Genomic DNA, 72,089 nt, shown 5'->3' with positions numbered 1-72,089 from the left:
CCTGCAACTCTTTTAGCTTTTGGTCCACGTTTTTGGACAGCTACGGGCCTGCCAGATAACCGCTGCTGCGATGTCAATGCCTGCTGCAGATCCTTCTCCTTATTTGAACTATTGCCAGCGCCACCCTCCTCCCCCAATGGATGCCAATATGGGTCAAGAACTGGGTCATCCATCACCTCTGTCATGCCCGCCATGTCCGTTATGCCTGTCATGTCCATCATGCCCGCCATGTCTGTTATGCTGAATGACCCCTGTAGCAGTGTGCATGTGCACCGAACTATCATGCCCGCCATGTCTGGTATGCCGCATGACTCCTGGAGTGGTGTGCACGTGTACTGAATTCTCATGCCCGTTATGTCTCGTGCTGCAAGATGCCTGGAGCGGTGTGCAATCCTCTATGTATTCCTGGAGCCCTGATCATGTGACCTTCTCTATGGTTCTGCCCAGTCTGATCTAGCAACGCTCTCTATGATCCTGGAGGATCTGAACCTGAAGTCCTTCCCTAATCCTGACCCGGAACTCCAGGTGCTATGGTGCTATATCAGACCGCCCCTTCCTATGGTCGGGGCCTGAGTATTGTGTTGCTTCCCTGCATGGCTGCTTGGTCTGCTTGGTCGCTCCCTGTATTCTGTGCCCCTGCACTCTGCACTGTCGTGCGTCTCTGCACACGCTCTGTGCTTGTACTCTGCCTCTTGTCTCGTGCCATGTCTTGTGTTGTCTCTCGTGCCATGTTTGTCCTTGCCTTGCTTTGCCTTGTAGTACTTCTGCTGTTCTCTGCCTTAGCCTGTTTCGCCATGTCTGGTCTTTGCTATTCAGAGCCTTGTAGTACTTCTCATGTTTCTTGTCTCTGCCTGGTTTTCTGTACTCTGCCCTATGTTGCTCTCTTGCACGTTTCCATGTCTAGTCTCAAGGTTCTCCCTTGACCCGGCTCTGGGCTTCGGTCTACGCTCCGCTGCTAGACTCTGTCCTATCGTGCTCTCTTGCACATTTCCACGCTAGTCTCAAAGTTCTCCTTTGACCCGGCTCTGGGCTTCTGCCTACGCTCCGCTGCTAGCACTGTTCTCGCTCTGACCTGGCTCTGTGTTTCTGCCTATGTTCCGCTCATTGTTCCGTACCCTGCCTAGCTTTGCTTTGTTTCTTGCTTTGCCTTGCCTTGTTTCTTTGTGTGCCCTTTGCATGTGCCTAGCCTTCCTAGCCTCCTGCTTGTGCCTCAGCCATGCTCGCCCTAGCCGTGCCCGCCTGCTTGTGCCTCAGCCGTCGGTCAATGACAGCTGTGTCACCTGCTATGCCCCAGTCGGGTTCGCTGGAGTCTTACCCGCCTGTTTGTGCTGGAGCTCGTCCAGCTAGCCAGTGCCCCAGCTATGCTCTCTGTGCTTTCTTGCACTCACGCTGTCTCTGCACTGTGCTCTCCGTGCTTCTCTTAGCACGCGCAGGCCCTCGCCTGCCCCGTGGCATACCTCCCCGTGCTTCTGTAAAAGTACGAGAAGGTCTTGCCATGTACCCTGTCGTGCCCTCTCGCACGTACAGGTCCTTGCCTGTACTCTGTCCCTGGCAAGCCCTCAGCACGCGCAGGACTCTGCTTTTAACCCTGACCCTAGCTTGTCTCTCTGCACGTGCAGGACTCTGCAGGACTCTGCCTTGAACCCTGACCCTGGTGTGTCTCTCTGCACATGCAGGACTCTGCCTTGAACCTGACCCTGGCGTGTCTCTCTGCACACGCAGGACTCTACCTTGAACCTGACCCTGGCATGCCCTCTGCACGCGCAGGACTCTGACCGGAACTATGACCCTGGTGTGTCTCTCTGCACCCGCAGGACTCTGCCTTGAACCCTGACCCTGGCATGTCTCTAGGCACGCGCAGGACTCTGCCTCATCCCTTGTGCCTTGGTGTGTCTCTACGCACGCATCCTGTCTTGTATGTTGAACTTTGAACCCTGGCGTGTTCCCTACACACGCACCGTGTTTTGCACCTTGAACCTGGCGTGTCCCCTACACACGCACCTTGCCTTGCACCTTGCCCTGGACCCTGGTGTGCCCTAGCACGCACTCTGCCTGGAATCTTGCCTTGGACCTCGGCATGTTCCCTAACACTCACCATGCCTGGTGATCTGTCGTGCCTCCTTGCCTGTACCCTGGTTTACCTGCTGGATTCCCGGAACCTGCCATCCCTGCCAGAGATCGTAAGTCTACAGCCTGATGCCCTGATCCCTGCCAGCTGTCCAGAGTCCGATGCCATCGTGTCCTTGCCGGCAACCGGGCTTGCCTTCTAGCACGTACTATTCCATGGACCTTGGCGTGCCACGAACGCACCTTGCCGTGTTTGCTTGTTATCACGTTTTGCACTGAATGTTATCTGAATTTGTCTTAATGAAGATACCTTGAACTTACGTCTTGTCCTGTCTTGTTTCCTGCACGTCCTTGTCATCAGACACTCGTACCTAGTGTCTACCTGAGCCGGCCGTCTGGTGCCAGCAGTCGTGGTGGCTCACCCCCTTGGTCTTGTCCCTGACACTCCCTGTACAGGGGGTGGTTCCTCACAAGGTCAGCTCGCCCTAGGTGGGTGGGTGCCACGACCCAGAGGGTCCACTCTAAAGAAAAAGTAGACTCAGCGTAAGCTGACCTCGTCACAACCTCCTCTTCAAAGTTATCTGCACCTTCCTCTTTCCCTTCCTCTGTATCACCGTGTAAGGTGGTATAGTATGCGGGAAGGGGCACCTGAGTTTCATCAGGGTCAGATTCTGGCTCTATAGACTGCGAGGGCAATGTAGTGCTCTGGGTTGATGTACCAGCAGAATCATCTAGCAGTGGCTGTGCATCAGTGCACTCCATGTCAGATTCATCTTGGAATTCTGGATTTGACTGGATAACCCAGGCATGGTATGTGAAAAGAGCTCCATAGAGTAATTGTGGGCTGCCACATACTTAACTTTTGGTGTGGGTGAAGGACACAAGGAAAGGTGTTTTTCCTGACCCGAACTCTGCACTGACGAATCCGTGCTTGCAGGTTTCGAACGTTCAGAAGAGGAGGCAATAGAGCTGGTGGCTGTTTCGGCAATGTACGCCAAAACCTGTTCCTGTTGCTCCGGCTTTAAAAGCGGTTTTCCTACTCCAAGAAAAGGCAACCTTACAGGCCTTCTTGGGCCAGAGGATGACTCAGGCTCAACACCTCCTGCCTTAGCTGCTATTGTGCTTTTGCCAGAACCAGTCGATGCACCACCACCATCAGTACCAGCTGCGCCCCCCTGCCCACGTCCGCAGACTCTTCCACCATACTTCCTCATGTTTGGGAAAATGTACAAAAAATACCAGCAGAGAGATGGTACTGTATGAGGAGCGTCCAGCTGTGTAAGGTGTATTAAAAATATTAAATCTACGTATATATTTTGTTAGTCACAGACGCTATCACAGTATGTATTGGACCGTAATCCAACAAGCAGATATACGGAACTGTATCACAAGTGTACAGCTGTATACATTGTTTGTGTAACAAACAATCTCCGTATATGTATTTACGGAGTGTCACACACACGCGCTGACTCTGTATAGATGTGACTGTAATGCGAATGGCAGATATACAATACTGTTTGAGAATCAGACAGCTCTATACGGTGTGTGTATTGAAAATTGTCAATCTCCGTCTATTTGTATAGGGACTGACACACGCTGTCTCTGTCTAGTTTTGACCATAATCAAACAGCTGATATACGAAACTGTTTGAAAAGCGGACAGCACTCACTCTAAGGTGTAGATCTGAAAAAATGGAAAAACTTCTCGGCTTTTTTTCCAGAGTCACACCCAGATAGCTTCTATTTGTCCGTGATACCAGCCGCCGGTACACGGTAGTGTGTGAGTAGCGTACACCTCTATATGGTGTGTGAAAAAATGAACGCTCAGTAACTCACCAGGGCAAAATAATAAAAGTTGGAGTGCTTTGAAAAATCAGTTTGAACAGCAGTGTGCACACAACAATGCAGCTAGCAGGTAGCCTGAACAGGCAGCCTAATCACCACCAGCGCTGCTGCACAAAAGCACAAATCGTCCCCTTTCACTGCACACTAACTGTACAGTGAAAAGTGCTAGCAGCAGAAGCAGTTTTTTTTTATTCTTCCCTGCCTAACGCTCTCCCTTATTAAGAATCAGCAGCATCAACCTCTCCCTATGCTAAGATCGGCAGAAGTAAGATGGCGGTCGGCGGGTACAGCCTTTTATACCCACTGTGACGCCACACAAAGCCAGCCAATCACTTCAAAGCCCTTCTCTAAGATGGTGGAGGCCGCTGCCCATGTCATCGTGTTGTCCACAGTGTGCGTCCTCCATCATTGGCTGAGAAAAGGCGCTGGAAGCATTATTTGAAATGCGACTTTGGCACTCTGATTGGCAACCTCATGGCCGATCTCACGCTATGGTCGAGTTTCGATCGGCGAAACCCGACTTTAGCGAAAGTCAGCTATTTTTTAATTTGACCGGCCCGTTTCGCTCAACTCTACTACTGATATATCAAAACATGATCATAATGTATATGGACAAAATGAACAAGGTGGACCCTCATAAACGACAGTCATACTATGTGGTAAGGAGAATCAAAAAAAGTGCGTGTGCTGTCACCTTATTCTAATATATAAAGCTCAATGTCGGTGTGTGTGTATGTATGTATGTCCGGGATTGGCATCTGCACCGTCGCAGCTATAGCCACAAAATTTTGCACAGTCACACGTCTGGACCCTGAGAGCGTCATAGGCTATGTTGTGAGGCAAAATTTTAACCCCGCGCGTTTCAATTCACCAAACAATTTTGCCGCTATCTACATAATGGGGAAAAAGTGTATGTATGTATTGGCATATGCACTGTCGTAGCTACAGCCACAAAATTTTGCAAAGTCACACGTCTGGACCCCGAGAGCGTCACAGGCTATGATGTGAGGCAAAATTTTAACCCCGCGCGTCCCATTTCACCAAACAATTTTGCCCCTATCTACATATTGGGGAAAAAGTGAAAGGAAAAGTGTTGGAGGCAAATTGACAGCTGCCAGATGTGAACAAGGGGGACTTAAACAATGAGAGCGATGGCGCCAAACAGTATATACAGTACAGTTGCTAAGGTGGGGCCCTAACATGGGATACTCACCACACACGGGGATATGAACACACACACAAAATGCGCCACACACTACCACGTGCTTCAACACATATACCACCCTCAGCACACATTTCACCACACATACACCAACCTCGCCACATAAAAGTCGAAACACAAAAGTCGCCACGCAAAACTCGCCACGCTGTCCCAGAGCTGTTTAAAAGATGAAAAATGAGCTGTGATTGGTTGCTATCAGCAACAATTTTCTTTGTTGACATTTGTGGTAACTGAGGCCTATTATTCTTATTATTTCTACGGTGTTATCGTCCTTCTGTAAAGCTGGAAATAACACAATTTATTACCATGCCAACACAAACCACCCTCTGACACAGACTGCAGGGGGAGCCCAGTATCACACAGGATAGGATTTGATGCACGGCTCAGCAGTCAGTATCACACAGGATAGGATTAGATACACAGCTCAGCAGTCAGTATCACACAGATCACACAGGAGAGGATTAGACACATGGCTCAGCAGGCAGTATCACACAGGATAGGATTAGATACACGGCTCAGCACACAGTATCACACAGAATAGTATTAGATACACGGCTCAGCAGACAGTATCACACAGAATAGGACTAGATACACGGCTCAGCAGTCAGTATCACACAGGATAGGATTAGATGCAATATAATCATTATTATTTGTTATAGCTAAACAGTTGGTTACTATGCCCAGGCAACGCCGGGCTCTTCAGCTAGTAAGTAAATATATGGATAATCCCAGGTATATTTATAACCACTAAAATAAAGGATGATGTTACCAAAATATCATATCGTATTTACCTCTGTAAGGATGGTAAGATAAGATGGGGGTCCAGTATAGTCCTGAGGATGTGTCCACCCTGACGCGCGTTTCGGTGTCTGCCTTCATCAGGGGGACGTTTTGTGTTCCTTCACATCCTCTGAACATGTGTTTCCACTCCTACCTTTTCTTTTTTAATATTATTAATCAATAAAGTAAAATATATATTTTTTGTATTTTATTGGGTCTCAAAGTCTTTCTTTTTTCTTGATTCATAATGTCCCCAGGGGGTGCAGAATGTCATGTTGGTAAAAGTGGGGAGACCGCATAACATAATCCTTCTGACATAATAGTGATGTCAGGCTGGTTGGCGAGATGAGGGCTTGTCAGAACTTCATATATAGATTTTTTTCAATAAAGAATGCAAAAAAAAGTTTACGTTTTTAATATAAAACTTTCTGATGATACATTTCCTTTAAAATTATAGATGAACCTACTGAAGATCTGCCTTCCACTATGCCTCGAATCTTTCTGTGGTTGGCTATAACTGACATCTGACATCATAAGGTAACTTCTCAGATCGTGGCAGTTTAATATTAAACATAAGGTTACAATTCAACATTATTCCCAAAATGTTTTTACCATATTTACCAATCTGAGAAATCCATCAAGCATTGACCTGAATACCCATTGAGCTACAGATGATTTATAGTGCAGATACAGTACTGAGCATTACAAATATATGTCCAAATGATGCAAAAACATTTTTATTTCCCATTCCAAAAATATATTCTATATAAAGGATACATTTTCTAATATTTTCCTCAGGATATTCTGCCAAATGTGCTTTTTACATTTGAGTTGAGGCCAAGTCCTTTCCTTACACTCCCCAGTGCACAACATTTCTGCAGCTAGACCTTCACATATACATTTATCACATTTTTTTTAGGTTAAAGGCTACAAATTCTTCAGAGACCTCTTAAAATCTAACCTAAAATAAATCTCTTTTACAAATTTGTTGCACCACTGACGGTTCCAAACTGGAAGCAATTAAACAAAACCAGCAATATTTCTCCACTGGGACTACTGGTTTAAATGGGATTTATCATTAAGCTAGATATTGGTGGAGAAACTTGAATTTTTGGGAAAATGTCTGACATGACAATTCCACAGGTAGGAATATGTCACCAAGTTCCAAGCAGTGGAGTGAAGATATGTAAGCGGGATGAACAGCAGTCTCACCAAAACCTGCTCTTATACTTGGGTGCAAAAGGAATTTTTGTTGTATACTGCTTTTCTGCCTTTCAGAGCCACCACCTGGCACAAAGAGAAGGAGCTAGTGAATCATTGTCTCATGGGTGTCGCCATTTCACTAGGGATGGAGTTGCTGGATGTCAGGTTGAAGAGATGTCCCTCAAGAATGCCATTGTTTTGGTGTCCTGCAAGGATTCGATAGTGAATAGAGTTGAGCGACTTTTGGTTTTTTAGGGTCGCGTTTCGTTTCGTGAAACCCGACTTTTCCAAAAGTCGGGTCGAGCAAGATCGTCCGATTATAGGGAAAAGTCGGGGTCGTCCCGAAACACGAAACCCAATGTAAGTCAATGGGGAATAAAAGTCGGCAGTGAGAGGAGGACAGGAAACACACCTACAGTGCCCATTTGAATGCCAAAAGCATCAATTCTTCTTACTTAAGCTTGTCAACCTTAATTAACTTCATAATACAAGTTACGCACTGAAAAATGGGGGTTATTTGGCTAAAGTTGTGGGGGGGAGGGCTGGCTCCAGGTTTTCACGTGCCCTGGGCGAAAGAGCGCCCCTTTAACACATACCACAACTCATCATGCTCCGATACGGCAGAGAAATAGCGGTATAGTACAATGAAAAATACCTCACTTTTTACATCTCATGACGAGGCCCATCTATTTCTCCATACAGAATCATTGGTCCCATATAATGTTTGAAACAGTATATGATGAGCTCCACATAATGCAACAGTATATGTTGGTCCCCATGGATGAAGCTCCACTGTCTTATGGGCCCAAATAATGCTCCAAACATAATGGGCCCCATTTCTAATGCTCTAGTGTATAATGGGCCCTGTAAATGCTGCTCCAGTGTCTGATGTCCACCTTTGGAATGTTCCATTGTATGGTGGGCCCCATCTATCATTCTCCAGAGTATAGTGCTCCCCAAAAATTGCTGTCCCAACATTGAAAACAATCAAATAAGTCTCCTCGCTAGGGAATCCCTGTACTTGTCTGGATTCCTCGTCGTCCCCATCTTCCATCTCACTGCACAGTATTTCAACTTTGCAAGTGCTGTGATCCTGGGCAAGCAGGGGGGGCCCACTCGTTGGCGATGGCACTGGCACAGGGCCTCTGATAGTACGGTGGTGTGTCTGATGGCGGGTGGGCCGAACCTGCACTTTCATCTGCAGCTTCCTCTTTGTCACCGTGTAAGATGGAACTGTATATGGGAAGGGTAACCTGAGTTTCATCAGGGTCAGATTCAGGTCGTGTAGCGTGCGAGGGGAATGTAGTGGTCTGGGTCAATGTACCAGCAGATTCATCGAGCAGTGGCTGGGCATCAGTGCACTTGTGTCGCCCCCAGGAGTACGGTCGCCACAGTGGCATTACCTTCTTCCTAGGGAGTGTGATGTCATGCTTGGGAGCAACGAACGATCTCTCTAGCAGGTTAACTGATTGGGCGGCGTTATTCCCACGAGTCATGACCCTCCAAACAGCGTTCATGAAGGCAAAGTGTTTGTTTTACATGGGCAGTATGGTTGCAAAGCTGAACCTTAAAGAAATGTCCAGAAGGGCACCACCAGGAGTGGAGCCTACGGTTAAATTCGACTCCACCTGGGAAACCTCAACCATGCCAGCTACAGAACAGGTGCACACATTGCAAGCTTAATTCCGTTAACGAACGAGACTCCGTCATGCCCCGCGGTCCGAGTCCAGCTTACTAGAGGGACACGTGAGGCTCTGGCACATGAGATTGGCCAATAACTGGTGTGTCATGCCCTTACATGTCCGTGGCTGCATGTGCGCTACACTGAAAAGGCCAGCGTTTGTCGCTTACGGGTGCAGATAACCCGCTGAACAACGTCAGTGATGGGGATCACTGATTACAATTATTACCCGCGAACGATGATTTCCCAGTAAGTGCAGGTCAACCGCAGTTCCGGAATTAGGCCTAACCGTCATTCCTGAAAAAATTAAAAACTTACGTGTGCAAACCACAGGTGCTGTAGCTTGCTTAACAGCTCGCCAGCCATTCTCACGCCCAGTATGGATTGCACGTGATTGCACAAAGGTGAGAAAGGGTACCGTATCCCCAGATAACATGTATGGATAGCGTACACATTCAAAATATATGTCTATACATCAGGAGGCAGGCTCAGACGGTGTTAGGCCCAGTATGGATTGCACGTGATTGCACAAAGGTTAGAAAGGGTACCGTATCCCCAGATAACATGTATGGATAGCGTACACATTCAAAATATATGTCTCAGGAGGCAGGCTCAGACGGTGTCAGGCCCAGTATGGATTGTACGTGATTGCACAAAGGTTAGAAAGGGTACCGTATCCCCGGATAACATGTATGGATAGCGTACACATTCAAAATATATGTCTCAGGAGGCAGGCTCAGACGGTGTCAGGCCCAGTATGGATTGCACGTGATTGCACAAAGGTTAAAAAGGGTACCGTATCCCCGGATAACATGTATGGATAGCGTACACATTCAAAATATATGTCTCAGGAGGCAGGCTCAGACGGTGTCAGGCACAGTATGGATTTGACGGCCCAGATTACACAGCGGAGGAGCAGGGAGAAGTAAAGATTGCAAATGCTGGGGCCCTGCCAGAGCAAGGGGGGCCCACTCGTGGGCGTCGGTACTGGCACTGGGCCCCTCATAGTACAGCGGTGTGTCTGACGGCGAGTGTGCACCACCACCGTCAGAGACACTTGATTGCACTATGAGGGACCCTGTGCCAGTGCCCGCGCCCAAGAGTCGGCCTACCCACCTGTCCAGGGCAACGGCACTCGCACGGTGTCGTGCGCTAGGTGGTGACCCCGGCCATGGGGGGGGAGGCAGCACAGTTAGGGAGTTTTAGAAAGTGGCATATGTTGATGTTGGACATTCAGCTGATGCAAAAGGCGAAATAGGTGAAGTCCCAGGAAGAGGTGGACCAAAGCAAGCCATTTTTCTGTCACCCTATGTGTCATCAGGGGAAGGTGGGACAAAATCCTTGGAAACCCATGCATGGTTCATTTTAATGAAGGTTAGATCATCCACATTTTGGGTTGACAGACGGGTCCTTTTTTCTGTCAGGATTGATCCAGCTGCACTGAAGACACTTTCCGATAGCACACTTGCAGCTGGGCAAGCGAGCTCCTGTAAGGCATATTGTGCCAATTCAGGCCAGGTGTCCAGTTTAGCGGCCCAATCGTCAAAGGGGAATGACCTGTGTGGGAGAACATCGATATGGGAGGAAAAGTTGTTTGTAACCATGGTTGACAACTGCTGTCTCCTGTCACTTTCCATCGATGCAGTATTACCAGTTGTGTGAGCGGTATTTGAAAAATCAGTCCACAACATTGTCATGAAACCCCTGTTTCCAACGCCACTTCTGCTGTGTGCACCACGAACACCTCTGTCAAGCTGCCCCCGGCCCGTACGGCTCGTGTGAGAACCATCACCGCTGCTGTGTGCTGGGAATGCCTCAAGCAACCGATTTACCAGAGTTGCTTGTTTATTAGCCAATATTAGGTCAAGGTTCTCCTGTGGCATGATGTTTTGTAATTTGCCTTTATAGCGTGGATCCAGGATGCTGGCCAACCAGTAGTCGTCATCGTTCATCTTTTTGGCAATGCGGGGGTCCCTTTTTAGGATCCGCAAGGCATAATCTGACATGTGGGCCAATGTTCCCGGTGTCAATGATGCACTGCGAGTGCTGGTTGGAGGAGCACTTTCTGGCAAATCCACATCCCTCCAGTCACGCACAAACCCTGTACCAGACCTTGCCACGCCAACATTTTCACTTGCCCCACGAGATGCATCCTCCTCCCCTAAGTAATCATCCCCATCATCATCCTCCTCCTCCTCTTCTTCCTCCACCTCGTCCAGGAGAGGTCACTGAGCAGACAATGGCTGAATGTCATCAAGGATTCCCTCCTCCTCTTCCTCCTCATCAACATTGGCTGCAGACGCCTGCTCGTTAAGGTGCGTCAAAGTTTGCATGAGCAGACGCATAAGTGGGATGCTCATGCTTAGGATGGCGTCGTCTGCGCTTACCAGCCGTGTGCATTCCTCAAAACACTGAAGGACTTTACAGAGGTCTTTCAGCTTCGACCACTGCACACCTGTCAACTCCATGTCTGCTCTCAAAGTGCCTGGCCGTGTATCCTCCCACAAATGCATTATGGCCTGCCTCTGCTCGCACAGCCGCTCCACCATGTGCAGGGTGGAGTTCCACCTTGTTGCAATGTCGATAATGAGGCGGTGGTTGGGAAGGTGGAGCAATCGCTGCAGCTTCTGCATACGAACGGAGTGTACAGGCGACCGGCGGATGTGCGCGCACAGTCTTCGCACCTTCTGGAGCAGGGCTGTTAACTCCGGATAATTTTTGAGGAAGCACTGCACCACCAGGTTCAAGGTGTGAGCCAAGCAAGGTATGTGGCTGAGTTTTGAAAGGGCTATGGCTGCCACAAAATTACGGCCGTTATCACTAACTACCTTGCCTGCCTCAAGATGTACACTGCCCAGCCATGACTCAGTTTGTCGCTGAAAGTACTCCGACAGCACCTCGGCGGTATGTCTGTCGCCCAAACACATCATCTGCAACACAGCCTGCTGACGCTTTCCACTAGCTGCTCGATAGGGGGACACATCGTGTGCAACAGTGGCAGCTGCAGATGGAGTGCTCGTACGACTGCGCTCTGTGGACAAGCTTTCGCTTCTGGAGGAGGAGGAGGAGGAGGAGGAGGAGGGTGGAACGCCTACAGCCAACTGTTTCCTATACCGTGGGCTAGGCAGCACTGTCCCACCACCGCTGTCCCCTGTGGACCCTGCATCCACCACATTAACCCAGTGCGCAGTGATGGACACGTAACGGCCCTGGCCATGCCGACTGGACCATGCATCAGTTGTGAGGTGCACCTTTCCGCTCACTGACTGCTTGAGTGCATGGACAATGTGGTCTTTCACATGATGGTGGAGGGCTGGGATGGCTTTGCGAGAGAAGAAGTGGTGACTGGGTAGGTCATAGCGTGGTACTGCATAGGCCATGAGTTCGCGGAAAGCTGTGCTTTCCACCAACCGAAAGGGCATCATCTCAAACGAGATTAGTTTGGCAATGTGGGCGTTCAAACCCAGTGTACGCGGATGAGAGACTGAGTACTTTCTTGACCTACTCATAGTGTCTGGGAGGGTGAGCTGGACTTGAGAGCTGCATATGGTGGAAGTAGCGGTGGACAGGGCGGACTGAGAGAGGGTTGATGATGGTGATGGAGTTGGTGTTCTTTCTGATGGCCTAGAATCAGTCTTTCGTTGATATAACAGTGGGATTCCCTGACTGCTGTGGCCTTGCAACGACACCTCAACATTTGCTGCTGTGCTAACCGGTGGGCTTACAGTGGGGGAAACAATGTAGCGTTGCTGACTACCTTCGTTGTGATCAGTTGCACATGTGGCACTTGAGGTTTGGTGTTGTGTCCACGCTTGCAAGTGCATGCTGGTTAAATGTCTAAGCATGCAACTGGTATTCAAATTTTTCAGATTTTTCCCTCGGCTAAAGGTCTTTGCGCACTTCTTACAGATAACCTTGGCCTGATCATGAGGATTTTGTTCAAAAAAGTGTCACACTGCACTCTTCCTACTTTGGCAGACATTTTGCGGCCTAGCACGCTGTGATCTTTTGACCCTCTGGACAAGCTGTCCAGCAACTATTTTGATGTTTGGAACCTGTCTTTGGAGTGCTCCGGGCCTGCCAGATAACAGCTGTTGCGATGTCGATGTCTGCTGTGGATGCTCCTCATCTGAGCTATTGGAAGCAGCACCCTCTTCCCCCAATGGATGCCAATCTGGGTCAACAACTGGGTCATCCATCACCTCCTCTTCTATGTCATGTGCACCTTCCTCTGTGTCACCGTGTATGGTGGTATAGTGTGCGGGAAGGTGCACCTGAGTCTCATCAGGGTCAGAATCTGGCTCTGTACACTGCGAGGACAATGTAGTGCTCTGAGTGAATGTACCAGCAGAATCATCCATCAGCGGCTGTGCATCAGTGCACTCCATGTCAGATTCATCTTGGCCTGGGTAATTCACCATTTCACTTGATAATCCAGGCATGGTATGTGAAAACAGCTCCATGGAGTAATCAGTAGTATGGCCTGCGTCATCCTTCAATCTTGGTTGGGGTGAAGGACACAAGGAAAGGTGTGGTTCATGAACATGAGCCTCCAATGACGACTCAGTGCTTTTACTTTTTACAACTGAAGAAGAGGAGGCGATAGAGCTGGAGGCTGAGTCAGCAATGTAAGACAAAACTTTTTCCTGATGCTCTGGCTTTAAAAGCGGTTTGCCAACTCCTAGAAAACTAAGCGTTCGAGGTCTTATGTAGCCAGACGATGACGCAGGCTCAACACCTCCTGCATTCGGTCCTATTTTGCTCTTGCCACTACCATCAGATCCACCACCAACACCATCATTACCAGCTGCCAACCCCCACCCAATTCCACGGCCTCTTCCACCAGCCTTCCTCATTTTTGGTAGAAATGTAGACAAAATCCAACAAACTATATAGTATGTAAAACAAGGTGTCTATAGGACAGGGGAGATTTTGAATTTCTGCACACACTTTTGGACACTGGACACTTTTGGATTGTGTGAGGCCCACTGATATCTGAGCGCTATGTGACAGGCTCGATGGCACAGCTGTGACCTAAGTGACTAGAGAATAAGTGAGATTTTGAATCTCTGCACACACTTTTGGACACTGGACACTTTTGGATTGTGTGAGGCCCACTGATATCTGAGCGCTATGTGACAAGCTCGATGGCACAGCTGTGACCTAAGTGACTAGAGGATAAGAGAGTTTGAATCTCTGCACACACTTTTGGACACTGGACACTTTTGGATTGTGTGAGGCCCAATGAATATCTGAGCGCTATGTGACAAGCTCGATGGCACAGCTGTAACCTAAGTGACTAGAGGATAAGTGAGAGTTTGAATCTCTGCACACACTTTTGGACACTGGACACTTTTGGATTGTGTGAGGCCCAATGAATATCTGAGCGCTATGTGACAGGCTCGATGGCACAGCTGTGACCTAAGTGACAAGAGGATAAGTGAGAGTTTGAATCTCTGCACACACTTTTGGACACTGGACACTTTTGGATTGTGTGAGGCCCAATGAATATCTGAGCGCTATGTGACAAGCTCGATGGCACAGCTGTGACCTAAGTGACTAGAGGATAAGTGAGAGTTTGAATCTCTGCACACACTTTTGGACACTGGACACTTTTGGATTGTGTGAGGCCCAATGAATATCTGAGCGCTATGTGACAAGCTCGATGGCACAGCTGTGACCTAAGTGACTAGAGGATAAGTGAGAGTTTGAATCTCTGCACACACTTTTGGACACTGGACACTTTTGGATTGTGTGAGGCCCAATGAATATCTGAGCGCTATGTGACAAGCTCGATGGCACAGCTGTGACCTAAGTGACTAGAGGATAAGTGAGAGTTTGAATCTCTGCACACACTTTTGGACACTGGACACTTTTGGATTGTGTGAGGCCCAATGAATATCTGAGCGCTATGTGACAGGCTCGATGGCACAGCTGTGACCTAAGTGACTAGAGGATAAGTGAGAGTTTGAATCTCTGCACACACTTTTGGACACTGGACACTTTTGGATTGTGTGAGGCCCAATGAATATCTGAGCGCTATGTGACAAGCTCGATGGCACAGCTGTGACCTAAGTGACTAGAGGATAAGTGAGAGTTTGAATCTCTGCACACACTTTTGGACACTGGACACTTTTGGATTGTGTGAGGCCCAATGAATATCTGAGCGCTATGTGACAAGCTCGATGGCACAGCTGTGACCTAAGTGACTAGAGGATAAGTGAGAGTTTGAATCTCTGCACACACTTTTGGACACTGAAACACTTTTGGATTGTGTGAGGCCCAATGAATATCTGAGCGCTATGTGACAAGCTCGATGGCACAGCTGTGACCTAAGTGACTAGAGGATAAGTGAGAGTTTGAATCTCTGCACACACTTTTGGACACTGGACACTTTTGGATTGTGTGAGGCCCAATGAATATCTGAGCGCTATGTGACAGGCTCGATGGCACAGCTGTGACCTAAGTGACTAGAGGATAAGTGAGAGTTTGAATCTCTGCACACACTTTTGGACACTGGACACTTTTGGATTGTGTGAGGCCCAATGAATATCTGAGCGCTATGTGACAAGCTCGATGGCACAGCTGTGACCTAAGTGACTAGAGGATAAGTGAGAGTTTGAATCTCTGCACACACTTTTGGACACTGGACACTTTTGGATTGTGTGAGGCCCAATGAATATCTGAGCGCTATGTGACAAGCTCGATGGCACAGCTGTGACCTAAGTGACTAGAGGATAAGTGAGAGTTTGAATCTCTGCACACACTTTTGGACACTGGACACTTTTGGATTGTGTGAGGCCCAATGAATATCTGAGCGCTATGTGACAAGCTCGATGGCACAGCTGTGACCTAAGTGACTAGAGGATAAGTGAGAGTTTGAATCTCTGCACACTTTTGGACACTGGACACTTTTGGATTGTGTGAGGCCCAATGAATATCTGAGCGCTATGTGACAGGCTCGATGGCACAGCTGTGACCTAAGTGACTAGAGGATAAGTGAGAGTTTGAATCTCTGCACACACTTTTGGACACTGGACACTTTTGGATTGTGTGAGGCCCAATGAATATCTGAGCGCTATGTGACAAGCTCGATGGCACAGCTGTGACCTAAGTGACTAGAGGATAAGTGAGAGTTTGAATCTCTGCACACACTTTTGGACACTGGACACTTTTGGATTGTGTGAGGCCCAATGAATATCTGAGCGCTATGTGACAAGCTTGATGGCACAGCTGTGACCTAAGTGACTAGAGGATAAGTGAGATTGGATTGCTTTTAAAAAAGCAGTTTGCGGAGCAGTGGGTAAACAGCAATGCCAGCCTGTCAGGAAGCCTTAGAAAGCAGCCCAACAACCAACACCACTGATACACCACTATATAGCCTCCCCTTGCACTGCACACACAGTGACTGGTGTGTTGTGCAGGCCAAATCGCTAGCAGCAGAAGCAGTTTTTTGGTCTTCTTCCCTGCCTAACGCTCTCCCTACAGAATCAGCAGCAACCTCTCCCTATGCTAAGATCGGCAGAAGTAAGATGGCGGTCGGCGTGCACGCCCTTTTATACCCCCTGTGACGCCCACCAAAGCAAGCCAATCACTTGCATGCCCTTCTGAAAGATGGTGGTGACCCGTGCCTATGTCATCACGTTGCCCACAGTGTCCGTGGATCCTGATTGGCTGAAAAAGAGCGCAAAACAAACTTTTGAAACGCGACTTTGGCGCGTAAGTCGCCGACCTCGTGGCCGACCTCATCCTAGGGTCGGGTTTCGTTTCATGAAACCCGACTTTGCCAAAAGTCGGCGACTTTTGAATTTTTTCGACCCGTTTCGCTCAACTCTAGTAAGGAGTATAAAGAAAATTAGAATAGAGCCAAAATAACAAATGTTTAAGTGCATCATTTACACTCCAAGATAAGAAATACGGTAGATGAAAAAGGGAAAACAATAATAAATAAATAAATAATAAATAAAAAATAGGTAATGGATAAAGTTAGGCCATGAAAATAGGAAAAACATGAATGAAATCATGAGCAAGAATTAAAACACTGAACAAACCAAACAACGCTTGGTATTCGGGGAAAGGGGGCATAGCTATTGTTCTCATTAAGGCCTAATGGATGAACGGTATTTAGGGTCCATCTTGTCTTGCACTGTGCAAGTGTAGGTAACAGCAGGTTCGCAGGATGCAGTGACGAGACTGGTTGAACTTTGAAAAGCAAACTTTTTATAATTTAAAGCCGCTAGGGCTATACTAAGCAACCAAAAAGGGATAACAACAGTTGTCCTCGCAGGGACTACGTACAACCAAACACTATTTGGAAAGAACACGACTAACCCGGCAGAGGCCGGTTATTATGGGGCCACGGTATGGCCGTCTACGAGTCCTTATACTCTATAATGTCACTTATCCGTCCTGACGTCCCTCGGCATCTCTGTGGAAACTACGTTGCTGATGAAGCTGCTTTGGCGTCTTTGATGAGGCTGCTCTGGTGTCTTTGATGAGGCTGCTGTGGCGTCTTTGATGAGGCTGCCTTGGCGTCGCAGTCGCTGGGCCCAGCTGCTGAAAATTTGGAGTAGTCTTCGGGCGCCCCAGCGCCCAGGAGGAGTTGGGGCACAACAGGCCCTGATGGAGTCCTGAGAAGAAGTAACCCCCTGTTGTAACAGCGGGGTTGCGCTTGTTAGCGAGTTCAATGGGACTCCTGTCCCCAAGCAGGGTTGTGTTGCAGTGCTCAAGAGTGGCGGCTTACTGGCCGCACGCACAGCCTGGGGCTGTGTGCAGAGTGTCTCTGTTGACGAGGAACAGGCCCCAACTGCCGACTGCAGCGGAGTGAAGGCGGCTGTGAGCGATGATACAGGCCGCAACCACGGGCTGACGTGAACTGGCAGCATCCGCAGGTGGCTGTGGGCAGGCCGCAACCGCGGGCTGAAGGGGGATGGCAGCAGCCGGGAGAAGGAGTGGACAGGCCGCGGAGGGCTCGAGCTCAGCGATAATGACCGAGGAAGACCGGGGGCCGATCGTAACCCGGGATTGGGGTGAAGAGACAGTCCTGTGTCGGTAAGCTCGGTGCCTCTTTCCTGAGGGCCACTGCGTATCTACCCTCCGCTGCTGGTCTCTTCTCTGAACTGTCAGTGTCCTTCCCGCTCTCTCACACCCCCTCCGTCTCCTGCTCCGTGTCTGACGTATCACCAACTGACTCCTCTGTGCGCTCCCTGCCCCTTTTATACTCGCCCCTCCCCTTGCTGTCCTGTCACTCTCAACAGTCCACTCTCCTCCTCTGTTCCCCGGGTACTGTTTCCTTAGGAACTCAGATGGCGGTCCCCTTGGTTCCGGCCTGGACCCTCTGTGGGGGTCCTCCTCCCTACACAAGTTTGCGGCTAACCTTACTGCCCCTAATGTTAGTGGGTATCATATCAATGCCCCGTGTTTTAAATTGAGTGATGACACAATTATGGTGAGTTTTAAAGTTTCTCGGGATTGTCTTCAGGGCATTGATATCATTCTCATTTTTAGCTGCCGAGATTCCCAAAACGTGCCTCCCTAAGCATGCGCAGTACACAAATGAAGCCGGGGAGAGTTCTCTACTTACTGCATATTGTCACGGAGGTAAATTTTGCAAACAGGCGGCAGTGACGCTGCTCTTACGAATACCGCTATTAGTACTCATTCCCAAATGGTGATCACATGATAAGTGGGATGGCTAGTCTGGAGATAACAACACCTCCACGAGTATATTAGAGCAATAAATACATGGTGGTGGTTTGGGGAGGCCTGTGGAAGCTGTAGGGATCTCTTTAAGGCCAAGTTTACAAAGTATAGAAAAATATGTTCAATTTTCATTCAGTAAAAACAGTAACTTTTTCATCTGTATTGTCATCTGTGCGACATTCATTTTTATACATCAGCAGTTAGCAAATTTTACAAGAACAAATACAGTTTCCTATGCCAAGAACTGCAATGTATCTGTAAAAATCGGAGATTTTACGTTTGATCTACGTGGGATCTGATTTTTTTATGCACCCAATGTCTTCAATGGTTTAGAGCAAGGGGCGGGGAACCTTATTTCTGCCAAAGGCTATTTGGATATTTAAAGCATCCTTCGGGGGGCAGCACAAATTGTGCTCTATCTCCGCCCACAAAGTACGCCCTGACGCTAGCACTCGTTTCAGGATGTAATCTTTCACTGCATGCGTCTCACTGTTCAGTAGTGATCACTAGAGTTGAGCGACTTTTGGTTTTTTAGGGTCGAGTTTCGTTTCGTGAAACCCGACTTTTCCAAAAGTCGGGTCGAGCAAGATCGTCCGATTATAGGGAAAAGTCGGGGTCGTCCCGGAACACGAAACCCAATGTAAGTCAATGGGGAATAAAAGTCGGCAGTGAGAGGAGGACAGGAAACACACCTACAGTGCCCATTTGAATGCCAAAAGCATCAATTCTTCTTACTTAAGCTTGTCAACCTTAATTAACTTCATAATACTAGTTACGCACTGAAAAATGGGGGTTATTTGGCTAAAGTTGTGGGGGGGAGGGCTGGCTCCAGGTTTTCATGTGCCCCGGGCGAAAGAGCGCCTCTTTAACACATACCACAACTCATCATGCTCCGATACGGCAGAGAAATAGCGGTATAGTACAATGAAAAATACTTCACTTTTTACATCTCATGACAAGGCCCATCTATTTCTCCATACAGAATCATTGGTCCCATATAATGTTTGAAACAGTATATGATGAGCTCCACATAATGCTACAGTATATGTTGGTCCCCATGGATGAAGCTCCACTGTCTTATGGGCCCAAATAATGCTCCAAACATAATGGGCCCCATTTCTAATGCTCTAGTGTATAATGCGCCCTGTAAATGCTGCTCCAGTGTCTGATGTCCACCTTTGGAATGTTCCAGTGTATGGTGGGCCCCATCTATCATTCTCCAGAGTATAGTGCTCCCCAAAAATTGCTGTCCCAACATTGAAAACAATCAAATAAGTCTCCTCGCTAGGGAATCCCTGTACTAGTGTGGACTCCTCGTCGTCCCCATCTTCCATCTCACTGCACAGTATTTCAACCTTGCAAGTGCTGTGATCCTGAGCAAGCAGGGGGGGCCCACTCATTGGCAACGGCACTGGCACAGGGCCCCTGATAGTACGGTGGTGTGTCTGATGGCGGGTGGGCCGAACCTGCACTTTCATCTGCAGCTTCCTCTTTGTCACCGTGTAAGATGGAACTGTATATGGGAAGGGTAACCTGAGTTTCATCAGGGTCAGATTCAGGCCGTGTAGCGTGCGAGGGGAATGTAGTGGTCTGGGTCAATGTACCAGCAGATTCATCGAGCAGTGGCTGGGCATCAGTGCACTTGTGTCGCCCCCTGGAGTACGGTCGCCACAGTGGCATTACCTTCCTCCTAGGGAGTGTGATGTCATGCTTGGGAGCAACAAACGATCTCTCTAGCAGGTTAACTGATTGGGCGGCGTTATTCCCACGAGTCATGACCCTCCAAACAGCGTTCATGAAGGCAAAGTGTTTGTTTTACGTGGGCAGTATGGTTGCAAAGCTGAAACTTAAAGGAATGTCCAGAAGGGCACCACCAGGAGTGGAGCCTACGGTTAAATTCGACTCCACCTGGGAAACCTCAACCATGCCAGCTACAGAACAGATGCACACATTGCAAGCTTAATTCCGTTAACGAACGAGACTCCGTCATGCCCCACGGTCCGAGTCCGGCTTACTAGAGGGACACGTGAGGCTCTGGCACATGAGATTGGCCAATAACTGGTGTGTCATGCCCTTACATGTCCGTGGCTGCATGTGCGCTACACTGAAAAGGCCAGCGTTTGTCGCTTACAGGTGCAGATAACCCGCTGAACAACGTTAGTGATGGGGATCACTGATTACAATTATTACCCGCGAACAATGATTTCCCAGTAAGTGCAGGTCAACCGCAGTTCCGGAATTAGGCCTAACCGTCATTCCTGAAAAAATGAAAAACTTACGTATGCAAACCACAGGTGCTGTAGCTTGCTTAACAGCTCGCCAGCCGTTCTCACGCCCAGTATGGATTACACGTGATTGCACAAAGGTGAGAAAGGGTACCGTATCCCCAGATAACATGTATGGATAGCGTACACATTCAAAATATATGTCTATACATCAGGAGGCAGGCTCAAACGGTGTCAGGCACAGTATGGATTTGACGGCCCAGACTACACAGCGGAGGAGCAGGGAGAGGTAAAGATTGCAAATGCTGGGGCCCTGCCCAAGCAAGGGGGGCCCACTCGTGGGCGTCGGTACTGGCACTGGGCCCCTCATAGTACGGCGGTGTGTCTGACGGCGGGTGTGCACCACCACCGTCAGAGACACTTGATTGCACTATGAGGGACCCTGTGCCAGTGCCCGCGCCCAAGAGTCGGCCTACCCACCTGTCCAGGGCAACAGCACTCGCACGGTGTCGTGCGCTAGGTGGTGACCTCGGCCATGGGGGGGGGGAGGCAGCACAGTTAGGGAGTTTTAGAAAGTGGCATATGTTGATGTTGGACATTCAGCTGATGCAAAAGGTGAAATAGGTCAAGTCCCAGGAAGAGGTGGACCAAAGCAAGCCATTTTTCTGTCACCCTATGTGTCATCAGGGGAAGGTGGGACAAAATCCTTGGAAACCCATGCATGGTTCATTTTAATGAAGGTTAGATCATCCACATTTTGGGTTGACAGACGGGTCCTTTTTTCTGTCAGGATTGATCCAGCTGCACTGAAGACTCTTTCCGATAGCACACTTGCAGCTGGGCAAGTGAGCTCCTGTAAGGCATATTGTGCCAATTCAGGCCAGGTGTCCAGTTTAGCGGCCCAATAGTCAAAGGGGAATGACCTGTGTGGGAGAACATCGATATGGGAGGAAAAGTAGTTTGTAACCATAGTTGACAACTGCTGTCTCCCGTCACTTTCCATCGATGCAGTATTACCAGTTGTGTGAGCAGTACTTGAAAAATCAGTCCACAACATTGTCATGAAACCCCTGTCTCCAACGCCACTTCTGCTGTGTGCACCACGAACACCTCTGCCAAGCTGCCCCCGGCCCGTACGGCTCGTGTGAGAACCATCACCGCTGCTGTGTGCTGGGAATGCCTCAAGCAACCGATTTACCAGAGTTGCTTGTTTATTAGCCAATATTAGGTCAAGGTTCTCCTGTGGCATGATGTTTTGTAATTTGCCTTTATAGCGTGGATCCAGGATGCTGGCCAACCAGTAGTCGTCATCGTTCATCATTTTGGCAATGCGGGGGTCCCTTTTTAGGATCTGCAAGGCATAATCTGACATGTGAGCCAATGTTCCCGGTGTCAATGATGCACTGCGAGTGCTGGTTGGAGGAGCACTTTCTGGCAAATCCACATCCCTCCAGTCACGCACAAACCCTGTACCAGACCTTGCCACGCCAACATTTTCACTTGCCCCACGAGATGCATCCTCCTCCCCTAAGTAATCATCCCCATCATCCTCCTCCTCCTCTTCTTCCTCCACCTCGTCCAGGAGAGGTCCCTGAGCAGACAATGGCTGAATGTCATCAAGGAATCCCTCCTCCTCATCAACATTGGCTGCAGAAGCCTGCTCCTTAAGGTGCGTCAAAGTTTGCATGAGCAGGCGCATAAGTGGGATGCTCATGCTTAGGATGGCGTCGTCTGCGCTTACCAGCCGTGTGCATTCCTCAAAACACTGAAGGACTTTACAGAGGTCTTTCAGCTTCGACCACTGCACACCTGTCAACTCCATGTCTGCTCTCAAAGTGCCTGGCCGTGTATCCTCCCACAAATGCATTATGGCCTGCCTCTGCTCGCACAGCCGCTCCACCATGTGCAGGGTGGAGTTCCACCTTGTTGCAATGTTGATAATGAGGCGGTGGTTGGGAAGGTGGAGCAATCGCTGCAGCTTCTGCATACGAACGGAGTGTACAGGCGACCGGCGGATGTGCGCGCACAGTCTTCGCACCTTCTGGAGCAGGGCTGTTAACTCCGGATAATTTTTGAGGAAGCACTGCACCACCAGGTTCAAGGTGTGAGCCAAGCAAGGTATGTGGCTGAGTTTTGAAAGGGCTATGGCTGCCACAAAATTACGGCCGTTATCACTAACTACCTTGCCTGCCTCAAGATGTACACTGCCCAGCCATGACTCAGTTTGTCGCTGAAAGTACTCGGCCATCACCTCGGCGGTGTGTCTGTCGCCCAAACACATCATCTGCAACACAGCCTGCTGACGCTTTCCACTAGCTGCTCGATAGGGGGACACATCGTGTGCAACAGTGGCAGCTGCAGATGGAGTGCTCGTACGACTGCGCTCTGTGGACGAGCTTTCGCTTCTGGAGGAGGAGGAGGAGGAGGAGGGTCGAACGCCTACAGCCAACTGTTTCCTATACCGTGGGCTAGGCAGCACTGTCCCACCACCGCTGTCCCCTGTGGACCCTGCATCCACCACATTAACCCAGTGCGCAGTGATGGACACGTAACGGCCCTGGCCATGCCGACTGGACCATGCATCAGTTGTGAGGTGCACCTTTCCGCTCACTGACTGCTTGAGTGCATGGACAATGCGGTCTTTCACATGATGGTGGAGGGCTGGGATGGCCTTGCGAGAGAAGAAGTGGCGACTGGGTAGGTCATAGCGTGGTACTGCATAGGCCATGAGTTCGCGGAAAGCTGCGCTTTCCACCAACCGAAAGGGCATCATCTCAAACGAGATTAGTTTGGCAATGTGGGCGTTCAAACCCAGTGTACGCGGATGAGAGACTGAGTACTTTCTTGACCTACTCATAGTGTCTGGGAGGGTGAGCTGGACTTGAGAGCTGCATATGGTGGAAGTAGCGGTGGACAGGGCGGACTGAGAGAGGGTTGATGATGGTGATGGAGTTGGTATTCTTTCTGATGGCCTAGAATCAGTCTTTCGTTGATTCAGTGGGATTCCCTGACTGCTGTGGCATTGCAACGACACCTCAACATTTGCTGCTGTGCTAACCGGTGGGCTTAGTGGGGGAAACAATGTAGCGTTGCTGACTACCTTCGTTGTGATCAGTTGCACATGTGGCACTTGAGGTTTGGTGTTGTGTCCACGCTTGCAAGTGCATGCTGGTTAAATGTCTAAGCATGCAACTGGTATTCAAATTTTTCAGATTTTTCCCTCGGCTAAAGGTCTTTGCGCACTTCTTACAGATAACCTTGGCCTGATCATGAGGATTTTGTTCAAAAAAGTGTCACACTGCACTCTTCCTACTTTGGCAGACATTTCATTGTAGCAAAAAGCTGGAAGCGCCGGATCCGACGCTTCCGGCTTTTTCGCCGGAGACAAAAAACATTACAGTAGCCGTTTTTTCCAGACGCCGGAATGAGACAAGTTGCCGGATCCGGCAAAAAACGGATGAAACGCAATGCCATCCGGCACGATCCGGCGCTAATGCAAGTCAATGGGGAAAAACCGGATCCGGCATTACATTTTGCCGGATCCGGTTTTACAAAAAAAAGCCGGATCGCGCCTGAAGGCAAAAAACTGATGTGTGAAAGAGGCCTTACAGATAACCTTGGCCTGATCATGAGGATTTTGTTCAAAAAAGTGCCACACTGCACTCTTCCTACTTTGGCAGACATTTTGCGGCCTAGCACGCTGTGATCTTTTGACCCTCTGGACAAGCTGTCCAGCAACTCTTTTGATGTTTGGAACCTGTCTTTGGAGTGCTCCGGGCCTGCCAGATAACAGCTGTTGCGATGTCGATGTCTGCTGTGGATGCTCCTCATCTGAGCTATTGGAAGCAGCACCCTCTTCCCCCAATGGATGCCAATCTGGGTCAACAACTGGGTCATCCATCACCTCCTCTTCTATGTCATGTGCACCTTCCTCTGTGTCACCGTGTATGGTGGTATAGTGTGCGGGAAGGGGCACCTGAGTCTCATCAGGGTCAGAATCTGGCTCTGTACACTGCGAGGACAATGTAGTGCTCTGAGTGAATGTACCAGCAGAATCATCTATCAGTGGCTGTGCATCAGTGCACTCCATGTCAGATTCATCTTGGCCTGGGTAATTCACCATTTCACTTGATAATCCAGGCATGGTATGTGAGAACAGCTCCATGGAGTAATCAGTAGTATGGCCTGTGTCATCCTTCAATCTTGGTTGGGGTGAAGGACACAAGGAAAGGTGTGGTTCATGAACATGAGCCTCCAATGACGACTCAGTGCTTTTACTTTTTACAACTGAAGAAGAGGAGGCGATAGAGCTGGAGGCTGAGTCAGCAATGTAAGACAAAACTTTTTCCTGATGCTCTGGCTTTAAAAGCGGTTTGCCAACTCCTAGAAAACTAAGCGTTCGAGGCCTTATGTAGCCAGACGATGACGCAGGCTCAACACCTCCTGCATTCGGTCCTATTTTGCTCTTGCCACTACCATCAGATCCAACACCATCATTACCAGCTGCCAACCCCCGCCCAATTCCACGGCCTCTTCCACCAGCCTTCCTCATTTTTGGTAGAAATGTAGACAAAATCCAACAAACTATATAGTAATGTAAAACAAGGTACAAGGTGTCTATAGGACAGGGGAGATTTTGAATTTCTGCAGACACTTGTGGACACTGGACACTTTTGGATTGTGTGAGGCCCAATGAATATCTGAGCGCTATGTGACAGGCTCGATGGCACAGCTGTGACCAAAGTGACGAGAGGATAAGGGAGATTTTGAATCTCTGCACACACTTTTGGACACTGGACACTTGTGGATTGTGTGAGGCCCAATGAATATCTGAGCGCTCTGTCACAGGCTTGATGGCAGAGCTGTGACCAAAGTGACTAGAGGATAAGGGAGATTTTTAATTTCTGCACACACTTGTGGACACTGGACACTTATGGATTGTGTGAGGCCCACTGAGTATCTGAGCGCTCTTTCACAGGCTCGATGGCAGAGCTGTGACCAAAGTGACTAGAGGATAAGGGAGATTTTTAATTTCTGCACACACTTGTGGACACTGGACACTTATGGATTGTGTGAGGCCCACTGAGTATCTGAGCGCTCTGTCACAGGCTCAATGGCAGAGCTGTGACCAAAGTGACTAGAGGATAAGGGAGATTTTTAATTTCTGCACACACTTGTGGACACTGGACACTTATGGATTGTGTAAGGCCCACTGAGTATCTGAGCGCTCTGTCACAGGCTCGATGGCAGAGCTGTGACCAAAGTGACTAGAGGATAAGGGAGATTTTTAATTTCTGCACACACTTGTGGACACTGGACACTTATGGATTGTGTGAGGCCCACTGCGTATCTGAGCGCTCTGTCACAGGCTCGATGGCAGAGCTGTGACCAAAGTGACTAGAGGATAAGGGAGATTTTTAATTTCTGCACACACTTGTGGACACTGGACACTTATGGATTGTGTGAGGCCCACTGGGTATCTGAGCGCTCTGTCACAGGCTCGATGGCAGAGCTGTGACCAAAGTGACTAGAGGATAAGGGAGATTTTTAATTTCTGCACACACTTGTGGACACTGGACACTTATGGATTGTATGAGGCCCACTGAATATCTGAGCGCTATGTCACAGGCAGAAATTGGCTAGTGTATCACAAACTACAAGGTGTATGTAGAATTGGGCAGAATTGGAATCTCCCTAGAGTGCAGGTCTGTAAGAACGGAACATGTCCTCGACTTATTCTCACAGAGTGACTCACTGATAGCTTCACTGTGGCTGTGATAACAGCCGTTACACAGTGCTGTGTGAGGAGCGTACACCGCTGTATGGTGTGAAAAAATGCACGCTCAGTACCTCAGCAGGACAAAAAAAAAAAAATTGTGATTGCTTTTAAAAAAGCAGTTTGCGGAGCAGTGGGTAAACAGCAATGCAGGAATGTCAGGAAGCCTTAGAAGGCAGCCCAACAACCAACACCACTGATACACCACTATATAGCCTCCCCTTGCACTGCACAGTGACTGGTGTGTTGTACAGGCAAAATCGCTAGCAGCAGAAGCAGTTTTTGGTGTCTTCTTCCCTGCCTAACGCTCTCCCTACAAAATCAGCAGCAGCAGCAGCTCTCTCTATTCTGAGATCAGCATGAGTAACATGGCGGTCGGCGTGCACGCCCTTTTATACCCCCTGTGACGCCCACCAAAGCAAGCCAATCACTTGCATGCCCTTCTGAAAGATGGTGGTGACCCGTGCCTATGTCATCACGTTGCCCACAGTGTCCGTGGATCCTGATTGGCTGAAAAAGAGCGCAAAACAAACTTTTGAAACGCGACTTTGGCGCGTAAGTCGCCGACCTCGTGGCCGACCTCATCCTAGGGTCGGGTTTCGTTTCATGAAACCCGACTTTGCCAAAAGTCGGCGACTTTTGAATTTTTTCGACCCGTTTCGCTCAACTCTAGTGATCACTGCGTGAGCTCACAGAACAAGACGAAATTAATGGACCAGCGGCCGGCAAAATACAGCTGCAGGCCCAAGCAATCTGCTGGCCCGGGAATCTGCCAGGGGGCCAGATAAAAGGTTATCGAGGGCCGTGACCCCACTTCTTATTTTTTTTTTTTTAACCGCGGCAACGAGCAGAATTTTGAAAACAGCTAATTATAGGAAAGGAGATAACATAAAATTACTACAAAGCCAAACAAAACAGGCAATTTTTCACAAATTAGAGTCATCAGGTGAGGACATTGCCTACGCAGACACAATGTGCTCCATTGAATACTTTCTGCATGAAGGAGGGTTTCATACATCCACCATCATGGTCTAAGTACCGACCACAATGTCTGGTCAAGCCAAAGGTCTCCTGAACCATAGTTGACCGCGAATGGTCCAAACCTTACGGTTCCTATTTACACTGTGATGTTTGACATGTAAAACCGGCCTAACTCACAATAAATCCCATCTCCACATTATATTGGCGTAATCCTGTTATCCATGGTGGGATATTCTGAAAATGTCACATCTTATTTTTCTAAATTAAGTGTGACCCCCCCGGGCCTCACTCATTAAACGTATGTATCAGTTTAATATGAATAAACTGAATAGTAATGAGGCCACAGGATTATCAAATCTAATTAGTTAAAATGTCACAATATCCAATTACAAGCAGGGACATTTGTGGAATCTCAGCATCTGTTGTACGGCAGCAGATTGTCATTATTAATGACATTTCCTGGTTATCGGTACTTAAACATTGCAGTCAGAGACTAATTAGTGACTAAAAGAACTTTTTTTTCTTGGATCATTGAATATTAAAGAGTTTTTTGTGCACTTCTAGCCACAAAAAAAGAAGAATCGCCGTTTCACATGGAAATCTCAACACCTCCTAAAGGCTGTGTGCTCTTCATGAGTTCATGAGGAGGAACCATGGTGAGGTGACCGTCTGGGCAATAAATTGTCACATCAGAAAGAGCCCACCTGAAGTTCTTCATGACTACCATCTTGATACACCATGTAAAGCCCAGCTCGTGGCCAAGCTTCGAAGGAGACTGATTTTCACTTCAATACTGCAGTACAGCAGTGTATAGAACAATGAATCAAATGATCACAGGTTCAAGTCTCCTATAGGAACTAAAAAATGCAGTGAAGAAAAATAAAAATGTTTAAAAAAAAAATTCGAATCACTCATAAAAGCATCTGCAGATGAATGTATAAAACAATAACCAAAACGCATTAAGCCCAAAATGGCAGCATTGTAAAAATGACAGCTCGACAAACAAAAAACAAATCAAGACCCCACAGATCTATAGCGACGGAAAAATATAAATGTTATGGGTCTTGGAAAATATCGACAGCCACTAAAATAATAAAAAAAAACAATGTAAGTTTGGTATGGCTGTAATTGTACTCACGGGGAAAAGAGAAATTACATGTTTTTTCATTAATTTTATCTCACCTGGAAGAGAGATTTTCCTATTTTCTGGTACACTGTATTCTAAAAACAAACTCTGAAATCCAAAACTACAACTCCTTCTCATACAACAATTTTGACTGAAAAGTAAAAAGTTATGACTCTTTGAAAGGGAGGAAAAAACGAATTGTGAAATGAAAATTGTCAGTGCCCTTAAAGGGAATTGGTTAGCAGGTTTTTGCTACCTCATCTGAGAGCAGCATGATGTAGGCAAAGAGAAGATGAATCTAACGATGTATGAATTAGATTATTGGGTGTAGCTGATCTCACACAATCAGCTGTTAGAGTTAAAATGAAGCAGAGCTAAAAAGCTAATCCCGCCCACACCAGGCTCTGTACGTATATAGTCTGTAGACAGTGAGCTGCTCACCACAGTAGGGGGCGTTGCCTAACTAATGTAATCCAGCAATATTAATCTCTTAGTGATAAATCCTTCACAGTTAGTAAACAGCACCCACATTGACAAATGACACCTCCCTGAATTCTGTTTCAGTCTCTATCTCCTGCTGTCTTCAGATTGCATAGCATAGCAAAAACCTGCTGACAGACTCCGTTTAAGAAGTTGTCTCGGACTTTTTTTTTTCAACATAGGCTAGTAGATTTAGAAAATTAAAAAACAAAAACAGTAAAACTCATGCATCCCAGGTCCAGTGCTGCCGCCCTGATTTTTGTGGAAGAATGCAGTAGTCATGTGACAGTGTTTTTAGGTGCTGCAACCAATCACTGAGCTCAGCGGTGATGTGAAAGTGCTGCCTGTTATACCATGCCCATTAGGTGAATATGGCTCTGGGTCTGCTCTCTGAACGACAATGAGAGCTTGTGAGCATGGGCAAAGCAAGAGGAAAGCTTTGAGGTATTTGTTTGACGGAGGGGTACTTATGAGTCACACTGCACTGGCAGTATCATAGTATGAGTAGAGCAGGGAGCCGTGGGCTCCTTACCCCACAGGCTGTAGATCTATGGTCTACATGATGGCGGCATCCTGGCACAGTGGCACCTGCACTTGCCGACTCTGTGTGCAGACAAGATTAAGGCTCGGTTTCTCTGGATTATGAGTGTACAACTATTTTTTTTGTAGGGGTGGCATAAAGGCTACATTACTTCTTTTGGAGTAGGCAATAAATGGGAATTAATATATTTTAAAGGAAATCTGTTGCGGGTTTTTGCAATGCTAGGCTGTGTTTTGTAGTTTCAATGAAATCAGGAGATTGCTGCTAGAGGACTAGGTGTCTGGTGCCTCCTCATGTAACCACAACACTACAACTGACTGGTATCTGTGTACAATATATAGTGACAGAAAGCTGCCAGTGGGTGGGGCTATACAGGGCTCAGCATTCTGAGTTCTGCTAGATCTCCAACTGAGAAAACTGATTAAATCACATGTGCTGCACCCAGTAAAGTGATACATCGCTGGAATCAGAATCTCCAGCTCTACATCATATTGCTGTCAGATTACATAGCAAAATATGCTGAGAGAGTCCCTTAAAAAAGGCATTCATGAGGCATCGTTTTGAGGTGGCACCGTTACTAGGTTGGGTGCATTACACTTGCCATGCCTGGGGCACTGGCAATCCACTGTACGCCACTGCTGTCCACAAAGATTCTTAGAAATCCTTACATTAGTGTATTTCACTGAATGAAAATCAAATACTTGTGGGAAAAATAAGTTAAAAAATTGTAATTGTAGTTCAAAAAAGTTTACGAAGTAGCCAAATAATAATGCACTATTTTTAGGATAAGCCATGTAATCACCAGAAGCAGTATATTATATTAGGGGGATTCAAGGACATCCAGTATATTTTACAAAAAGGAACATTTATATTTAAAATAGAGAAACGTAAACCTGAATACAAGACTCATCATTCACTGCGGAGACTCTAGCCTTTTAATCTACGTGACTGCCGAATCATGACATGTGGTGCGACGCACGCTGTCACGATTTCCCATGTATTTGATTTGCATACTAGTTGTCATGTGCCAGCTACATTCTCTTCCACCTCACTTTTGAGAGAAGCACAAAAGTCTAGTCAGCATGTGACCACGAGCATGGAAATCGTATACAAACACGTGATCGCCTTCTCGCATGGGCAATCATCAGAGCACACCACATACAGTCATGAGTCAGCAGACTTTCTTTCTAAGCCTAGACAACTCCTTTAAGGTATAGACTTCCCGCATATCACTGGTCTGGTCAAATTTAACGGTCCAACAATGCCCTCTAGTGTGGAAAATGCATTTTCTTTTTACATGGTCCTTGGTCAGAATAATAAAAAAAGAAACCATTTACAAACTATGCGTATCTTAAAGAGGACCTGTTAGTTGCTTTTTGTTCTTCAACCTCCTGAATCACTGGATCAGCTCCAGCGCTTTCTAAAGGTCTTATTAATCACACAAGATGCTAGATTTGGGGGATGGAAGAATTATTGTGCGCTGTGTGTCACCTTCTTATAGGTAAGTAAAGACAATTTGAAGATGACATACTCTATGCTCAAGAACTAGGTGGAATTATGGCATGGCAGGCTTAACTTCTCTGGTGGCCGTTGTCTACGGTGTATGGGCATATACCCAGGAGAATGGTGGCCCGTACATCACATCTGCTCTAATTTTTATAGGTGGTAGGAGAGGATTAATGCCACAACCAGAACGGTATTACCTGGTGCAGACTGATGGTTAATGAGTACCCAGAATACAGAATGAGACTTGTCAGCAAAAATATGGACTGAGAAGAGGAGCAACTTGGGATCAAAAGGACAATCATTCCAAGGCCACAGCACACCTGACAGACTGACATATCTCCCTGTACATGCATATTAGTTAACACTGCAATCCCCTTATATTTATCAAATACATCTCCAGAGCTTCCATGGGTAGAACTTTGAGAATCTTTGAACAATTCAAGTCGTCATTAACGATTTGACCTTCAAGAACCACCGGTGTTTACCTGCAGCCAGTCGGGTGTATTCCTCAATGGCCTGCACTCTTGTCCCATAATCTTTGAATAACTTGGTACTGTGCAGGTTTTATTGCCCTTACAGGTGCATCTCACAGATTTAGAATATCAAACAGTTAATTTCATTTCTTCAATACATAAAGTGAATCTCATTATATACAGAGCCATTACAGAGTGATCTATTTCACGTGTTTATTTCTGTTAATGTTGATGATTATGGCTTACAGCCAATAAAAACCCAAAAGTCATTATCTCAGTAAATTAGAATACTTTATATCACCAGCTTGAAAAATTGTTTTAAAATCCAAATTGTTGGCCTACTGAAATGTATGATCAGTAAATGCATTCAATACTTGGTCGGGGCTCCTTTGGCATCAATTACTGCATCAATGCGGCGTGGCATGAAGACGATCAGCCTTTGGCACTGCTGAGGGGTTATGGAAGCCCAGGTTGCTTTGATAACAGCCTTCAGCTCGTCTGCATTGTTGGGTGTGGTGTCTCTCATCTTCTACTTGACAATACTCCATAGATTCTCTATGGGGTTAAGGTCAGGCGAGTTTGCTGCCAATCAAGCACAGTGATACTGTTGTTTTTAAACCAGGTATTGGTACTTTTGGCAGTGTGGACAGGTGCCAAGTCCTGCTGGAGAATGAAATTTCCATCTCCAAAAAGCTTGTTGGCAGAGAGAAGCATGAATTGCTCTAAAATTTCCTGGTAGACGGCTGCACTGACTTTGGTCTTGATAAAACACAGTGGACCTACACCAGCAGATGACATGGCTGCCAAAACCACCACTGACTGGATGTTCATTGGCTGTAAGCCATAATCATCAACATTAACAGAAATGAACACTTGCAATAGATCACTGTTTGTAATGACTCTATATACGAGTTTCACTTTTTGTACTGACGAACTGAAATAAATTAACTTGATTATATTTTAATTTTGTGAGAAGCACCTGTACATCCATTAGATTGTAAGTCCCAATGGAGACAGGGATGATACGGTCTTTAGAACTTTGTGGAATATGTTGGCACCTGTGTGAAGAAGCATGATAAATGGCCACACTATTTACAGTATTGGAGTGACGTCACGTCCATTTTCACCCATCACACAATCAACTACACACGATCAAAATTGTTGGTACCCTTCGTTTAATGCCAGAAAAACCCACAATGGTCACAGAAATAACTTGAATCCGTCAAAAGTAATAAATCAAAAATCTATAAACAAAGAAATGAAAGTCAGACATTGCTTTTCAACCATGCTTTCACAGAATTTAAAAAAAAAATAAAACTCATGAAATAGGCCTGGACAGAAATAATGGTACCCCTGAAAATAATGTGACAAAGGGGAAGTATTAAATCAAGGTGTGTCCACTAATTAGCATCACAGGTGTCTACAATCTTGGAATCAGTGAGTGGGCCTGTATAGAAGGCTACAGATACTGTGTTTGGTGATATGGTGAGTATCACACTCAACACAGACCAGAGGAAGCGAAGGAAAGAGTTGTCTCAGGAGATTAGAAAGAAAATTATAGACAAACATGTTGAAGGTAAAAGTTATAAGACCATCTCCAAGCAGCTTGAGGTTCCTGTGAGTACAGTTGCACATATTCAGAAATTTAAGCTCCATGAGACTGTAGCCAATCTCCCTTGATGTGGCCGCAGAAGGAAAATTGATGACAAGTCAAAGAGACTGATAATACGAATGGTAACGAAAGAGCCCAGAAAAACTTCTAAACAGATGGATGGTGCTTGAAGTTCACCTTCAGTCGTTGTATAAGCCAAAGTGGACTTCATGGGAGACAAAGGAACTTTTTGGCAAGGCACATCAGCTCTATGTTCACAGACGGAAAAATGAAGCATATCAAGAAAAGAACACTGTCCCTACTGTGAAACATGGAGGAGGCTCTGTTATGTTTTGGGGCTGCTTTGCTGCATCTGGCACAGTGTGTCTAGAATCTGTGCAGGGTACAATGAAATCTCACAACTATCAAGGGATTCTAGAGAGAAATGTGCTGCCCAGTGTCAGAAAGCTTGGTCTCAGTTGCAGGTCATGGGTCTTGCAACAGGATAATGACCCAAAACACACAGCTAAAAACACCCAAGAATGGCTAAGAGGAAAACATTGGATTATTCTGAAGTGGCCTTCTATGAGCCCTGGACTAAATCCTATTGAGCAACTTTGGAAAGAGCTGAAACATGCCGTCTGGAAAAGGCAACCTTCAAGCGAGACAACTGGAGCAATTTGGTCTTGAGGAGTGGGCCAAAATACCTGTCGAGAGGTGCAGATGTCTCATTGATAGTTACAGGAATCGTTTTATTGCAGTGATTGCCTCAAAAGGTTGTGCAACAAAATATTAAGTTAAGAGTAACATCAATTCTGTCCAAGCCTATTTCATGAGGTTTATTTAAATAATGCTGTGCAAGCATGGGTGAAAAGCAATGTCTGACTTTCATTCCTTCATTATCATAGATTTTTTATTTATTACTTTTGTCAGATTCAAGTTATTTCTGTCACCATTGTGGGTTTTTCTGTCATTAAACGAGGGGTACCAACAATTTTGACCACGTGTGTATGGCTGGGTTATAAATGGGGCAAGACCATATAAATGCAGGATAATGAAAAATTTAATGGATCCAGTTACACATTCCAACTCCCTACAGAACCAAGATCATCACCCTCCTTGGGGACTTGTCCTCCTCTTAGTCTATCCCGTCACCAGATGATCAATTGATGGATTGACAGAAAGTGACCATGTGGAACCGTGTTTTAGGTGAGATGTTACCATTTTAACAAAAGGACATTTTAAAAAGGAAATGTGTCACCAATTTTTTGACACCTAACCAGGAGTATAATGCAGAGACGGAGACCTCAATTACAGTGATGTGTCACTTATTGAGCTGCTCAGTGTAGTTTATATATTATCAGCAGTACATAATGACTAGAAGACTAGTAACCCTGCTGTCATGTAGTCCTCCATGTTCATGGGGAGAGAGCTGCCAATCAGTGATGTGGGCGGGGTTATACAGAGCTCAGCATTTAGAGAACTGCTAGATCTGCAGCAGATCAAAAGGACATCAAGCAACTCAGTAAGTGACAATCAGGGTCTGTCTCTGCCCCTACATTGTGCTGCTCTCACATGGGGAGGGGAACCGAAAAAATATGGTGAAAGATTCCCTTTACGGCTCAATAGCACCAAGGAATCTAAAACAAGAGTTTCCAGTATATTCACAAGCTCTCGAAAATTATAGAAAAAAAAAACAATTGCTTTCTTGCACCAAAAAACAATCATAGCAGGGTAAAAATCTGAGAATTTATTTTATGTCCTGAAGTGCAGGAGGCATTTTCTGAATATATATATGTACATATGAAATAGCTAAGAAAGTTTCTTCTATTCTTTGAGGCCATGGAGCTACGCCGGCAAGTTGAGGAAAAAGCCAACTAGCTGTCTAAACACATCATCATTAAAGCCTTTGATGTCGTCTTTTTCCACCGTTTCATAAAGAGGAGCACTTTCAGTTCCCCAACAAATGTTCTTTCGATTCGGGTCTTTGTCTGCGTCCACGGCCAGAGCCAAAGTATTCAGCTGGTAGCAGAAAAATGAAAAATGCCTCCCGTCAGAAATAACACCTTGTGAGACAAAGGGCCGCGTGACATCTGCCTGACTCCAGAAGCCTGCGGGAGAACAAAAGGGAAGGAATTAGGAGTACAAAAAAATATGTCAGGCACGCTAGGCAGTTTTTATTAGGTCTGCAATGCAGCACACAGTCATTGCGAGAGGCACTCTGTGCCCGTTTCATGGAGGACAGCTCGGTAAGGAGGCATCAGACCGATCATCCCACTAGCAGAATCACATCTGTGTGTGGTTGGACCTCGTATATAGATAATACAAAGCCAATACACTGCCACTCACTGCTAGGGCTTGCTCACACTGACGAGTAGCCAGCGTATAACTCGCCCTATCCAATCTAATGTTACAGTGGCTTCACACCACCCCCCTTGACTTTTAAACCATTTTGTTGTTACATTACAACCTGTGCCTAAATATTTTTGTAGTCTGATGTGTGAGTGTGTGTGTGATGCATTAGCACTTTCTGGTACAAGAAATTATTTTCATAAGTCACATGCTTAGTGCAAGGAAGTGCACCTGTGTGCAATCTAAGTGTCACATGTCTGTCAGTAGACACACTTTACCTTTTCTGAAAGACCACAGAGGGAATACCATTAACAAGAGGTACCACTAACCAAACACCACCATGGAGACCCAGGAGATCTCCAAAGAAGTCAGGGACAAAGTTGTTGAAAAGTACAATAAACCAATTTCTGATGATCTTCTGAAGCACCATCAAATGGAAAGTACATGGTACCACAACAAACCTGCCAAGAGAGGGCCGCCCAACAAAACGCTCAGCCTGGGCAAGGGGGTATTAATCAGAGGGGCAGCACAGAGACCAAAAGGTAACCCTGAATGAGCTGCAGAGGGTGGAGTATCTGTCCATACGACCACAATAAGTAGTACACTCCATAGTTGCCTTTATGGAACAGTGGGCAGAAAAAAAGCCTTTACTTACACAAAAATTGTAAGGCTTGTTTTGAGTTTGCCAAAAAGACATGTGGGAGACATCTCAAATGTATGGAGGAAGGTGCTGTGGTCAGAGGCCAAGTCTGGCACCAAACCAACACCGCTCATCACGACAAGGAACACCATCCCCACAGGGATACATGTTGGTGGTGGCAGTATTATGATATGGGGATGTTTTTCCGTAACAATGTCGAAGGAAAGATGGATGGTGTGAAATACAGGGAATTTGTTGAGCAATACCTGCTTCAGTCTGTCAGTGATTTGAGACTGAGGCGGAGGATCGTCTTCCAACAAGACAAGGACCCAAAGCATACTGCTAAAGCAACACTCGAGTGGTTTAATGGGAAATGTGTAATTAATAATAATAATCTTTATTTATATAGCGCCAACATATTCCGCAGCGCTTTACAGTTGAACAGTTTCAAACACAACAGTCATAAGTAACAACGTTAACAATACAATAAAGCGAAGTAAGACGACCCTGCTCGTGGAGCTTACAATCTACAATGAGGTGGGGGAGATACAAAGCACAGGTTTGTATTTACAATGATGTATTTACAATGATGGTCCAGCCATCTTCAGGGGGTAGGGGTTAGATGGAGATAGTGAATGGGCTACACACACACACACAAACATGACTTTGATTACTGAATGTGATAGGCCGCTCTGAACAAGGGTGTTTTGAGCGAGCGCCTAAAACTATGCAAATTGTGGATGGTCCTGATATCTTGGGGTAGAGCATTCCAGAGGATTGGCGCAGCACGGGAGAAGTCTTGGAGTCAGGAGGTACGGATTAGGGCAGAGGTTAGTCGAAAGTCATTTGCAGAGCGCAGCGGTCGGTTAGGCCGATAGACAGAAATGAGGGAGGAGATGTAAGGGGGTGCCGCACTGTGGAGAGCTTTGTGGGTGAGAACAAGTACTTTGAATTGTACCCTGTAATGAATTGGCAGCCAGTGTAACGACTGGCGAAGAGCGGACGCGTCTGAGTAACGATTAGCCAGATGGACAACCCTGGCTGCTGCATTAAGGATAGACTGGAGAGGGGAGAGTCGAGTGAGAGGGAGGCCAATTAATAGAGCATTACAGTAGTCCAGGCGGGAGTGGATCAGGGCGACAGTGAGAGTTTTTGTTGTTTCCATGGTGAGAAAAGGGCGGATTCTAGAGATGTTCTTTAGGTGTAAGCGGCACGAGCGGGCAAGAGATTGTATATGGCAGGTGAAGGAGAGATCGGAGTCAAACATAACACCCAGACAGCGCGCCTGCTGTCGGGGTGTTATTATGGTGCCACCCACAGAGAGGGAAATGTCAGATTTAGGGAGGATAGTAGATGGTGGGAGCAGAAGAAGTTCAGTTTTGGAGAGGTTGAGTTTCAGATAGAGAGCAGACATGATGTTGGAGACTGCAGACAGACAGTCAGTGGCGTTCTGTAGTACAGCGGAGGTAAGGTCAGGGGATGATGTGTACAGATGTGTGTCATCAGCATAAAGATGGTACTGAAAGCCAAATCTGCTGATGGTCTGTCCAATTGGGGCCGTGTAGAGAGAGAAGAGAAGGGGGCCAAGGACTGAGCCCTGAGGTACCCCAACAGTGAGAGGAAGAGGAGATGAAGTGGAGCCAGAAAACAGAACACTGAAGGAGCGGTCGGAAAGATAGGAGGAGAACCAGGAAAGAGCAGTGTCCTTAATGCCTAGTGACTGGAGCCTAGAGAGTAGGAGAGGATGGTCAACAGTGTCGAAAGCTGCAGAAAGGTCGAGAAGAATGAGCAGAGAGTGGTCACCATTACGTTTTACGTTTAATTGTTTTGGAGTGGCCTGGTCAAAGCCCAGACCTTAAGCCAATTGAGAATCTGTGGTCAAACTTGACGATTCGTGTTCAAAAAGAGGAAGCCATCTAATTTGAAGGAACTGGAGACGCTTTGCCTTGAGGAATGGGCAAAAATCTCATTGAAACGTATCCAAAATGACCTGCAGCTGTAAATGCAGCAAAAGAAGCCTCTACAAAAGTACTGACTTTAGGGTGGTGAAAAGTTATGCACACTGAAGTTTTCAATTTTGTCCTATTTATTGTTTGCTTCACAAAAAGAAACCAAGTGTTCACAGTTGTAGGCATGTTCTTTGACGCAAACCCTCAAAAAAAATGAAAAAAATATAAAATTCCAGGTTGCCAAGGATTACTTTTGCAAGTCGAGATTTATATGATGTGACTGGCATCGTATGGGCTCATTCACACTTGCGATCCAGTCGGACGATTGCACTCGCCCCAATGTTTCTCTATGGTGCAGCTCACATCTGTGATTTCGGCATGCAAAAAGCATGCTGCCATTGCGTCCGAGAATAGGATTGCACACATCCATAAGTCTATGGGTGCGTGTGAAACATCAAACTGCACTTGAATATCACCCGAGTGCAGTGTGATTTCAGCCAACGTCAGCAGCAGAGGAGACTGAGAAATTAACTTTCCACGTCCAGCGAGGACAGACAAGTCCAGTTGGCATGTCACACCACATGTATGCAAAACGCATAATTGCGGTCATGTGCCCACTGCTGGAGAATCCTCACAGTGAGCAGTGCATGCTCTTTGAGGATTCACAAGTCTTCAGACTCAATGACTGAAAAATTGTATACCAAGGCCAGACAGACAATCACTTTAATAAGGTCAGAGTTATAAAAAAAAAAAAAAAAAAAAAAAAGTAATAAAACAAAAAAACACATGTATAACAGTTTTCATAACTCCCACAGAAGTATAGCTCAGGCGTGTAGCCACCTACATACTCAGCAGTGCAAGTCTTGGCACCAATCCAGAGATAATGCAGGACTCAGAGGTAAGATCTAACTATCACACATTCAGGACATATCCTGCTTTCAACCAATGCAGTCACTCGTATAACGCACCTTGGTACATGGCCTGTGCTCCCGTCCAGGCAAAAAGACTTGCTATGGCATTTGCTCGCAGGAACACTTCTACGTGGTCTCCTCGGTTCAGCTTTTGTAGCCTCTCCCTCTTGAATTTGTCTGGCACAAGGTGAAACTGAGTGTGGCCAAAGCTACAAGGGTCATCTAACTTGGAACCTATAAAGGATAGAGCAGAAAGTTAGTCTGGATCCAATGCCAAGAGAGCTTTCTAGGTGAATAATTAGTAAAGTTCCCTTGCTGGGCCTATTTGCTTTTTCAATGCTATAATAGCAGCAATACACACAAAAGGTAATAGAGGACTGGAGGTTGAGGCCATTAACCCATTCAGGACCAACTCATTTTGACATTTTAAAGGGGTTGTCCAGTTTAAAACTACACATCTTCAGTAAATATGTGACAGCAGACTTGTGAATCCTTACATAGTGCACACTGCGAGGTGCCAACCCAAAGTCTGCGATATTCAGGCCATCAGCCACATTCCCACTAGACTGTATCCAACCTTGCATGGATTGAGGCTAGATACAGTCTAGTCAGCATGTGACCGCATATATGCAACCCCATTCCCCTGATGCAAGTGTGCGCAATGTGAGGATTCACAAGTCTGCAGTCACAAAGAGAATTAAAAAAAAAAAAAAAAAAAAAAAAATCACAAGATATGGCCTTACCAAAAACCCTGTCTGATGACAAATGCACATATAGCAGGATGCAGCTGGCCTCCACTAATAGAGGCAAGGGGCAGCTCAGGTGCAAACTACTGATAAAAACAACCACCCCACACTAAAGCCCCCGTTACACATAGCGATATCGCTAGCAATTTCGCTGTAACATCACCGATTTTGTGACGCTATAGCGATATCGCTACATGTGATACTTACCTCCGACCGGCTCCCCCGCTGCTGATCACGCGAGAAGGTCCTGGATCATTTCTCGTCGGGCGCTTCCTGTGGCGCCGACGAGCGACGCGTGGAGGACGTCTGGATCGCCGCTTCTGACAGGTAAGTAGCGACCCCCGACCCCTGTGATGTCGCTGGTGAGATCTGCCTGTGTGGCAGCTCACTAGCGACCACTAAGGCCTCTTTCACACTTCAGTTTTTTACAATCAGTCACAATCCGCCAGGTTTTGAAAAAAACGGATCCTCAATTTTCTTTTGAGGATCCGTTTTTTTCCCCCATTGACTTCCATTAATGGCGGATTGTGACGGATTGCTGTCCGTTGCATCCGTTTTTTTGAGGATCCGCCAAAAGTTGCTGTCCGTCACCATTCTCAAAGATTTCAAAACGGAGCTTGCAACGTTTTTTTCTGTGGCGGATCCTCCAGACACTCATTTAACCCGAAATTCTTTCTGGGTGCCGGACCAAATCAATCTCTCTCTCTCTCCGGTTCCTTTAAATTTCCTCATTTTCAGGATCCGTCTTAAAACGGATCCTGTGCCATCCATTCACATCAGTTTAGAACGGATCCGCTTGTCTGACTTTTTGGCGGATTTGAACTGATGCAAAAAACTGAAGTGTGAAAGAGGCCTTAGCGATGCACCAGCGATCCATATCATTGTCGGGATCGCTGGTGCATCGCTAAGTGTAACGGTACCTTTAAACCATGGTGGGGGGTTGGCTGCCTAATAGGAAAAATGCACATAGATAAGGCTTGCATAGGACGTCAGTCACACATATAAAAGTGTGATGCAAAGTGTCTGGCTTGCAACCTATTAATGACGCTCATAGTATTATCAGGCGGGCTGCTACAGCACTAAAATATTTTTGGGAGACAGCCCTCGAGCAGTGGGTTCAACCTGTGCGTCGCATAATTGCTCCCCCAACCATAGTCCTACTAAACCACAACCAAAAAGGGGGTGCCCGGAGTCTACTGGCTTAGCAGATCCTTCATTTTTACCGGTCAATTTTGATAAGTTTTTGACATCAAACAAGGTAGCTACTGAGGGATTCATAGCTAATTTCTGCAAAGCCCTGACCGAGTCTATTAGACTCGGCTTTGAGACGAACAAAGACTCCCTACAAGGCGTATGTAGGAGCTTCACACAGAGGTATGAAAGCAATGAGGCAAGAATAATAAAAGTGGAAAATAAATCGGCAAAAGAAAACTTGGAAATAAAAATGGAGCTCCTATCCCTGAGATCAAAAATAGAAGACTTAGAAGATAGGAGCAGAAGAAACAATATTAAGATCAGGGGGAATCCCTGAAAATGTCTTGCAGAATGACCTTGCAGATTACGCAAAGTCCCTTTTTAAAAAAACAGCTCCTTCTCTGAGCTACAAGCTCACTATAGACAGGATCCACAGGCTGCCGCGTCCACGAGGCATTGCCGCTGACAAACCGTGAGATACTATCTTGCGCTTACATTTTTTCCAAACGAAAGAACTAATCATGAAATCCATTAGAGAGAAGGGGTCCTTCCCACCTCCATATAGCAACCTCAACATTTACTCGGATTTCTCAAAAGCCACGATGGCGGCTAGAAAGGCTTTTGGAGAAGTAACGTCCAAACTTAGAGATCTGGGAACCCCCTATAGATGGGGATTCCCGACTAAATTGCTGATTTGGCACAAGGGAAAGAATATCCCTCTCTTTACAACAGAAGATGGTTTAGACTTTGTGCACTACCTCCAAGAAGAACTAGCCCACAAAGATAAGGGATGAATACTATGCCTTAATCTCTTCGAAGGTATGGTCTGTTCACAGCCAGACTGTAATTTATAACTAGTAGGAACGTAGGCAGCAAATATGAAAGTAAAAATTCTATCATACAACGTTAGAGGCTTAAATAGCCCATACAAATGCTTTGCCACTTGGAAAGATAAAACAAGCACAGGCTGATATTGTTTGCCTCCAGGTGGTCAAGTTAGCCAGGGATGGCCACCCTTACTTCCAACACAAAAACTACCTCCACATGTACAAATCACTTAATGACAAATCACTTAATGACAAAAAAGGGCAGGGGTTATCATAATTATAAGGAAAGATATCCCATTCCAACTGCTCAGTGAGGAGATTGATCCTAAGGGTAGATTCCACATCCTGATTTGCAGCCTAAATTATAAAATAATGTACAATAGTCAATGTGTATGGTCCAAGTAAAAGACAATTTCCCTTCAATAAACTTATTAAAAAAAAAAAAAAAAAAAAAAAATGATATAGAAGAAGCCAAGAGGGGAGAGCTACTAATAGTAGGGGATTTCAATATAGTGCCAAGTGGAAATATGGATTCCTAGTCTACCGTACGTCATTTGGCTCCAACTCTAAATAACAGGATTTTTGGGTTGCTTACCGTAAAATCTGTTTCTCGGAGTCTTCATTGGGGGACACAGAGACCATGGGTGTATGCTGCTGCCACTAGGTACAAAAGAAGGTTAGCTCCTCCGCAGTATACACCCCACCAACCGGCACTAATTTCCTCAGTTAGTGAGAAAGCAGTAGGAGAAGAAACAAAACAGGACAACTCAACCGTAACCAACAAACAAAAGAACAGGAGTTGCAGAGCATGGGAGGGTGCTGTGTCCCCCAATGAAGGCTCCGAGAAACAGATTTTACGGTAAGCAATCCAAAAATCCTGTTTTCTCTATCGCTACATTGGGGAACACAGAGACCATGGGACGTCCCAAAGCAGTCCCTGGGGAGGGAGAAGCAAACTTCCATTAGGTCAGAGGACTCACCACCGCCGCCTGCACGATCCTTCTGCCTAGGCTGGCGTCCGCCAAAAGCATAGGTGTGGACCTTGTAAAATTTGGTTAACGTGTGGATCGAAGACCAGGTTGCCGCTTTGCAGAGCTGCTGTGCGGAAGCTCTGTGGTGCACCGCCCAGGAGGCACCCACTGCCCGGGTAGAGTGAGCTCTAATTCCAGGAGGGGGCACTCGATGCTTGACCCGGTAGGCCTCCAAAATTGCCGATCTGATCCAGCGAGCAATGGTAGCCTTGGAAGCCGGCTGACCTTTCCGCGCACCATCTGGAATGATGAAAAGAGAGTCTGTCTTCCTCAAGGGAGACGTCCTAGCCAGGTAAACCATCGCCCTGACTAGGTCTAGCTTGTTCAAGGAGCGCTCAAGAGGGTGGATTGGACCCGGACAAAAGGACGGGAGAACAATGTCCTCATTTAGGTGGAAAGTGGACACCACCTTAGGAAGGAAGGCGGGGGGGCCGCAGGACCACCTTGCCCTGATGGAGCACCAAGAAAGGGGGGGGGGGGGGGGCGACAAGACAGGGCCGCCAATTCCGACACGCGACGGATGGAGGTGATGGCCACCAGAAAGGCTACTTTCCAGGAGAGAAGGGATAGGGAGACTTCCCTGAGAGGTTCAAAGGGTGACCATTGAAGACCCTCCAGAACCAGATTGAGATCCCATGGATCCACGGGAGCGCGGTACGGAGTTGCCGTTAAGAGCCACTCCCTGAAGAAAGGTTTTGACCTGCGGACGGGAGGCCGACGTCTTCTGAAGAATGGAAAGCGCTGAGACTTGACCCTTCAGAGAGCTGAGGGCAAGGCCAGCATCTACACTGTGTTCTAAATTATGCAAAAAATATTTCCACATATTTTCTCTATGAACTGCAGTCATTGTTATTTTCCAGTCATCTAATATTCTAGTATAATTGCAATGTTTTTGAACAAACTGCCTATGAAAACAGTATATTTTTAAAAATAAGAAACACTCAAAATGCATGTTCCAAATTATTATGCACAGCAGAGTTTTCAACCTTTTTATTTTGAACAAAAAAATGGTCAATTGTGAAATTATAAGCATTATCAGCTTATTACAAAATGAAATCAAAGTTTTCAAGTCACAACTTTATTCTAGGTGATGTTACATTTGCACATAGGACCCCTTGTTCGAAAGAAGCTTCTGAACTCTCTCGTCCATTGAATTTGTCAGTTTTTGGATGGTTTGTGCTTCAATTGTTTTGCATGTGGACAGAATACCCTCCCAGAGCTGTTGCTTAGATGTGAACTGCCTCCCGCCATCATAGACACTCCTTTTGATGATGCTCCAGAGGTTCTCAATGGGGCTGAGGTCAGGGGAAGATGGTGGCCACACCATAAGTTTGTCCTCTTTTATGCCCATAGCAGCCAGAGATGCAGATGTGTTATTTGCAGCATGAGACGGTGCATTATCATGCATGAAAATGATCTTGCTGCGGAAAGCACGGTTCTTCCTCTTGAACCATGGCAGGAAGGGCTGTTTTAGAAACTCCACATAGATTAATATTCAGGATTGAGAGTCCTCAGTAGTTGATACCTTTTAATGGCTAACTGAAAAGATGGTAATACATTGCAAGCTTTTGAGACTACTCAGGTCTCTTCATCAGGCTAGACTAATACAAAATCTGAAGTCACATATTTATGCACAATACAGCCTAGAAAAAATGCAATAGATAAGACAAGTGACGTGAAGCAGAACTAGTTCATCTTTACCCCTTCAGGGATCCTAAAGGGGCCGACAATCTCTCTCCCCATGATTCCAGCCCAAAACATTAATCCACCTCCTCCTTGTGGGCGCCTTAGCCGTGTTTTCATGGGGAGTCCATCAACCAGCCATCCTCCACTCCATCCATCTGGACCATCGAGCGTTGCACGGCACTCATCGGTGAACAAAACAGTTTGGAAGTCAGTCTTCATGTATCATTTGGCCCACTGGAGCCGTTTCTGCTTGTGTGCAGTGGATAGAGGTGGTCGACAGGATGGCTTACGCACAGCTGCAAACCTCTGAAGGACCCTGCATCTTGTTGTTCGGGGGACGGAGGCACCAGCAGCTTCAAAAATTTGTCTGCTGCTATGACAAGGCATTTTTGCAGCTGCTCTTTTAACCTGACGCAATTGCCTGTTGGAAAGAGTCCTCAATTTTTCCTTCCTTATCAGCATGCACACGTGTGTGCTGGGAATCAGCTACATACTTCTTGACTGTGCGTTGATCACGATGAAGTGTCTTGGCAATGTTGATTGTAGTCATGCCTTAACCTAAATACTCCACAATTTGTTGCTTCTCAGCAGCCGACATCCTTTTTCTTTCCCATTTTGGCAAAAAATGTAGGCTGCTTAATAATGTGGAATAGCCTTCTTAAGTAGTCTTGCCTTTATTTGGACACACCTGCCAAACTAATTTGCAGAGGTATCTGCAATTGCTTTCAGTGATATAAAGAGCCGACACACATCACCATCAATGAGTTTAAATGACAAACAAAAAAATTCTAACCTTATCACTCCTAAACTCTTTTTGCATGATAATTTGGAACACATTTTAGGCCTGCCTGGAGGAACGCCAGGATAGAAGGGAGAGAAAAGGACATGGGCGGAATATCATTGGCCTCACACCAAGCGAAGTAGGCCTTCCACGTACGATAAATTCTGGAAGAAGATGGTTTTCCAGCCCGGATCATGGTGTGAATAACCCGATCCGAAAAACCTGACAGCTTCAGAACTGTGGTCTCAACAGCCACGCCGTTAAATTGAGCGGCAGAGAATTGGGGCGGCAGATTGGACCTTGAGACAGCAGATCTGCTCTGTCTGGAAGCTTCCAGGGGACGTCCGCAAGAAGGTTGACGATGTCCGCGAACCAAGCCCTACTGGGCCAATCCGGAGCGATGAGGATGACTGGCACCCCTTCCACCTTGATTTTCTTCAACAGCTTGGGAAGAAGAGGAAGAGGAGGGAACAGACAGGGGAGCTTGAACTGAGACCAGGGAATGGTCAGAGGATTGGCACCCACTGCGAGAGGATCTCGGGCCCTGGATACGAACTGTGGGACCTTCCTGTTCAGGCGAGACGCCAGCAGGTCCACGTCCGGAGTCCCCCAACGACGGCAAAGCTGATGAAAGACGTCCGGATGTAAGGACCACTCTCCCGCCGCGAGACCCTCGAGGCTGAGAAAATCGGCGGCCCAGTTGTCCACGCCAGGAATGTGCATTGCGAAAATCGCTGGGATTGATACCTCTGCCCAGTGGAGAATCTTGGACACTTCCGCTAGAGCCGAGGAGCTCGGTGTTCCCCCTTGGTGGTTGACACATGCCACCGCTGTGGCATTGTCTGTCTGAATCCGGACCGGCAGACCCCTGAGAAGTCTTTCCCAGTGAATGAGAGATAGATAAATTGCCCGTATCTCGAGAACGTTGATCGGCAGAGTTGCCTCCTTAGTCGACCACCGACCCTGAACAGTCTGATTGAGAAACACCGCTCCCCAGCCGAGAAGGCTGGCGTCCGTTGTCACAATTTGCCAGTGAATCGGAAGGAATGACAGGCCCAGGGAAATGAGAGGTGAAGTCAGCCACCAATTGAGGGACTGTTTGACCCAGGACGAGAGGCGAATTGGACGATCCAGGGCAAGAACGGACCTGTTCCACCGAGACAGGATGGCCTGTTGAAGTGGTCTCGTCTGAAATTGAGCAAAAGAAAGGGATCGCTTCCGTCGTCGCCACCATCTTTTCCAAGACTTTCATGGCTGACCGGAAGGATGGAAGCGTTGGGCTCTGCAGCGATCGTACATCTCTCGAGATCAACTTCTCTTCCGGGAGAAAGACCCTTAATCGACGGGTGTCGAACAATAAGCCTAGAAACACAAGACGTTGAGTCGGAACAAGGCAGGACTTTCTCTTGTTTACGAGCCACTCGAAAATGGACAGGGTGTCGAGAACGATGGTAAGGCTTTGGAGAGTCTGGTGAAAAGACGGAGCTTTGATTAGAATGTCGTCGAGGTAGAGTACGAGACCTCTGATCCTCAAAAGGGCCATCAACGCTGCCATGATCTTTGTAAACACTCTGGGCGCAGTGGCGAGACAGAATGGCAGGGCGACAAACTGGTAGTGGTCCTGATGAATCGCAAAATGCAGGAATTTCTGATTCCCGTGAAAGATGGGGACATGCAGATAGGCATCTTGAATGTCTATTTAGCACATGAATTCCTGCGCCTCCATGGAAGCGATTACTGAACGAAGGGACTCCATCCTGAAGTGTCGAAGGCGGACCCTCTTGTTCAGCAGTTTGAGGTCCAGAATGGGCCGAACCGCGCCGCCTTTTTTCGGCACTACAAACAGGCTTGAGTAAAACCCTGTGAATCGTTCTGTTTCGGGAATGGGCACAATTACCCCATAACTGAGAAGAGAGTTGATGGATGCAAAGAAACCCGGAACCAAGGCGGGGTCTTTTGGAGGTCAGGACTCGAAGAAGCGATCCCGGGGCCGAAAAACTAACTAACTATCTTGTATCCTGAGGATACATCTTCCCTGACCCAATCGTCCTCCACCGAGGCAAGCCAGACGTCTCTGAAGAAAAGGAGTCGGCCGCCCAGTTGGAAAGGCGCCTCGGGACTTTGCAGAAAGTCATGCCGATGTGGACCTTCCAGTTCTGGACCTGGAGGATCTGCCCTGGGAGGAGCGAGATCGCCAGGATGGAGTAGGCCTAAAAGAGACCTTCTTCCTATCCTGGCGTGCTTGCGGCCTTTGTTGGTTGGAAAAAGGTTCTGCCGTCGCGACGCGGCGGAAAGACCGAAAGGGTTGAAACTGACGCCTTGGAGAAGGGTTGAAACTGACGCCTTGGAGGGGGCCTACAAGGCTTGGACTGAGGAAGAAGAGAGCTTGTGCCCCCAGTGGCGTCTTTGATAATCTGGTCCAGCTGGGATCTGAAGAGACACGCACCCTGAAAGGGCAGATTGGTAAGGGACTTTTTTGAAGACAAATCCGCCTGCCAGGCCTTGAGCCAAATTGTACGCCGGATTGCAACTAAGTTGCTGGACACTTGGGCTGCGCAAGAGGCGGCATCTAAGGAGGCGGAGACCAAATATTCCCCTGCATGGGAGATCTGGTTGGCTAGCTCGGTCAGTCACTCTGGTTGGGCTCCATCAAGAATGCCTTGGCAGAGATCATCCGCCCAAGTAGCTGTGGCCTTTGCTACCCAAGTGGAAGCAAAGGCTGGGTTTAGCACCGTCGCAGCCGCTTCGAATGCTGACTTTGCTAAGGATTCTATGATCCCGTCGTTAGAATCCTTCAGAGACACACCTGAAATCGGAAGGACCGTGTTGTTAGATAGTCTAGACACGGGAGCGTCTACAGAGGGGGAAGCCGACCAGTTGTCGGTGAGCTCTTGAGAAAGGATACAGCACACCGAAACGCTTTCCTCTTTGAAAGCGCCTGGTCGGATTTTCTCTTTCCCTGGTGAGGAGCTTGCCAAACTCAGAGTGAGAAGCGAAAACTCTGGAAGGTGCTTCTGCCCTTCTGAACGAAACCTCCTGATCTGAGGATTTCGCAGGGGAGTCTGATCTCGAACGTGTGGTTAATCGCTGCCATGAGGTTCTGAACCGTAACCTTCATGTCCGCGACATGGTCCAAATCCAGCTCTAAAATCCCTTCGGATGGCGCATCCGAGAACGCTTCGCCTGACTCGAGTGAGGAAGGACGGGAAGGAGACTGCTGGGAAGGACTATGTGGTGAGATGGGGCAAGGAGAGGATTCCAGCCGAAGATCTTGCCTGGGCCTTTTACGGCTCATGCTAGCTCAGATGGAGCCTCTTGTGACCTACTGGATCCTGCAGAAATGTCCAGGGGCAACTTATCAAGCACGGCCACAAGGGACTGAGACACCCTGGTGAGATTGCCACTGATTGTGATAGAGAAAAAGCCCATCCGGGAATGGGGGGGGGGGATTCACTTTCACGTGGAACATTAGGGGGCTCCTGAGTGGCAGGCTCAATGAGATTGCTGCACTCTAGGCAGAAGGGAGTGGACTGACCTGAGGGAAGTTTGCGATTGCAAGAAGAGCACGCGAAGTACTTGACTAAGGTGCAAGAGGAAGCAGGAGGAAGAGAACGGTCAGACTTAGAGTTAGACATAATGACGGAAAGTCACTGAAGCAGTGCCGGAAGGTTGGGGGACAGGAGGCAGAGAAGGGTGTCAGTCTGCAGTTGCAGAGCTACTCACGGTCCGATGTCCTGTCGCGGCTTCCAGCAACTGAAGATGCACGGCTCGTCTGGGCTTGCAGGGGCACGGCCGAGGGGACAGCATCCGGCTGACAGGCTGCGAAAATGGAGGCAGCCTGAGAAGAACAGAGCAGGAAGCTCGCGTTTTCCTGCAGAGACCGAGGAAGATGGGCAGGGCTAACCGCCGATGCTAAAGATGGCGCTGCCCGCTGAAAATAGCCAGGCTGGGGGTAGGTGGAGACAGCGCCGCCTCAGGGACACCTAACCCGAGGGGAGAAGGCGGTGGGCGGGCTTAGAGCGGGCGGGAGAAGCCCGCCCGAGAAAGAAGGCGGGGGCGTGGCCGTGACGCAGGACAAGGCCCAAAATGAAGCCGTGGGCCTGGATTACACGTGGCGGCCACCTGTCAGCACGGGGCGGCGTGGAGGCCCCACAGCACTGCCGCGGCGACCGCTCCCGAGGATCGCCGTGACCGGGCGGGAGAGAAGCCCGCCTAAGAATGAAAGTGGGGCGAAGCCGCTGCAGAACAGGCCCAAAAAAAGCCAGGCCCTGGATTAAATGCGGCGGCCGCCGGGAGGCGCGGAGGCCTTGCAGCAACAACGCAGCAACCATTCCCGAAGGATCCGTGCCTGAAGCTGCTGAGGAGGATGTGACTCGTGGGGCCTCATACTTACCCTGCCTGATCCGTCTTCTGATGTAAACCTGTGGAAATAAAAAGGTACCTTCATCATCCAGCGTGTTTGTACGATTCCTGTAGAAGAGTGTCCGCGCCTCATCCAAACCGACAGGCTCTGGTAGGCGAGTGGGTGGGAGACGAGGACCATCTGGATCGCTGACACGCATCCGTGTGCGGCGCTCCTGGTCCTGCTGTAGAGAGCTATGAGGATACGGGGTGGCAGTACACGCCGTACTCAGTCTCTTTGTGGGACTACAGATGTGACTATTGACTCTGTATCCCTCCGGAAAACCTGAAAGAAAACCGACGCACACTGAGGTAGATATGGGTCTAGGAAAGACCCGTGTCCACCTCCTACTGACGCTAAGCTAAACTGAGGAAATTAGTGCCGGTTGGTGGGGTGTGTACTGCGGAGGAGGAGCTAACCTTTTTTTGTACATAGTGTCAGCCTCCAAGTGGCAGCAGCATACACCCATGGTCTCTGTGTCCGCCAATGAAGCGATAGAGAAAACTGGATCACCCAAAATGAACTTTAATGTCTTTAGATGTCTCAATTCAACCTCATGAGAATTTACACATTATTCAGGTGTGCATAAAACATCATCCAGACTTGATCTCTTAACCAATATTTTCTCATTACCTCAATTCAAAAAGCTTGAAATACTAAACGAATCATTCTCTGACCACTCCCCAGTTATGGGACAATTTATTCTAGGTCCCCCGATAAAAAATACATTTCTTTGGAAAACCAACCTGACATTGCTAAAAATCCCAGAATATAGAGAGATAACTAGGAATACTATTGATAACTTCTTCCTTGAAAACTCCTCATCAGAAGTTGACCCATTTATACTATGGAACGCGCACAAAGCGGTCATTAGGGGTTGCTTAATGCATCTCTCAGCTGGGAAAAAATTTCCAACCTGCAATCCCAAATAAAAATAAAAAAAAGAGGATCAACAAAATAAATCTGACTATCCATCTCATGCCATTCAGTTAGAACTGATGAAGCTAAGGCAGGAACTTAGGGCGGAACTCATAACAGTATGACTCAATTATTCGGGCAGCCAAATCTAATGCTTATAGGTCCACGAATAAGCCGACTAGATACATGCTTAACAAACTAAAGCAAAAACGCATACATAGGAGAATAGAGAAAATTAGATCTTCCTCAGGAGATCTTAAACACCATCCTTCGGACATTGCAGATGTATTTGCAGAATATTTTAGCAAGTTTTATAATCTAAAGTCTGACTCTGCAATGCAAGCTGCCATAGATTCTTTCTTCTCTGATCTAAACCTTCCACAGATAACTCCCTTAGATTAAGAGCTATTAAATTCAACTTTCAGTGTGAAATAGCAGGCACTATAAACAAACTTAAATCACTGAAGTCTCCCGGCCCAGATGGGTTTATAAACGAATATTTTAAAATATTCTCAGATATTTTACCTCATTTGAAAAACCCTTTTTGACCATGCCTCGAATTTAGGAGCATTCCCTGCAGACATGTTGGAAGCATCTATAATAATGATACCCAAAGAAACTGGAGACATGGAAAAAGTCCAAAATTTCATACCCATATCGCTAATAAATGACGATATTAAGTTATATGCCAAAGTCCTCACAGAGCGTCTAAAAAATATCATGCCTTACCTGATTAGAAAAGACCAAATTGGCTTCATTTCGGGCAGGCAGGCATCAGATGGGACGCGAAGAATTATAAATTTGCTTAATCTGATAAAGACATCAAACATCCCCTCTATGCTCGTAAGTCTAGATGCGGAAAAAGCATTCGATAGATTAAATTGGCAGTAGCTAAAAACTTCTTTATTTAATTTTGGCTTTGATAATACATCTATCTCCTCAATCCTTTCCCGGTATTCTCAACTGAATGCAAGAATTTATATTAACAACCATCTCTCTACGCAATTCCACATCTCAAATGGCACTAGGCAAGGCTGTCCTTTATCACCCTTACTATTTGCCCTCGCGGTTGAGCCCCTGGCTGAAAAAATTAGGAGTCATAATTCTATATCTGACATCAAAACACAGCAATGTCAGCATAAGCTAACACTTTTTGCTGATGACCTTATCATTTCAATCTCAGATCCAATAAACTCAATAAAAGCTTTGACCCAGGTCCTAGACCGATTCTCAAAAGTTTCTTACTTTAAGATCAAGGCAGAGAAATCAAAAATTCTACCCTTCAATCTAAATAACACAGTAATTGAAAAAAATCAAAAAGCAATCCAATTTTGTATGGGAAGAAAAAGGGAATTACTTATTTGGGTATCACTATTACCACTAAACTTAAATCCATTATCCCCACCAATATAGATAACCTTATTAAAACTATTTCCAAAGATTTCCATAGATTCAAAACTCACGACCTGACCCTACAAGGAAAAAATTTAGTGGTAAAGGTCTTCATCTTACCAAAAATTTGCTTATTTAGACCTATCCCTTTAAAACATACAATTCTCATTTATAACAAAAATTCAGAATTTAATTCAGCTCTTTGTATGGAAAAATAAAAAGGCAAGGATTGCAGCGGATATTTTATACAAAACAAAGACATGGCGGACTCGCTTTGCCCAATATCTGGTCATACTACCAAGTGACACTCATCAAACTCAGTCAGGATTGGTTCAAAGAGTTTGCATCCAGCATGGCTGGATATAGAAAGAGCCCAAATATATTATAATTCCATTCCAAAACGTCTTTTCAGTTACTTATTGGAATCTCGGCAGAAGGAGCACCACCATCCAGTCCTGCAGGCCATATTCTCGGCCTGGAACATTTTGGCTAAGCTACATAGGAACGAGAATAAGGAGGATATGATTAGAAGACTCCCTCTTTCCTTCTTGGCCAAGATTTACAATTTCTCAATACCAGATACCTGGGATGAGGTACGCATAAAAAAAAGTTGGAGACTTATGGGATGGGAAAGAGTTTAGTACTTTTAGTGAGCTTAAATCCAAATATCATCTGCCCTCGTCAGAAATATATTTTTTTTCGCGGTAAAAGAGAATATAAAAAAGCTGGCTAAGAATCTAGAAATTGTCTCTTCATTACTAGTTAATATTAATCATAAGTTTAAATAGAGTATTAAAAATATCTACTCACATTTTAACAAAGATACATCCTTTTCAAAAAACAATTATATGCACAAATGGGAGCTTGATTTAAATATTATAGTTCAACCAGAACAATGGGAGTACGCCATTAGGCATACCTATAAGTCTACTATTTCTATGGCCTTACAGGAGTTCTTTTATAAAGTCATGAATATTAATCAGGAGATCTCATCCCAATGTTGGAGAGGATGTGGAAACCCTGGCAATTTATATCATATCTTTTGGAGCTGTCCAAAACTAAAAATCCTCTGGAAGTCAAAATCCATATTAATACTTTACATGATAGTGAAATTACTGTAACCCCGCAGATGGTACTTCTGTCTTTAGATCTGGAGTGTATCAATCCTTCAACCAAATATATAATGATTCACATCTAACTATAAAAAAATTCATTAGCATTTTTTTGGAAAAAGAGATATCCCTTCCTTCTCAGATATTCTAGACACGTTACGCTTCCATAGCTCCACAGAGGATTTGCTTTTAATAGAAACTCTGAATAAATACCACACAAAGTGGGCTCAGTGGAACTCAAAATTTTTGTAGTTACAATAAGCTGCTTACGGTTCCCACAGGAATGCGACTAAGGTTAAGCTTTAAGTCTGGATTGGTAGTAGTGTTAAGGTGCTGTCACACTTAGCGATGTACCAGCGATCTCGACCAGCGATGACGCGGTCAGGATCGCTGGTACATCGCTAAGTGGTCGCTAGTGAGCTGCTACACAGGCAGATCTCACCAGCGACATCGCAGGGGGTCGGGGGTCGCTACTTACCTGTCAAACTAGGCGATCCTGCGTCCTCCTGCCCGGCTCCACGCTCGTCTCTCAACAGGAAGCGCCGCAGGAAGCAGACGATGAGAAACGGTCTAGGACGTTCTCGCGCGATCAGCAATAACCAGCGGGAGAGCGGGTTGTAGGCAAGTATCACACACAGCGATATCGCTAGCAATATCGCTATAACGTCACAAGTTATAGCGATATTGCTAGCGATATCGCTTAGTGTGACAGGCCCTTTAGGCTAGTTTAGTCTTTAGTTTAATACTATTAAGATAAATACAACAGTAAAATGCTTACGAAGTGTATTGTATGGCATGTTTTGCAAAGCATCTATTATAAAAGAAGAGTTCTCTAAGTTTTATATTATTCCCTTTTCCCTTTTGTTCACCCTTCCTTCCCCTATGAAAAATTAATAAAAATTATTTGAAAAACATTTACAGAGTCCTTGAGAAGTCAAAACAGCAGAAACCTCCCCACAAGTGACCCCATTTTAGAAACTATACCCCTCAAGGAATTTATGCAAGGGTGCTGTGAACATTGAGCCCACAGGTGCATCAGAGTTCAAAGCTTTGGGCAGTTATAACAAAAAAAAAACCAAAAAAAAAAAAACATATATATATATATATATATATATATATAATATTTTAACATTCCTTCACAATGTTTTATCCCCAAGGTCAAGACTTTGATTAAGCCACTCCAAAGTCTTAATTTTGTTCTTAAGCCAGAGGTGGACTTGCTGGTGTGTTTTGGATCATTGTCCTGCTGCATGACCCAAGTGCGCTTCAGCTTAAGGTCATGAACAGATGGCCAGACAATCTACTTTAGGATTTTTTGGTAGGCAGCAGAATTCATAGTTCTATTTACAAGTCTTCTTGGTCCTGAACTAGTAAAACAGCCCCAGACCATCACCACCATATTTTACTGTTGGTATGATGCTCCTATTCTGAAATGCTGTGTTACTTCTACGCCAGATATAATGGGACATACACCTTCCAAAAAGTTCAACTAGTCAGTCCACAGAGTATTCGCCTAAAAGTCTTGAGTATCAAGATGTTTTCTGGCAAAACTGAGAAGACCTTTTATGTTCTTATTCCTCAGCAGTGGTTTTCGTCTTGGAACTCTGTCTGCAGGCTATTTTTGCCCAGTCTCTTTCTAAAGTTGGGGTCATGAACACTTAACTGAGACAAGTGCAGCCTGCAGTTCTTTGGATGTTGTTGTGGGATCTTTTCTTGACCTCTTCGATGAGTTGTCACTGATCTCTTGGGAAGGTTCACCACTGTGTTCCATGTTTTCACCATTTGTGGATAACAGATCTGTCTTTTGCTGGAGGCCCAAAGCTTTAGAAATGGCTTTATTTCTCATTTGTTCCAGAATTTCTTTGGATCGCGGCATGATGTTTAGCATTTTGGGGTCTTTTGGTATTCTTCACTTTGTCAGGCAGGTCCTCTTTAAGGGATTTCTTGACTGAGAACAGGTGTGGCATGTACCTAGGAAATTTGAACTCAGCTTCTCAAAGATGTGATAAACCACAGTTTATTTATGTTTTAAGGAAGGAGAGGTGGGGGGCAATCACTTTCACACAGGGCCCTGTAGGTTTGAATTTATTTTTTGATTTATTTTTCCCTTAATAAAGATCTTCATTTAACAACTGCATTGCGTTTCCTTGTGTTATCTTTAGTCTAATATTTAAATCTGTTTGGTGAGCTGAAACATTTAAGTGCAACAAACATGCAAAACACCAGGAAATCGGGAAGGGGGAAACACTGTTCACGCAATTGTATATCCTGCAATACTACATTATCGCAATATATAGTGTAAATTGTCATCTCCTGTCAAGTTCAGCTTATAGCTGAGCTTCAGAGGAGGACAAGATCATTCTGACAGGGAACTTCACCAGGCACCCAACTGTCATAAAAACCCATGGGCAAAGGTCGCAGGGGGACAGATAGGAGGTGGTACATGTGAAGTGACTGATGTCATTTAAATTTTGCTGTAGATACCAGGGAAGCTGAAGTATGTAGAGGCAGCTCACATTTCTGTCCACCCTATCTGATCTAATCCTGAAGATACAGAGGTCCTGCGGTAAGAAGAGGCTGCTCACACTGCTGTCCTCCCTGTGTCTGATGGACAGTACATGGTCTATGTATCTCCAGGTCCCAACAGTGGAGCTTCCTACTGCACATGCTCACAGGCACCTGCACCATCCACATTAGGGATAGGTATCTGTCAGTGTGCCATGACGGCGACCACTTCAGTTCCATACCGATCACCTCCCTAGAGAAACTTTAGATTTGCTAATTAAGTTTTCATGAATTTATGACATTTCCTATAAATTATTTTACTTTTATTTCCATAGACACTCTTTAAAATTTAAAAAGCTTTTATCTTTCTGCTGTGATTTACCTATGAATATACTGTTCTCATATTGTCTCTGGAACAGTGGTAACCGGCTGGGCTCGTATGCAACAACAGGAATCTCTTCAGGTACAACGAAGTCTAAAGGAACAAACTGAAAAAAGGGAACATTAGTGCACCATTATTATGTTCAAGAATTTTAAAAGGGGCTCTCCATGACTGATAGGATAACTCATCAATATTAGATCAGTGAGGGTCCGATATTCAGCATACCCACTATGTATAGAGCAGGAACAGCACAGCTCCGCACACCGCCTTGTAGTGGCCCTTTTGGGTTTCGCAGCCAAGCTCTTATTTCAATAAAATGCTGACCTGCAGTACCCAGAATTAGCCACTACACAGCGTATGGCGCTGTGCTGTAGGACATGCATGTACAACCTTCATATGTCAGGAAGGAGTTACTGTACATGACAGCAATAAGCGGTATATCAATTTATTAATACAGAAACCATACAACTCCTCACTACACAATAAGACTTACTTCTTTAAGCGGTTCGGGCACTCTGATTTGCACAAGTGGGGCATCATCCACCTGAAATCTGAGCGGGTCTATACAACCTTTTCTGTGGCCCCGAGGAACCTTGGTCTCGCCACGCAGCCAATAAAAGTTCACCTGCGGCTTCACATCTGTAAGTGAAAAAAACGGCAACACGATTAAGGAGTATCCGGAGGCAGCGAGCGACGGGTGAGAATTATCTTATGACAACTACGCGGCAAATGCCCAGATATCACCAGAGGCCCTGTACATGAGGGCTGGGGTTTTTTTTGGGGGGTCAAGCTGCATTTTTGGTCACATATAAACTTCTGAATTAATCTTTAATTGGGGATTGGATTGATCCAAGTTTGGAAGTCGTCCCCTGTACATTGGACTACAGGAGCTAAGGCCGGTGCCAGGTGCTCAATCCCCAGCTGTTCTATCGAGAATGAACGGGGCAGGACTCCTCTAAACCCCCCCCTCCACTCAATGGGATACATCAGGGAGGTGCAGGACTCCTCTACCCCCCCTCCCCCACAATGGGATACATCAGGGAGGTGCAGGACTCCTCTACCCCCCCTCCCCCACAATGGGATACATCAGGGAGGTGCAGGACTCCTCTACCCCCCCTCCCCCACAATGGGATACATCAGGGAGGTGCAGGACTCCTCTACCCCCCCTCCCCCACAATGGGATACATCAGGGAGGTGCAGGACTCCTCTACCCCCCCTCCCCCACAATGGGATACATCAGGGAGGTGCAGGACTCCTCTAACCCCCCTCCCCCACAATGGGATACATCAGGGAGGTGCAGGACTCCTCTACCCCCCCCAACGGGATACATCAGGGAGGTGCAGGACTCCTCTACCCCCCCCAACAATGGGATACATCAGGGAGGTGCAGGACTCCTCTACCCCCCCCCCCCCCAACAATAGGATACATCAGGGAGGTGCAGGACTCCTCTACCCCCCCCCCCCCAACAATGGGATACATCAGGGAGGTGCAGGACTCCTCTACCCCCCCCCCCCCCCCCAACAATGGGATACATCAGGGAGGTGCAGGACTCCTCTCCCCCCCCCCACAATGGGATACATCAGGGAGGTGCAGGACTCCTCTCCCCCCCCCCCACAATGGGATACATCAGGGAGGTGCAGGACTCCTCTCCCCCCCCCACAATGGGATACATCAGGGAGGTGCAGGACTCCTCTCCCCCCCCCCACAATGGGATACATCAGGGAGGTGCAGGACTCCTCTACCCCCCACAATCCCAGGATGTGGCTAGAGAAGTGCAGTGGGCAGAGCTGAGATCACCCCCCCCCCGGGACTCTGCAGGCGCCATGCTGGCAGCACTCACCCAGGCTACAGTGGGTCAGGGCAGGGTTGCAGCGGGCGCACCAGCTGCTGAGGATGGACGCGGCGCTGGTCAGGAAGGGCCCCGCGGACAGCTCCTGGCTGCGGTACAGGAAGCTGCGCCCCTTAGTGGTGTAGTAGAGGTGCTGCAGCAGGGCCTCGCACAGCGCAGACTTCAGGCCGGCCATCTCCTGCTCCTCCAGGCCGGCCGCCCCCTCGCTTTGCCCCGGGAGCCCCCTCACGTACGCCGTCTTGGTGAAGTGCTGGTACCAGCGGTCGGCGCCCGCCGCCAGTGTCTGCGGGTACACCACATACTTCATCCGCTGCAGGCCGGAGATCAGCTTCAGCTTGGCGGCGAGGTCGCTCTGCGCATGCACCCGACTGTAGTGCCCCTCTATGCGCCGCCGCCTGGACGCTTTGCTGTCAGCGGTCATTGAGGCCACAATCGGCGGGTAGAGAGAGGGGGTGGTGACGGCGGGCGGCTCCGGGGGCCGCAGCAGAGCGGCCGGTAAGTCTGCATTGTGCCGCAGCTTCCCGAATATCTTGCGGCCCGCCATCTTGTGCCCCGACAACCAAGGACGCGACCTTCCGCAGTATATCGTGAGTGGACAGCTGGGGGTCACCTGACAGGAAACTGACCAATGAGAAAACTCGGCCACTGACGTTTGACTCCGCCCATGTAGTACGCACACAGCGCCTGTATCATCACGTGGAGGACGTGACGTCAGAGTGACACGCGCAGAGCAGTAGTGGCCGCAGCGCAGGCTCGGTCCCAGCAGTGTCTCTATGCTGGATGCTGCTGATGGTGGCGCATCCACTTGTCGCAGAATTCCTGCATTCTGCCTCAGATCTGCTGTGACGGGTTTGGCTGGATTCTCAGTTCTGTTCCTAAAAAGGGGAGAAATCCAAAGAGAAAAAATTGCTATAGAATTTGACGTGCTGTTAATAAGAATAATCTTTATATTCCGCAGCGTCACAAAAACCAGTGACATTACAGCGATATTGCTAGTGATATCGCTTAGTGTGACAGGCCCTTAAGGAAAGGCTTTTCCCTAGAACACTTCTCCATTATCCTATTAGAGGACGTTTTCTCCTCACTACATCTGGCCATAGTTAAGTGCCTTGTGCCATCCATGACAATGTTTTGATACCCGTGGTAGTGGATGCTCATTAGATGCAATTTATACAAATGAGCAATTTGGGTCAATTTACCCACTGATCATTTCACTAGACCTCTTGAAGGTGCACCCCAGTCTACACGGCTGGTTTCTATCCCAACATATTGGAGTGTGTTCACACTGAGCAGTCGGTACTTGATGAAGGTTCACTTTGGGACCGAAACATTGATTTTGGACTGCATTAAAATTATCATAATCATCAAAAGTTGAGTGCCAAGTTTTCTCTTGATTTTAAAGGGAACCTGTCAGCAGGATTATGCACAGTGACCTACAGACAGTGTCAGGTCGGCGCCGTTATACTGATTACACTGATACCTGGTGATGAATTCCGTCTTGTAGTTGTGTAATCATTATTTTCAGTTTTCAGCTGAACTGCTCGTGCCCCGGGGCGGCCTGTGGGGGTCTTCATGTGGTGCTCTGATTAGATAATCATAATGCAGACTGCTGACAGGTCACTGATCCCTCACTGACCGGCCCACTAGTTTACATACTGCATATCTTATTGTTTGAAGAAATTAAAAACAAAATTACATTCATCATGCAGGCGCCTGCGTTGTAGCTGATATGGTGGCTAAGATGCCTGTTTTCGTTTTATTTAGACATATAGTTTTGTTTGTATATCAAACCTTAATCAAAATGGTGCTGGTGGCTACACCTACACAGTAGCATCTATTGCATACCGATAGATACTACAGCGAAGGCGACATCTTGATGGAAGCTAATTATTTTTTTCTCTACCAAAATGACACCGCCGGCTTAGTGAAGACACGATAGATGCTACTGCACAGGCGCTGCCGCCGGCGCCATTTTGATTAAGATATTTTTTTCTTCCAAACAAAACTACGGTATTTGTCGAAGTAAAACAAAAACAGGCATATTATCCACTGTATCATGCTACATTGTATGTGCCGCCGTCGCCTGCCTGCTGAATGTGATTTTATTTCCAATACATATAATATTCAGTATATAAACTATTGGGCCGGTCAGTGAGGGATCAGTGACCTGTCAGAAGCCCTACTGGTGAATAGCTAATCAGAGCACCACATGAAGACCCCCCACAGGCTGCCCCGGAGCACGAGCATATCATTAACTCAACACTGAAAATAAAGATTACACAACTACAAGACTGATTTCATCACCAGGTATCATTGTAATCAGTATAATGGCGCCGACCTGACACTGTGTGTAGGTTACTGAGCACAATCCTGCTGACAGGTTCCCTTAACTTTATATTATTATTATTATAATAATAATAAATAATAATACATTTTATTTCTATAGCGCTGACATATTCCGCAGCACTTTACATTTCAGAGGGGACTTGTACAGACAATAGACATTACAGCATAACAATAATCACATAGATCATAACAGATACCAAGAGGAATGAGGGCCCTGCTCGCAAGCTTACAGTCTATGAGGAAAGAGGTAGACACGAAAGGTGGGTGGTAACAGTTGCCCTGATTTTTTGGACCAGCCATAATGTTAAGTGTGTAACAGTACAGACACAGAGGGCTAATGGATGCATAAAGCATGTGGGAACATGATGCGGGGAACCTGGTTATGGTAAAAAACTTTTGGCTGTGCCACACAGGGATAGATTAGGTTAATGTGTTGAGGCGATAGGCCAGTCTGAATAAATGCGTTTTCAGGGCACGCTTAAAATTGTGGGGATTGGGGACTAATCGTATTGACCTGGGAAGTGCATTCCAAAGAATTGGCGCAGCATGTGTATAGTCTTGAAGACGGGAGTGGGAGGTTCTGATTATTGATGATGCTAACCTCAGGTCTTCAGCAGAACGGAGGGCGCGGGTATGATGGTATACTGAAACAAGGGAGGAGATGTAGGGTGGTGCTGAGCCATGGAGGGCTTAGTGGGTGAGGGTAATAAGTTTATACTGAATTCTGGAGTGGATGGGTAGCCAGTGTAATGACTGGCACAAGGTAGAGGCATCGGTGTAACGATTGGTGAGGAATATGATCCTGGCTGCAGCATTCAAGACATATTGGAGGGGGAGAGTTTGGTAAGAGGGAGACCGATTAGAAGAGAGTTACAATAGTCGAGACGAGAATGAATAAGAGAAACAGTAAGAGTTTTTGCAGAGTCAAAAGTAAGAAAAGGTCGAATTTTAGAAATGTTTTTGAGGTGCAGATAACAAGAGTGAGCCAGTGATCGTATGTGGGGGACAAAGGAAAGCTCAGAGTCAAGTATGACCCCAAGTCAGCGGGCCTGTTGCTGGGGAGTAATAGTAGAACGACACACGAAAATGGCAATGTCGGGTGTAGGTACATTAGTAGCGGGAGGAAACACGAGTTCAGTCTTTGACAGGTTTCAGTTTCAGATATAGTGAGGACATGATGTTAGACACAGCGTTTAGATAATCGCTGGTGTTTTCTAGAAAGAATGTATTCTGTCAGTGGAGCTGTACGAGGGCTTATATTTTGGGTCACAATATGTATCTTTCAGTGGTACTATTTTGTAGTACATAAGACATTTTGGGAGGCAGAATGAGCAAAATAAAACATGATTTTTCTTTTTTCAACCCGTTTACCATTCAGTGTATTGAAATGTTTTTTTTTGGTAGCCAAATCTTGAAACTTTTATTTTTTCCTAGACTGAGTCATCTGGGGACTTGTTTTCTGCAGGACAAGCTGTAGTTTTCACAGATATCATTTTGTTGTACATGATTTTTAAATCAATTTACTTCATTTTATTGAGAGGTGGGATGAGTTTAGTAAAAGGAAGATCTATGAATTGTCATTTTTAGTTGGCAAGAGGAAAATTAATGCTAAAAAAAAAAAAATATTTTTCAGTTTCATAGGTGATGAAAATTATTCTGGAGATGTGTGTGCAGTGCATCTATTAGGCCATGTTCACACGTTCAGTATTTGGTCAGTATTTGACATCAGTATTTGTAAGCCAAAACCAGGAGTGGGTGGTAAATACAGAAGTGGTGACGTGTTTCTAATTATACTTTTCCTCTGATTGTTCCTCTCCTGGTTTTGACTTAGGTTGGGTTCATATCACGTTTTAGCAGCCCGTTCAAAGCATAGCGTTGACAGGCTGCTAACGGTATAGCATAACACGATCGTGTTATGCTATACCCGCTAGCGCAGATGAATCATCTGTGATTCATCTGCGCTAGCGGTGACGGAGCCTCAGACGCTGCAGGCTGCGTCCGAGGAGCCGTCAGCGAATGACGGCACATTGCGAACGCGTGCCGATTTACGGCATGTGTCGCGATGCGCCCGACAATGAGGCTCAATGGCGGAGTTAATGGACTGCCTATAGCGCAATGTGACCCCGGTCTTACAAATGCTGATGTAAAATACTGACCAAATACTGAACTTGTTTAGAATAGTTGTTGGAGGTGCTGCTGTAGAAGAATCTTTGGAGAAGATCCTAAAGTATCAGCCTTAAGGCCTGTCACACGAAGCGATATCGCTAGCAATATCGCTATAACGTCACTGGTTTTGTGACGTAGCAGCGATATTGCTAGCGATATCGCTATGTCTGATACTTACCTCCGACCGGCTCCCCCGCTGATTATCGCTGATCACGCGAGAACGGCCTGGGCCGTTTCTCGTCGTCAGCTTCCTGTGGCGCCGACGAGCGACGCGTGGACTCGGGCGGGAGGACGTCAGGATCGCCGCGTCTGACAGGTAAGTAGCGACCCCCGACCGCTGCTATGTCGCTGTTGAGATCTGCCTGTGTGGCAGCTCAATAGCGATCATTTAGCGATGCACCAGCGATCCTGACCGCGTCATATCGCTGGTGCATCGCTAAGTGTGACAGTACCTTTACCATTACAGAAATCAGGTCTGTAAGAGATAACAGGGTTCAATCAGTGAAGATAAAGATTCCATTTAACTTGGCGGGGGACAAGGATATGGCAAACCTTTTGTTCCTGTTGTCTGTGATAGAATGGCTCCTATTACACGGTCTGAAGCTTCCACTTCTACAATAAAGGCATGCTCAGGATTGGGATGAATCAGTATAGGAGCTGTGGTGAACTTCATGTTCAGGCCAGAAAAAGCATCTTGTGCTTGAGGAGACCAAACAAGCGACATGCTTATATGCTTTCTTTGTTAATTCAGTGATTGGTGCAGTTATACCTGAAAAATTCTTAATGAAACGTTTGTAAAAATTGGCAAAGTCCACAAGTGGTTGGACTTCTTTCACGCTATTTTAGCGTTGACCACTCATTGATAGCTTGAATCTTGCTAGAGTCCATTTTCAATCCTTGCGTAGAGATTGTCTAGACCAAGAATTGGATCTTTGATGGAACTCACATTTCTCCAGCTTAATATAAAGATGGTGGGTTCTTAAGCACTCTAGCACAGTTTTCACATGATTTTGATGTTCCTCGGCAGAATTAGAAAAGAATAGTAAGTATATCATCCAGATAAACGACTGCAAATTTATCAAGCAAGTCTCTGAAAATGTCTAACAAAATGCTGAAACGTTGCAGAAGCACTTCTCAGTCCAAACGACATGACTAAGCACTCACAGTGTCCATAACATGATCTAAATGCTATTTTCTATTCATCACCTGGTCTAACACGAACCAAGTTACCGTATATGCCCCTCGAAGTTTATAGTTCCGTGAACAACTTTGCATGAAGAACTCTGTCCAGCAGCTCGGGGATCAAAAGCAGAGGGTAACGATTCTTTACAGTAATTTTATTCAGTGCACTGTAATCACCGCAGGGTCTGGAGCAATATGTTGCTTTTGTAATTGAAGGATCGGTTCAGACTGCAGTGCAGTCTTATTGCTTAGATCTTGCACAATATTTTGGAGATCCTGTTGAATGTTATGAATTGTCTGAGTTTCACATGCCGTGTGCTTCCTTTTTACTGTTTGCATGTACGCTCAGATGTTGGTAAGAAAACAACTCATTTTAGTTTCATGCACTTCCAATTTTCCTCCCTCGGTGGCTTCCATGATGATGGCTTGAGTATCCTGTTACGGTACTGGAGTAGCACTGCTGGAAACCAGTGCCTGAAAGAGCACAAGTAGGAACAAGCGGTAAGAGATGTTCTTGGAGATAGCAAGGGGTTGTCGTAAACAATCCGGAGATAAATGAGAACAGTATGGGTAGCTGGAGACTGGAACTAGACTAAAAGCTAGACACAATTCTCAAGCAATGAGTGAGGTATTCACGTGGCTTTAAGTAGGCCCAGACGGGAAACAAGATGGATTCCACAGGCTCAGAATCTGCACTCCTAGGAAAGAGCAATTGCAGAACACAACTGCAGCGTCCAGTGGTAAGGAGTGGGATTGCAGCACAATTATTAAGGTGAACAATAGCAGCCACTAGTGGTGAAACTGGAAAAGGACAACAGTAATCCTGACAGGTGGCCTCCAAAACCATTTACAAGGTGTGACACTTTCAAAAGGGGGTGCTACTAGGTACTAACCATGCAGGGTGCCCAAACTTTGCATTGGCCCATTTTCCTTTTTGTAATTTTTAAAATGTAAAAGATGAAAATGTATTTTTTTGCCTAAAATACAAATGAAATGTGTCACCTTTAACTTTATCCCTTTTAGAGATCATTTCACCTTCAACTTGCTTATCTGCTCACAATAACAATTTTGACCAGGGGTGCCCAAACTTTTACATGCCACTGTACATGAACGACTACGGGAAGTGCATTATATGATATCAAGGACTTTAGGATTCATTATACTATATGGAGGACTATGGGGAGTGCATTATACTATATGGAAGACTATGGGGTGCATTCTACAATATGGAGGACTATGGGGAGTGCATTATACTGTATGGAGGACTATGGGGTGCATTATACAATATGAAGGACTATGGGGAGTGCATTAAACAATATGGAGGACTATGGGCATTGCATTATACTGTATGGAGGAGTATGGGGTTCATTATACAATATGGAGGACTATGGGGAATGCATTATACTGTATGGAGGAGTATGGGGTGCATTATACAGTATGGAGGACTATGGGTAGTGCATTATACTGTATGGAGGAGTATGAGGTGCATTATACAATATGGAGGACTATGGGGAGTGCATTATACTGTATAGAGGGCTATGAGGTGCATTATACAATATGGAGGACTGTTATGATTGAGTCACCGTAGGAGGCAAAAACAGAAATGCTAGCTAAGTCCAGAAAATCAGAGAGGTTGGCAGCTATCGGATTGCAGACCCCTGATCCTATCCAAAACAACTAACAGTAGCCGTGGGGGGTTCCTACGATGCCCTAGACCCCTCGATCACAGTCGGAGAATTAAATTGGCCTAAAGAAAGAAAGGGGAAATCTAAACTGCCCCAGAGCAGACCCCAAAGCAATAGGCAGCCCCCAACATATAATGACGGTGAAGCAAGATGAAAACACTAACACAGACAGAAAGATAGACTGAGCAAAGACGGGGCCCAAGCTAACTAGATAGGAAAGGACAGGAAGGCTGCTGTCTGCAATCCGTGAAAAATCATATGAAAATAAGAGCCAACAGACTGACAGTGAAAAAGGCCCTGAAGACGCTAGGCTTCAAAAAAGCTATGTCAGTACTCAGGAATATTCTGAAGACAGAGCAACCGGCAAAAGGAGATTCAGCTCACCCTAGCAGGGAATGGCAGAATCCAGAAAAGCAAGGAAAACAAAAACAAAATACAAATGCTAACAGGCAAAGCAGAAAACTTAGCTTTAGAGGAGCAGGAATCAGACTGGTGTCCTAGAAGTCCACAGAGAAATCACCCACAGGGCAGAAGGGCGTCGGCAGCCTTATATCCAGTCCGTGACTCCACTCAGCCAGTCATCCTCATTAGGCTCAGGTGCCTGATAATCAGGCTCATTACCTTCCTTTACCAGAATAGGGAGTTCACCAGACCTCAGTGACGAAGGGGAAAATGAACTCACAACAGTACCTCCCCCTTGAGGAGGGGTCACCGAACCCTCAACCACGCCACCAGGGCGATAAGGGTGAGCCCGATAAAAGGCACGCACCAATCTTTTGGCATGAATATCAGAGGCAGAGACCCAGGAATTATCCTCCTGACCATAACCCTTCCACTTAACCAAATACTGGAGTCTCCGTCTAGCCAGATGGGAATCCAGTATTTTCTCTACCTCATATTCCATGTTACCTTCAACCAATACAGGGTCTGGAGGTGCCACCCCAGGAACAACTGGTTCAACAAACCTCTTCAACAAGGACTTATGGAACACATTATGGATTTTAAATGTGACAGGAAGAGCCAAACGAAAAGAGACCGGATTAATAATCTCCAAAATCTTGTAAGGTCCAATAAATCTAGGCTTAAACTTAGGAGAAGCCACCTTCATAGCAATATTTTTTGATGATAACCACACCATATCACCAATCTTAAACTGGGGACCAATGGTCCTATGTCGATTGGAAAACCGCTGGGCCTTTTCCTGGGAGAGAGATAACTTATCCACCACTTGGTCCCAGATCTGGTGCATTCTCTCCACCACAGTGTCAACACCTGGGCAGGCAGAAGGCTCCACCTGCCCTGAAGAAAATCGAGGATGAAACCCAAAGTTACGAAAAAAAGGTGACATCAAAGTGGCAGAACTAGCTCTATTATTTAAAGCAAATTCGGCCAAGGGCAAAAATGAAACCCAATCATCCTGATCAGCGAAAATAAAACATCTCAAATACGACTCCAATAGAGTTGAGTGAAACGGGTCGAACAATTTCAAAAGTCGCTGACTTTTGGCAAAGTCGGGTTTCATGAAACGAAACCCGACCCTAGGATGAGGTCGGCCACGAGGTCGGCGACTTACGCGCCAAAGTCGCGTTTCAAAAGTTTGTTTAGCGCTCTTTTTCAGCCAATCAGGATCCACGGACACTGTGGGCAACGTGATGACATAGGCAGGGGTCGCCACCATCTTTCAGAAGGGCATGCAAGTGATTGGCTTGCTTTGGTGGGCGTCACAGGGGTTATAAAAGGGCGTGCACGCCGACCGCCATCTTACTTCTGCCGATCTTAGCATAGGGAGAGGTTGCTGATTCTGTAGGGAGAGCGTTAGGCAGGGAAGAAGAAAAAAAAACTGCTTCTGCTGCTAGCCATTTTGCCTGTGCAACACACCAGTCACTGTGTGTGCAGTGCAAGGGGAGGCTATATTGTGGATCAGCGGTGTTGGTTGTTAGGCTGCCTTCTAAGGCTTCCAGACAGCTGCATTGCTGTTTCCCCACTGCTCTGCAAACTGCTTTTTTAAAAGCAATCCCAATTTTTTCTTTGTCCTGCTAAGGTACTGAGCGTGCATTTATTCACACCATACAGCGGTGTACGCTCCTCACACAGTACCGTGTAACGGCTGTTATCACAGCCACAGTGAAGCTATCTGTGTGTCACTGTGGACGACTTGTTCCGTTCTTACAGACCTACACTCTAGGGAGATTCCTATTCTGCCCAATTCTACAATTCACTTTTTTCACACCTGTGCCATCGAGCCTGTGACATAGCGCTCTGATATTCAGTGGGCCTCACACAATCCAAAAGTGTCCAGTGTCCACAAGTGTCTGCAGAAAATCAAAATCTCCCTTATCCTGTAGTCACTTTTTTCACACCTGCTGCATCGAGCCTGTGACATAGCGCTCTGATATTCATTGGGCCTCACACAATCCAAAAGTGTCCAGTGTCTGCAGAAATTCAAAATCTCCCTTATCCTGTAGTCACTTTTTTCACACCTGTGCCATCGAGCCTGTGACATAGCGCTGTGATATTCAGTGGGCCTCACACAATCCAAGTGTCCAGTGTCCACAAGTGTCTGCAGAAAATCTAAATCTCCCTTATCCTGTAGTCACTTTTTTCACACCTGTGCCATCGAGCCTGTGACATAGCGCTGTGATATTCAGTGGGCCTCACACAATCCAAGTGTCCAGTGTCCACAAGTGTCTGCAGAAAATCTAAATCTCCCTTATCCTGTAGTCACTTTTTTCACACCTGTGCCATCGAGCCTGTGACATAGCGCTGTGATATTCAGTGGGCCTCACACAATCCAAGTGTCCAGTGTCCACAAGTGTCTGCAGAAAATCTAAATCTCCCTTATCCTGTAGTCACTTTTTTCACACCTGTGCCATCGAGCCTGTGACATAGCGCTGTGATATTCAGTGGGCCTCACACAATCCAAGTGTCCAGTGTCCACAAGTGTCTGCAGAAAATCAAAATCTCCCTTATCCTGTAGTCACTTTTTTCACACCTGTGCCATCGAGCCTGTGACATAGCGCTGTGATATTCAGTGGGCCTCACACAATCCAAGTGTCCAGTGTCCACAAGTGTCTGCAGAAAATCTAAATCTCCCTTATCCTGTAGTCACTTTTTTCACACCTGTGCCATCGAGCCTGTGACATAGTGCTGTGATATTCAGTGGGCCTCACACAATCCAAGTGTCCAGTGTCCACAAGTGTCTGCAGAAAATCTAAATCTCCCTTATCCTGTAGTCACTTTTTTCACACCTGTGCCATCGAACCTGTGACATAGTGCTGTGATATTCAGTGGGCCTCACACAATCCAAGTGTCCAGTGTCCACAAGTGTCTGCAGAAAATCTAAATCTCCCTTATCCTGTAGTCACTTTTTTCACACCTGTGCCATCGAGCCTGTGACATAGCGCTGTGATATTCAGTGGGCCTCACACAATCCAAGTGTCCAGTGTCCACAAGTGTCTGCAGAAATTCAAAATCTCCCAGAAATTCAAAATCTCCCTTATCCTGTAGTCACTTTTTTCACACCTGTGCCATCGAGCCTGTGACATAGCGCTGTGATATTCAGTGGGCCTCACACAATCCAAGTGTCCAGTGTCCACAAGTGTCTGCAGAAATTCAAAATCTCACAGAAATTCAAAATCTCCCTTATCCTGTAGTCACTTTTTTCACACCTGCTGCATCGAGCCTGTGACATAGCACTCTGATATTCAGTGGGCCTCACACAATCCAAAAGTGTCCAGTGTCCACTAGTGTGTGCAGAAAATCTAAATCTGCCCTGTCCTATAGACACCTTGTACCTTGTTTTACATTACTATATAGTTTGTTGGATTTTGTCTACATTTCTACCAAAAATGAGGAAGGCTGGTGGAAGAGGCCGTGGAATTGGGCGGGGGTTGGCAGCTGGTAATGATGGTGTTGGTGGTGGATCTGATGGTAGTGGCAAAAGCAAAATAGGACCGAATGCAGGAGGTGTTGAGCCTGCGTCATCGTCTGGCTCCATAAGGCTTCGAAGGCTTAGTTTTCTAGGAGTTGGCAAACCGCTTTTAACGCCAGAGCATCAGGAAAAAGTTTTGTCTTAGGCTACTTTCACACATCAGTTTTTGTGCATCAGGCGCGATGCGGCGAAAAGTGTAAATACCGGATCCGGCGCCTGTTGCCACCGGATCCGTTTTTTTCCCCATAGAGTTTCATTATCGCCGCATCGCGCCTGATGCCTATGCGGCGTATCCGGTTTTTGCCAGATCCGGCAAAAACAGCCGGTCCGGCGTCTGGAAAAAACGTTCTCTGCAACGTTTTTTCTCAGCGCCGGACCGGCTTTTTCCACAGCGCATGCCCGGACTCTGTGAATGTTAACCCCACAAGTGCCCGGTGAGAGAGAGAGAGATCTCTCTCTGTCACCCAGACACTTGTGAGAGATCTCTCTCGCCGGGCACTTGTGGGGTTAACACTCACAGTGTCTGGGTGAGAGAGAGAGATCTCTCTGTGGGGTTAACCCCACAAGTGCCCGGCAAGAGAGAGAGATTCTCTCGCCCGGACACTGAGTGTTAACCCCACATGTCTCTCTCTCTCTCCAACCCCCTCTCCCCTCCCCTCTCCTCTCCTCTCCCCTCCCCTCTCCTCTCCTACCCTCCCCTCACCTCCCTTTCAGCAGCTGTCTCTCTCAGCGGCTGTCTCTGTCCACCTCCTGCTGCGGCTCCTTTAAATCACGTCCGAGGCGTATCAGACGCCGCACACACATCCGGTGTCACGGCTGCAGGCCGGATCCGGCGGCCCGGCTTTTCGCCGCACGCCGCCGGACCCCACACACCGGATGTGTGAAAGTAGCCTTACATTGCTGACTCATCCTCCAGCTCTATCGCCTCCTCTTCTGAAGTTGTAAGAAGTAAAAGCACTGAGTCGTCATTGGAGGCTCATGTTCATGAACCACACCTTTCCTTGTGTCCTTCACCACAACCAAGATTGAAGGATGACGCAGGCCATACTACTGATTACTCCATGGAGCTGTTTTCACATACCATGCCTGGATTATCAAGTGAAATGGTGAATTACCCAGGCCAAGATGAATCTGACATGGAGTGCACTGATGCACAGCCGCTGATAGGTGATTCTGCTGGTACATTCACTCAGAGCACTACATTGTCCTTGCAGTGTACAGAGCCAGATTCTGACCCTGATGAAACTCAGGTGCCCCTTCCCCCACACTATACCACCATACACGGTGACACAGAGGAAGGTGCACATGACATTGAAGAGGAGGTGATGGATGACCCAGTTGTTGACCCAGATTGGCATCCATTGGGGGAAGAGGGTGCTGCTTCCAATAGCTCAGATGAGGAGCATCCACAGCAGACATCAACATCGCAACAGCTGTTATCTGGCAGGCCCGGAGCACTCCAAAGACAGGTTCCAAAAATCAAAAGAGTTGCTGGACAGCTTGTCCAGAGGGTCAAAACATCACAGCGTGCTAGGCCGCAAAATGTCTGCCAAAGTAGGAAGAGTGCAGTGTGGCACTTTTTTGAACAAAATCCTCATGATTAGGCCAAGGTTATCTGTAAGAAGTGCGCAAAGACCTTTAGCCGAGGGAAAAATCTGAAAAATTTGAATACCAGTTGCATGCTTAGACATTTAACCAGCATGCACTTGCAAGAGTGGACACAACACCAAACCTCAAGTGCCACATGTGAAACTGATCTCAAAGAAGGTAGTCAGCAACGCTACATTGTTTCCCCCACTGTAAGCCCACCGGTTAGCACAGCAGCAAATGTTGAGGTGTCGTTGCAAGGCGACAGCAGTCAGGGAATCCCACTGTTATATCAATGAAATACTGAATCTAGGCCATCAGAAAGAACACCAACTCCATCACCATCATCAACCCTCTCTCAGTCCGCCCTGTCCACCGCTACTTCTACCATATGCAGCTCTCAAGTCCAGCTCACCCAGACACTATGAGTAGGTCAAGAAAGTACTCAGTCTCTCATCCGCGTACACTGGGTTTGAACGCCCACATTGCCAAACTAATCTCGTTTGAGATGATGCCCTATCGGTTGGTGGAAAGCGCAGCTTTCCACGAACTCATGGCCTATGCAGTACCACGCTATGACCTACCCAGTCGCCACTTCTTCTCTCGCAAAGCCATCCCAGCCCTCCACCATCATGTGAAAGACCGCATTGTCCATGCACTCAAGCAGTCAGTGAGTGGAAAGGTGCACCTCACAACTGATGCATGGTTCAGTCGGCATGGCCAGGGCCGTTACGTGTCCATCACTGCGCACTGGGTTAATGTGGTGGATGCAGGGTCCACAGGGGACAGCGGTGGTGGGACAGTGCTGCCTAGCCCACGGTATAGGAAACAGTTGGCTGTAGGCGTTCCACCCTCCTCCTCCTCCTCCAGAAGCGAAAGCTCGTCCACAGAGCGCAGTCGTACGAGCACTCCATCTGCAGCTGCCACTGTTGCACACGAGGTGTCCCCCTATCGAGCAGCTAGTGGAAAGCGTCAGCAGGCTGTGTTGCAGATGATGCGTTTGGGCAACAGACACACCGCCGAGGTGCTGGCCGAGTACTTGAAGCGACAAACTGAGTCATGGCTGGGCAGTGTACATCTTGAGGCAGGCAAGGTAGTTAGTGATAACGGCCGTAATTTTGTGGCAGCCATAGCCCTTTCAAAACTCAGCCACATACCTTGCTTGGCTCACACCTTGAAACTGGTGGTGCAGTGCTTCCTCAAAAATTATCCGGAGTTAACAGCCCTGCTCCAGAAGGTGCGAAGACTGTGCGCGCACATCCGCCGGTCGCCTGTACACTCCGTTCGTATGCAGAAGCTGCAGCGATTGCTCCACCT

General features: G+C 46.8%; 1 protein-coding gene across 1 annotated transcript; it reads right to left on the bottom strand.

Annotated features, from left to right (window-relative positions):
- Positions 1–34,933: 34,933 nt before the first annotated feature.
- Positions 34,934–58,512, bottom strand: MRPS30 (mitochondrial ribosomal protein S30). Its single transcript, XM_073583408.1, has 5 exons — positions 57,867–58,512; positions 56,520–56,665; positions 56,027–56,132; positions 39,108–39,284; positions 34,934–35,309 (listed from the first exon to the last, which is right to left on the bottom strand). The coding sequence occupies exons 1-5, from the start codon at positions 58,417–58,419 to the stop codon at positions 35,047–35,049; spliced, it is 1,245 nt and encodes a 414-aa protein (XP_073439509.1). The 5' UTR covers positions 58,420–58,512; the 3' UTR covers positions 34,934–35,046.
- Between the last annotated feature and the right edge of the window lie 13,577 nt (positions 58,513–72,089).

The sequence above is a fragment of the Dendrobates tinctorius genome, unplaced genomic scaffold, assembly GCF_039654945.1.
Source record: "Dendrobates tinctorius isolate UK_male_01 unplaced genomic scaffold, ASM3965494v1 ptg000078l, whole genome shotgun sequence".
In the NCBI taxonomy this organism is placed as follows: Eukaryota; Metazoa; Chordata; class Amphibia; order Anura; family Dendrobatidae; genus Dendrobates; species Dendrobates tinctorius.
This window is presented reverse-complemented; position numbering and strand designations above follow the sequence as displayed.

Excerpts from the sequence above, each read along its gene's own strand:
- MRPS30 (XM_073583408.1), bottom strand. The coding sequence starts at position 58,419 with ATGGCGGGCCGCAAGATATTCGGGAAGCTGCGGCACAATGCAGACTTA. Across the intron at positions 56,666-57,866 it reads CCTGACCCACTGTAGCCTGG|ATGTGAAGCCGCAGGTGAAC; the intron begins GTGAGTGCTGCC and ends TTTCACTTACAG. Across the intron at positions 35,310-39,107 it reads AGCACAGGCCATGTACCAAG|GCTTCTGGAGTCAGGCAGAT; the intron begins GTGCGTTATACG and ends GTTCTCCCGCAG.